The sequence below is a fragment of the Rhipicephalus sanguineus genome, chromosome 4 (genome assembly GCF_013339695.2).
Source record: "Rhipicephalus sanguineus isolate Rsan-2018 chromosome 4, BIME_Rsan_1.4, whole genome shotgun sequence".
Taxonomy (NCBI): Eukaryota; Metazoa; Arthropoda; class Arachnida; order Ixodida; family Ixodidae; genus Rhipicephalus; species Rhipicephalus sanguineus.
Window position 1 is genome coordinate 56267471 of NC_051179.1, and position 72089 is coordinate 56339559.

Here is a 72089-nt window from a genome sequence, read left to right on the forward strand (position 1 = left end):
GCACCCGTCCCGCGGCGGTGGTATAGTGGTTACGGTGCTCGACTGCTGACCAAGTCGCGGGTTCGATCCCGGCTGCGGCGGTCGCATTTCGATCGGGAGACGAAATGCTAGAGGCCCGTGTACTGTGCGATGTCAGTGCACGTTAATTAACACGAGGTGGTCAAAATTGTCCGAGCCCTCCCCTACGCCGTGCCTCATGTCACGGTTTTTGCACGTTAAACCCCATAAATTATAAAATTTCGCACTCATCGGAATGCGGCCACCGGGGCCGGCAATACAACATGCATACTTCAAATTAGCAGCGTGACACATTACCTTCTGTATAGGCTACCACAACAGGTCTATATTATTTGAAACGCGTATAACATTTTAGGGGCGAAGCTCCTTATGCCGTGGGTCTGTCCATCCTCCGTTTGTTTGTAGCGTTGTAGTAGCCGCCTCTAGCTCGTGAGAAGCGCGCGTTCTGGTATGCTGTAGAAGAAGAAGACGACGTTGACGAGTGACACTCTCGTGCGTGTTCGCCTGTGTGGTGTTCTTTCTTCTTTACTACGTCTCGTGTTTTCAACTACACCTGAAGACAACATTTCAGAAGTAACGCGCCGTGAGGCTCCCTCTTGGCACGCTTTCTCTTTAGCTCAGAGTCGCCAGATGGAAGACAAGGCTGCGGAACGGAGGGCACGGAAGGCGGCGGCAGCGCGCGCTCGCAGACAGAATCCTGAGGTGAGAGCCCGCGAGGCCGCAGCTGCACGTCGACGCCGCGAAGAAGATTCCACCGTTCGAGCCCGCGAAGCCGAAGCTGCTCGACAGGCTGCATGGCTGCGGCGAGAAGACTCCACGATTCGAGCCCGCGAGGCCGAAGCTGCTCGACAAGCTGCAGGGCTGCGGCGAGAAGACCCCACCTTTCGAGCCCGCGAGGCCGAAGCTGCTCGACAAGCTGCACGGCTGCGGCGCGAAGACCCCGCCGTTAGAGCCCGCGAGGCCGAAGCTGCTCGACAAGCTGTACGGCTGCGGCGCGAAGACCCCGCTGTTCGAGCCCGCGAGGCCGAAGCTGTACGGCTGCGGCGCGAATCGGATCTTCAAAATGTGAAGGACCGTGAAGCGGCGAGAAAGCGCGCGTACCGGCAGGCAGAGCCCGAGGCTGTGCGAGCACGTGAAGTGGCTGCAAAACGCATCAGGCGGGCTCTGCCCGAATGCGCCGACGCGCGCTTCCAGCGGGACTTCCTTGATAACAGTTTCGGCCATAGTTGCGGTGTGTGCAACAGATTGTGGTTCTCAAACAATCTTGTCACAATATCTTCCATCAAGAAGGACCGCGCTCGCGCCAATGCCATCGCAGTGCTGCAGCGCGAGTTCGCTTCGCCCCACTCATTATCATTCACCACGTGGATGTGCTGTGATTTTTTTAGATATTATCAGCGGTTTCGATGGTCTGTCTGACCACGAGGGACGTCACACGCAAGTACGCACTCACACACACGAGTGACGTCAGTGCCGCGCGTATCCACGCCGGATCAACATAAATGTTCCGACGGCTGGGTTTGAACTTTGGGCCTTAAGTACCGCAGCCCGGTTTTCTAACCACTACACCGCAGATTTGCGCCCCATCAGACAGAATAAAACACGTTTAAGGTGTTAAACATGTTAAGAACATTTTGGTTCTCTAGGTAAAATGAAAACGATGGCCATTTTATTTTCGGTCAAGTCCAATTCTTTAGCGTCTAGCTTACGAAGATTAGGGCATTTTCTAGAGGCACTTGTGCTTACGTTTAGATGCACGTCAAAGAACACCAGATGGTCGAAATTTCTGAAGCCCTCCCCTACGGCGTCCCTCATAATCATATCGTGGTTTGTGGACGTGAAACCCCAGCAATTATTATATGAAATGTCCTAATTTTGGCTTGCTCTGGTGGCTCGAGATCTTTGCCGCAGATGTAATAATTCCTAGCAGTTTTGTTTGCTAAAGTATGACTGTAAGGTTGTCGATAGATCGTCTTCCCATTTGCTCTAGCGCACGCGCACCAACACTGACATCCAACACACACGCCTTCCCGAACCTGCTTGTACAGAGTCAATCACACTTGTCGAGAGCGGCATGTCGGCAGCTTCAGCCGCAGTTTGAAATTGACGTGTTAACGATGTCAAACAAAATCACCCCGCATGCTAGGTCCTCGTGTTATAATTCTATAATTCAAGCGTGAACGCACGCTTGTAGCAACTGTGGACGGCGCATGCGTTCACAGCCACGCTCTAGGCAGCTCTAGGCAAGTGCGATTTCAACTGTACCTTGCAAAATTTTATGGGGCCCGCGTACATTGCGAAGAAGACATAATCAAATGCGCTAAAGTTCACGTTTTCCCTAACTTGCCTTTTATATCTACGCCGTTGTGGCTGCGCCGTTATACTTGCTGACCATCGCTTCCATGACGGCGGGTAAAAGCCTAACACTGGGTTAGAGAACGTGCGATATCAAGATAAAATATGTTTTCTCTACTCGCTGTTCAACTGTACAGTTTATCACCTATGTATAAAGAAAGCACACGCCTAAATTTGTTTTTCCTTTGTGGTTGAGTGGCGACCTTGAAATGCACTACCGCGGCACACACGGAAATGACACGTTTCCGGTCGGCTTCGGCGACTGCAGAACAAATTTGCATTACGTAAATGTCTAGCCATTGTAGAGAGCCCGAAAAAAAAAAACGTATCTAATGTATGTAGTACAGCGGTTTAGCTGCACGCATGGGAGCAGCCCCGCTACCGGCATATCGATTGCGTCTGCATGGGCGTGACAGCGCGAGCAGAAATAACACGACCTCGGCGTGAGTGCCCCGATGTAAGGGCAGCATCTGCCTGCTTTTTTGATGATGCGTCCCTTGAGAGATAAAAGGCCGTCACACACTGCAACAAAACGCGGAGAAACTGATACGTGTTCTTATATGTGTTCTACAGCTTGCCGAAACTTTAGCGACCTCGCGAGCCGTACATGACATTTGGCGAATGCGGTTGTTCACGGAAATAATAAGCATTTATTGCAGCGATAAACCTAAGAATAAAAATTGTTTGGGTCATGCGTCCCATAACCACGATATGATTATGAGGGACGTCGTAGTGGAGGGATCCGGAAATTTCGACCCCATGGGGTTCTTTAACGTGCACTTAAATATAACATGGGCATCTAGCATTTCGCCTTCATCGAAATGTGTCCTACGCGGCCGGGATTCGATGCCGCGACTTTCGGAACACCAGTGAAGCACCATAAACACTATATATATACCACCACGACGGGTAGTTAGAAATACGTAGCAAATTAGTTCCATATAAGGATTCCAGATGAAGTTAGGCCGTGGCAGTGCGTAAGTAAGATGGACGAATGCTTCGGTTACATAGTGCTAATAATATAATAAGCGTCTTGTACAGGTTCCGCGCCTCATTACGCAGTACTTTTAATGTTACAAGTGCTTTATGAAGGTTGGGGCGTCGCCACGTAGCAACAGCAGGATCGGTCTTCACTGCGGCTTGGGGTATGAAGTCGAGTGCATACGCTACATGTTGATCATAGGGTAGCAAAGCGTGCGAGAGCGGCACTTCATCTAATACAGTCAGCATTTCTGCATCGAAGTGAACACGGTTCTGGGAAAGAGGAGAACAAAAGGGTTTTTCCTCGCGCGGTTGGTCGTCGCACAGTTCGTTTGTCCAAAGGAACTGCGGTTAGGGCCCAAGGCACAATCCGCGATAGGCTCTTTGTTGCATAAAAAATGGGCCCCAAGGCGAAACATTCGTCGTCTCTGTTTTATAACGCCTGCAGCAATTCCGCCTCCACCGGCACTGCGCAGCTCTGTTTTATACTTTTGTAGGTGCGTTGCAAGCAGGGAACAGCTTTTGCAGACAGGTTTCATGCACACCTTGCTTAACATTCGGGACAATTGAGGAAAAAGCTGCCGGACATTTTCGATACCGTGTAAATTCTCTGCAGCTTCCTCACTGAGTTATGGCACTGTTAGCTGCATCCACTGCTTTCATTGATCCACGCCAGCACAAAGAAACAAGACTCACCGCCTCACAATGCCTCCCCGTCGTTCTGAACCAGAGCTTCGTTTGACAAAAGCTCAGTGTGAGCGCTTCTGTGTTTGCTTAACGAAGCTCTAACCATAAAAAAGACTTCGGAAAACTCCGTCTGCTTGAAATTTGTTTATTTGTTCGGCTGTAGAATGCACGCTGTTGACGTTACTTTCGTTATCAGAAGTTGACTTTTGATGTTTCGATTTTGACTTCAGCATGAAAATTATTTATTCTTTAGTGAAATCTAAAAGACCCGCAGTAATTTAAAATGCGTCATGGCGTAATTAAAACCACCACATCCTGCAAACTCCTTTCTTTTCTCTCAGAGAAGTTGAGCCATGTCTACTGAGTGCTTGATCCAATCCTGCTGCCTGTAAAGGACAGGACACATGAATAGAAGAGTGACCACAAGAAAAAGAATATCTACAGAATATTTAAAGAATATCTTCTTTCGGCTATTCTTTACTTTTGGCAAAATTCTTACGATAATGGCCTGTAGAGAGCACGCGACATAATATGTACTCACGCGTCAAATTGAAAGTATCATCTTTCGCCCATCCTGTCTGCCGCGGTGATGTAGCGGTTACGGTGCTCGGCTGCTGACCCGAAGGGCGCGGGTTCGATCCCGGCTGCTGCGGTCGCATTTCGATGGGGGCGAAATGCTACAGGCCCGCGTACTGTGCGATGTCAGAGCACGTTAAAGAATGCCAGATGGTCGAAGTTTCCTGAGCCCTTCACTACGGCGTCCCTCAAAATCACCTCCTGGTTTCGGGACGTTAAACCCGATATATTCTTATTATTTCGTCAATCGTATTGTACGCATACTGTGGACTTTTTTTGTGCAGGACCTTCTACGTCGGCTTTCACGTTTAATGAAAAAATATCGCATTCTGAAGTCCCCAAAAAGAGAAAAATAACGCCTAGCGTCGTAAGAAGGTGCGAACGGTGATGATGCAAAGTAGTTTCATCTGTTCAGTTTTTATGGTATTTTTCTGCCGTCGCCTACAAATAAAATTACTTTTGCACCCCAGTATATAGCATGAAAACTTGATTTATTCGAACACTATAATTAAGTATTAGCTGCTCTCAAGTAGAATCCAGAAATCCTTTTTTCTTTCTCCCCATTTTATGTGGTCGGTGTTGCCACAGACTTGTGAAACTCCGCTTGTCTGAACGCAGTTCGTAATATTTTACTCGTGCAATGGTAATAGGATGACCAGGAGGATCTGATGCAGTAAACTCATTCGCATGTAGGGGGCTAGAAAGTTTCGCTCTTCTGTGCGTTCGTGGCCTGTATAGATCAGGCTCCTAATAGCCTCGGCATTAATTACGGGCTCGGGAAGGCCCAGACAAAAGGATGCATCAAGCACAAAACAGGCAGCATAAAGGAAAAAAGTTCGTTATATCCCCCGTCCTTTGTTCCACTTAATTGGATAGCCAGCGAAACGTCCTATATGGATCGCTTGGAAGGTAAACAACAACCGCGGCATGCGTTTGTTGCAACCGCAAGTTTTCGGTGCCTGACGCTGGGTTATCGGAGAACGAAGCGATGAAAGAACCCTCCACCCTCTTTTTCCTTTTTTTTATTTTTTTCCTTCAGTTCTCTTGTTTACAATGGTGGGTTAGGCGCGTTTTTCTCGGTCCACTTTCAAAACACAGTGAACGAGTTTTGTAATTAGTGCGAGTGTCCACAAATTAATCACTCGTCCTCGCGTGTCGCCCGCGACGCCCGCAAGAATAATGTGCAGTACGTGGTGCGGTGTGCAGTAAACACCGGCAGGTCAATTGTGTAACTGACATGCAGGAGATGAAAAAAAAAAAAAACTGCAACTAGGAAAAGGGTTTAGAAGAAAACAGAGACTGAAGAAAGAACGTGTGAGGACCCCAGATGCATTTGAACATATTAAAAAAAAACACACAGTATATATATATATATATATATATATATATATATATATATATATATATATATATATATATATATATATATATATATAAATACAGCGCTTTCCCTACTGCTTTATTGGATGGTTCTTGGTGTTTAGGCCTTTTCAACAGCTTGCTACAGCTTCTTAATTGAAGTAAACAACCGAAACATGCACCCGAGAACTTAGATTCAGGCGTACGTTAAACAATCCGAAGGTGGCGGAGTCCCCCCTTAGAGAGTACTTCATAATCGTATGATGGTTTTGGCCAGTATGACCGTAGAATACATTATTTCATAAGCTCCACAAGCAAATTTCATCTCTTGTTATTTTTATACTTACGTTCCTGTTCCCTAACTGGAAAGCTGCTTTTATTTATACTTTTAGTGACACATAGTTACAAGGCGCATTACGCGAGGTCCTTGTTTACCCACCACGGGCGAGGAGACAAAGATAACGCTGCGCCTAGCAGTTTCTACATTAGAGCTCTGTTGGAAGAAAGAATAAAAATAACCTTTGTTGCAACCCCGCGTTTAATAGTTGCTGGCAAATGACGTCGCAAAAAGCGTTACCAGGCGAACTGTTGTCTTCCCAACGCTAAAAAGGTTTTACTTTTTATTCTTTCATTTGCAATATCGACCGATTGTTCCTGGCCTGAAACTTACCATTGCGTGCAGCGTGAGTTCTAAAGTATGTCGTAACTATGGCCTTATTACAGTTCTTCGTTGCATACGCAAACAAACCAACAAAGAACCCAGAAACTCTGCCATAGCTGTGACCCACAAACCAGCATTTTCGTGTCACGTCAAGACAGCTGCACGTTTTAGGCGGATCGATACGGTATACGAGCCGACATACACACAACCGTTCTGCTCTGCGAGGTATATACATACGCTGGTAACGCTATCTGGAAGCACGCTTGGCAGCAACACAACGACAGCGTTTCTTTTTACGATCGTGCCACTGTATATGCGAAGCAAATGCGCCCTACACCCCCAGCGAAGCCGCATCGGAAGCAACAGGAGACACTCCAGCGAACCAAGAAACAAACTGGCCACCAGCTCGAAAGAGTGGCGTAGTGGTTTTCTCTCGATTTTCAACCACATTTACCTCGTGTTTACACAGCCCATACACGAAGAGCTTTCTCTCTTTCTTTTCCCTCCCTCTCTGCGTCTTGATATGGGACAACTGAAGCGTTAAATTTACCAGACCTAGACTAGCGAGAAGAATAGAAAGAGAGTGAAAGCTAGTGGTGAGGGGGCAACATGAGCACGGGAGAGAGGCGCGGCCACGGGAAGGGCGGTGTCATTGTTGCTGGTCGACCCGCAGACGACTTTTTTTTTTGCACGTGCCGCGAATGTAGGTCGGCCAAGACGCACGGGCACGAGAAAGAAGCAACAGTCCGTCGTAGCCGGCCGGTGATCAATAATATCCGAACGTGCTTTTTCAGAAGAGAACTGGGGCGAACGCTTGATTTATGCCCCATTTAACGGCTTCGTCCGGGACCCCTCCCTACTTCGCTCCCCAGGCGTGGTCCTCCTCATCACGGCGGCACGAGCGCGGTATATTTCACGTCTCAGGCGGCAGTGTCCGTGTCTTTTTTTGCTCCTTCCTACCGGAGTGTGGAAACGCGATGTACGTATGTGCGCGGTGCGACGCGATGTTCGGATGTGTCCGTGCGATAAAAGGTTCCTTGTTTCTGGCTGCTTATTGTTCTGCTTCAGTTTGCGCTACCCGGTAAGGAGTACGCAGAGAAAAGGTTACACAGAAGACACGTGTGCCCCTTTTGCGAGATGGAGGAAGAGAAGATAGGGAGATTGGATGAATGATATGTGTAAGGGGCTGAAGGCAGAAGGTACGTGAAAGCCCATGTGCGGTTCTATTACCGGAGATGGGAAGGGCATAATTTCTTACTACGGACGCCATTATATTATTGGCCAAGGAAAATATTGCAGTTATTCCTCGGTAGAAAGGGGCAGTTAACAAGTTTCCGGCGCTACAGATAACAGAAGAGAACAGAGAAACTTTAATGAAATATAAGTCATTCTTATGGGGGGAATCTTAGTCGAGTGCCCCACTGGCCTCAGCCGCCCGTTCAACCTGGTCGATCAGCGCTGGCTGGTTGGCCAGGTCAGAGCTTTGTGTCTGTCAGGTGTGGGGGGATGCTTTGAGCATATCTCAGGTAATATAGTGTACGACTTCCTCCGCACCAGAGACAGGAACCTCGATAGCACGTCCAAAGCGTTCTTTTTCAAGCTGTACCATCGTTACTTCTTGGATTTCGTGTTCTCATGAAATCTAGACCGCTCAGCACAACTTGGCATTCAGTTAGTGTTGCTTTTTATAAAACCAGGGCGTATAAAAAATGAAAGTGAAAATAGCAAGTACTGAGCTGTGTGTTAAATGACACAGCTTTGCTACAGAGAAGGGCACCGACTAGCTTTAATACCGCATGCTGTGGCTGCGTTCTTATGCCTCCAGTAGAAGAAAGAATCTTGGCCATGTTCAAGGAAATTGTCCCTATTAAGTAATTCGGGATTAATTTGTAGAGGAAACAACTAGTTAAATTTGGTGGTGTTGTCGAGTCGAATGTTGCGACGTTGAAGTAATTGCTAGGTGATAATCACACGCTGGCATCAATACAGAAGAGGAATATAAACAGAAGAATTCTCTGTTCAGTTCCGAGTTGTAATATACTTAACCAATCGTTAGATTCGTCTTAGCAGGTTGTTTTCAAGTCTTCTCTACATGCACTAGAAATGCGGTATCCCCGTTCTTTCTTTTCTCAATTGGATGTTAAATTTAATACGTGCAACCTTGCGCGTAAAATACGCGGACAGAGGATAAAGCTTGTAGGAACACACAAGGTGCTGTGTCTGTTTATGCTTTCATTATTTCTGTTTACATTGGCATTGCCAGTGGAGGGGCGCGGTGAAGGCTGAAGGATTCAATTTCCCCCTCTCCGAATTTTGAAGTTTTGCACGTGGATAATAGACGCACACATACAAACACACGCACGAACATACATAAAGAGTAATCGATCCCCCCCCCTCCCCCGAAAAATATTTGGGGGTATGCCCCTGCCTCTCCATGTCCAACTGATAAGACTAAGGATAACGTGTCACCAAAGTTGAAGTTTCAGTGTTTGGCATAAAATGTGTGAAGAAGCTTGCAGCATTTAATTACTTCCTCATTTTGAACCGTTGTACCAAGCACTTGACCAGTAGTAATCAGATTACTGGGAATACCACTAACTATGGATTCGGTGTAATCGGTGAGAAAAGAGAAACGTTGAGCGAGGTCGAGGCAGATAGCTGTGTAGGATGTCGTTTAGTTATAGGCAATTATATTTTTAAACTCAACTGCTCGATAGAACCAGCCTTGCTGCCAACTGAGCTCTGAATTTTCAAGGTAGCACAAGACTGGTGTACTTATTTCTGTCTTTGAATTTGTGATTCTGTTTTTATTTGTGCGAATATAAACATTGTACCACAATATTTATCGTGAGAAACTTGGAAGTGTGACTTCCCGTTAGCAAGCTGCCGTATGGCAAGAAAGGTGAGCGGTACTGAGCAGGCGAGAACACAAACACCCTTTGTGAATGCAGCCTACACCAGGCACGTTGTCAGTGTCTGTAGTGCTGTATTATTGCCGCAGCCCAGGTGGTCGAAATTTCCGGAGCCCTCCATTACGGCGTCTCGCATAATCATATCGTGGTTTTAGGACGGTAAACCCCATCAGTTGATTAAGTTATTATTGCCGCAGCGAAATGTAAAAAAATGTTTTTTATTACTAAAAACAGCCACGGCAAAAATAAAACAGAATGAACAGGTTAGATGGCTGCACCACGGCCGAACAAAAGATGTGTCCTTCAAGTTTAAGCAGGTACTCTTACCATTCAACAAGGTGAACCATGAGATGCACGACGTGGCTCAGTTGCAGATATATACTCGATGTCGCAAAGAAAGGGGAACGAGATCGTAAAGGTGAATGAAGGCCTGGAGCATATTGAATCTCGACGAGGTGCAGGATGGTCATTTCAGTCCTTTTTTTCTAGTTCTTTTGCTGAGCAAGTGTGACATCCCAGGCTGCTCCTCAATAGCGCATTCAGCACCAGCTGCCGAGTGTGGTGACAGCTTGTCTTGTCGTGTTGTCCTCCTTGTTCGAAGATTCTTTTGTCGTCTTCGTCCAAACACGCGAAGCGCATTTTTTTTTCTTCTTCTTCGTTTAAGCCCTTTAGAAGGGCACGTGGGAGGCTTATACACGACGAATGGGAAGAAAATTCACTGCGTCAGCGTTGTTCGCGGCTATCACGTGGCGAGCGCGGGTACTAGAGACCTCGCGTTCAAATTTGGCTCTTCGAGCACGTTATCATGTCAGTAATCAGTATGCTGCTTCTGGCACTGTCTCACTACGCCATTTTGCCTCCATTGAAAGAAAAATGTTTTAACGTATTTACATGTATTGTAGTTAATAAAGATAAGAATGAAATTGACATACCCAAGCGTATTACTTTTGGAGGAGTTGAAAGACATGTCAAGCAGAAACAGGTTGTGTTTTATTTCACTGATTCTTACAAGCGATCTGATGATGATGATGATGATGATGATGATGTCCTCGTCTTGATGGCGCTCACCCACAAAGGGGGATTGGCCAAGAACCGGGCGGCAGGATGCTTAAGGTAATCACCAATTATACTAAACAAATCTTTAAATTTAGGTTAAAAAATGTAATTGTTGAAGGAGCAAGCGGACAGACTATCGTTTCGGTAGTTTCTAAGATAAATAATAACAGATTTCGAATCAAGACTATGGACAGAGATAAATAGACTAACACGGTAATCTTTTTGTTTCATTGATGTAATCGAACACAGCAGAGCAGACATCCCTTGTGGCTATACCCTAACTAAGTGCCACCACATGATAAAACTTCTGGAACATTCATTGCTAATCTGTAACGGCAACAACAACACGAGCGCTACTGCATTCGCGTTCATCGTCTTTCTGAAGCATTCTTGTTCGTAATGGCTTGTAACAATATCAAAAGGTGACATAGCCTGAGATTACGTCTCTTTTCGGGACCCTCTAAGCATCGACAGGCATGGCACAAGTTATTACAGCGCTGCGTGGTCTAGCCAATATTGGTGATGCAGTAACGACGGGACGCTCTTTCATAAAACTTCGTGAGTATCAACTTAATCATATCCCCTCTCCCTCTTTCTCTCCCTGTTGCTTTCTACCTTGAAAGTTGAAATCCTCTATCTCTTTCCCCAGTGTACACTCTTAATAAGGTCCTGGTTAAAAGCTGGCTATACCCAGGAAACCAGCCGGAAAATGTCCGGTTTCCTGGTTATATCTAGCACTTTAAGCGGGACCTGATTAAGAGTGTACAGTAGCGCACCAGTACTTCTAGAATGATTGACATGCCTGCCTCTTCTCTCTCTCCTCTTTCTTACTTCCTTCAATACCGAGAATCGCAAATAATTTTAAAGCGTGTTAAAAAGTGTTCGCAACATGTGTTTGAGAGAAATGACACAGTGTTTGGCTGTCTTCCGTTTGGCTCTCGTTAGTTTCTGTATCTAAATGTTTCATAACACCGCGAAATTATTGCTCACTTGAGCTTTGTACTTCAAATAACTAATAATGGCTGCCGTATATCGGGCTAGTTTTTTTTTTTTTCATCTCTTGCGTGTTCGAACCTAAAGTTGAACTACGAAAAATGTTTCTGCCTCTTTAACGCTTGATTTGAATTTGAACCGTTCGTTAAGCACCTCACTCACCATGGTAGGCTGTGTTGTTACAATGCTAAGAAAGGGGGCACGATTTTCGACCATGTCGACTGCATTTGGATGAGTAGTGAAATTTGACAGTACTCGTAAACGTTAATTTAGGTGCATGATGAATAGCCCCAAGTGGTTGAAATTGACTGATGTTCCCCACTAACGCGGTCCTTGTACTTATATTTTAGTTTTGCAAGTCAAATTCAGTATTTTTTTCCCAATACCTAATCGATCAACTGCTAAGCGGGACGCTTACAATCCAACTAATTGGCTAATTTGAGAAGTAAGCAAAAATGCTAATACTAAATATAAAAGTTTGCTAAAAAAATCCGCGCTGGCAACCAGGGCAGAAATGTATGCGTCATTTACACTTTTATATTTTTTGGTAATTAGTTTAGGTGCAAGTACGCTGCATACTAATATTTCGAGGGAAATTCTGACGCGCACGATACGTGTATAATCTTCTTTGATGCGCACCTTAATTACGGGCACTTGATGGTCTTAGGCATGAAGCCATATCCACTTGGAATGATGAGAGAAAGAAAAGAAATGAGAGCACACAAGTAAAGAACACAGATTTGAGACACATCCAAAACAAATACATTTATTGTGTCTTTAAAACTTCAAAAACACGTGGCATGTGTATAAACTGTAAATATGCAACTGGCACCATCTGGCGTGAAACCGTTCCGCAGTCCAGCACGCGAAAGCAAAAACCCAGACGCGTCTTGTACGATAGCCACTCCGCGATAATCACTTCGGGTTCTAGGAAAAAAAGACATTTACCGGAGAAGGAATGACACACACATGTACATTCAAGATCTCTAAATACAAGAAGAACCTAGCAGTGCTTATGCGCTGTCTAGGCGAGCACATTGAAATCAACTCAAGGAAAAAAAAAATCAACACAACGAGCACTCAAGGGACTCAAGGTAAGTATTCGTACAGAAAAGACAGGCGAAAACACTTGCATTTGGCTTTCTTGTAGCAATGCGCGAAGCTAACATTTGGGGTGTGCTGTGAATACACTGCATATCAACGTTTTTATAATTTCGGACAGCCTCTTTTTATAAATATATTAAATGTAAATAGTTCATTTCTTCACAGTGGTACCTCGACTTGATTGTCAAAATACTATTTTCAATTGAAATACAAAAAGAAATATTGAAAATAGAACAGTCAGGCCAAAGATAAATATGTGAAAATGATCTATCTGTACAATATGTTTTGTTTAAACGTTTTTCATAGTGTCATACGCTAACGGCGTTGTTATGCGAATTTGCCGCAGTCACAGGAGAAAAGCTTTGTTCAGTTTCTGATGGTAAACAAAAGATGAAAATAGCATTGCGTTTTCTACTCTTGCTCTTTTTTTTATGCAACAAGTAAATGCAACGCCACAGCTATAATAAACTTTCAAATATTCCGTTTATATTATCTTTTTTTGACACGGCAACATTGAAAACTGCATCAAAAATACATCACTCTTCCTGCGACTAGTGATAGTGTCTCCTGTGTGCTTCACTTAAGAAATTGCTTCCCGCAGTAGCCTTGAACGCGTAAGTCGCCGCTTTCGGGAATTCACGAAGGAATAAACTCTCTGTGTGTGCAGCAAAAAACAAGTGATGTTGGGATCGCACGGCCTTTGTCCGCTTTCAGTCTCGTTCTTTCAACCATAGTCACACATTTGTATTCGTATGCCACTCTGTGCCTGTCAGTCACGTGTGTTAGACGAAACGAGACGAAAACGATGTGTGTGCGTTATACAGAGATAACGGGTGGTTATCGTAGTGTGGAACACCTAAACATCGAAAGGAATAAACAGTTAAAGCTCATGAACGTTGCGGCAGTGAGTGGCAAATTTGGCCCCTTCTTCGTAGAGCAGCAGCCTCGAGTGTTAAGTAGTGCACGAAACCGGATTCAAGTGAGAACATTCGGTCAAACCACAGTCGCTTCAGCAATTGTGCGTGTTGGCGACATTGCTACCATCGAAATGGTGACAATCTGGTGAGTAGCCTCCACTCTCTACCTTGGCAAGACTCTACCCATATACATGCAGCTTCTGAGACTTCATGGTGTCGATTTGGTTACAGTCACACTTGGGACATAAGCCGAAAAATGGCGATGACGTTATCCTTTGTAAATTGACGATTTTAATAACGTTCACTGCTGGGCTAAGCAGTATCGTTAAAATTTTTAAATTTCTGTTTTTTTCTATTGCAGCGATTCAAACATCAGTTATTTCACCAAGCAGATTTGCCCTTTACTTTCCGTGTTTTGGTACTTGAAGCACCTCAAGTTGCGAAACTTCAAGTCTACAACTAGCGCACCGCCAGATGCAAAATCCCAATAGGTTCGTTAACCATTTACGCATAAGCAACTTAATAGTTAACTTCTTGTTTACGCTCGGAAAGCAGCCATTTTTCTTAAGATAGCGACCTTTGGCAATTTTTTTATGGTTTTGTACGTGACTGTACATGACGTCAGCAGATAGGTGTCATTTTCGAGTGACATTTACACCACGCAGCGAAAGCTTGAAGCGCCATGGGAAAGTTTTCGAGGCTATTGGCTGACCTGTGAACATCTGCAAGGGGCCAATCATTACGAAAACAACACATAAACGAAACCAAAGTTACAGCGGCACATCAACCACCATAAAATACAGTTTACATCGCAAGAGCGTACACATTTGTTAGCTGCACTGCAGAAGAGGGACGAAGTGGTGAACACAGACGACGGCACAAGCAACACCAACAATAGATAAACGTTTTTTTTCAACAAAAAATATAAATTACCCGAAACACTAATAACAAAAGATATGCTAAATATAGCATTGACACAAAATCGCGTTGCGCACAAACACGACGAAGGTTACACCTAACAAGAGTATATAAAGAGAAGCATTACACGCTGTTTCTTTTTTTTATGTACAATCACAGGTGCTAGAAAACAACGTGACTCAAGTGAGTTACAATGGAATGCTGAGAAAGACAAAAGTTCTGCCTAAGCGTAATGCAGGCCTCGCGATAACTTGGCGTTTAGCGTTTGGTTCGATGCAGGTTTTACCCGCATGCGCACATAGCAGCCACACACATTTATGCCACAAAGATACTGGTGTTTCACCCTGTTGTCCTTCAACGCGTCCTCTTACGTCCTATTGACAGAACCGCCAACGCTGCTTAACGCAGCTCGACATGACGACCACCATTCTGGTTATTTCGTCTTTAACTGTGTAGGTCTGTTTGAACCTCAGCAACCAAAGTAACGAAGAAAAGGCCGGATTGGGCTCTTCCAACCAACTTAAACACTATAACGACCGTTGAGTCAAGAGACAATTGTCTCCTAAAATCCCCCTCTCTGCAGCTCTAATACAACTTAAAATTTAGGCATTTGCATTTCTTATGCCACCCATATAAACTTCCATGCTAGTATTTTTGTAATTTTTAGTGGGGTTTTAGACACAACCTGTAGCGTAGAAAAAGATTTGTGAGCCGTTTGTTCTCCTAAAGAAAGGGGGGGGGGGATTTTTCGTAACATTTATAGTACGCACTTAAGATCGCTAATCAAGACCGAACAATTTGATATAACTGGGTGCTCGTTTGCACTTCTGCAATTTCGGTAATTGAGAGTTTTCAAATTTTAAGAAAAACAACTTTTGATTGTTGTCAGGTAAACTAAATCGCGAAGTGAAGTTACAATTCTGGCATAAATTGCTTAGATTTTACACAGAGTTCGTTGATGATGATTTATTGTTTAGCACGCAAAAACACTGCAACATCAGCAGTTTCATAGAGGTAAAATATCACGTCACCTCTTCCTAAAAGTGAATTATGGCTCATTATGCTCGTGACTGCAGTAAACAATTTCCATGTCGTGTGCATTGGCAACAACATTTATAAACTTTGTAACACAGCTTCGCAAAATATGAACAAATATTATCAACGCTGCATTTTACATTGTGGCGCTGTAGGCACATCATCTCTTCAAATGCATGACGGGATTGTAACAGTCCAGGCAATATTTCATTGATTTCCTGCTTGGCATCCATACTACAGCAATAAAAAGAAATACACGGCACTATTTGTCCGACCGCTAAGGTAATAGGAAGTATCTCACATTCGCACAAATCTTACAACTTGCAGGTCTCTACGATGGATGAGTCCCAATGTGCTAGTCACGCACAACACAGTCACAACACAGGTGATCCACTGCAATGTCTGTTTTTCGAAGGTGGTGTCACATATTAAACTAGCGCACCACACTCGCATGGCGATTGTTTGCGCCATATGAAGAGAAATTTGTGTAGGGCATGCACTAAACGGCTCCGACGTCTGGGTGCCCATAGCTCAGCTGTATCTTACACATAAAATCTCACAAAACAGCAGGTGCAAGTTATCCAACGTCTAGTAGAAATGTCAACTGGCGAGTTGGTTCATCTTTGGTAAAATCGCACAAAGAACAAGAATGATAGAAGGTAATGCGCTTGTCCTGCTGTTTTTTATGTTTTTTTGTCCGTTCTTTGTGCGCTGTTACCGAAGCTGAATCTCTACCAATACCTATTAGGTGCGGAGGAGCACCTCATGTTCATCGTCCTTTTGGAATTTTACATATCATGCTCTGTTGATAGTGAAACATATTGAGAATATACAACAAGAAAAGCTCCTTGGCTTGAATGCATAAGAATTCTTGTAACATTTGACACCTGATTTGCTGGTACTGCTGCACTAGAACAAGGATTCGGTTCCTCTTCAATATTTTTAGACATTCACAGCACATAAACCCATTAATCGACATGATGATGAAACTCGCGTTGTAGTGGTGGCCAGGCGCAAGCTCTCTCGTTGACCACCTATATGTTGAGGCCTGTCTTGGCTGCGTTACCCTGGCCAGTGTCCATAAGCCAGCGTCTCAACGGAAGCCGGCTTGGTATCGTAACTACGCATGCTCAATGAACTTCACCGCCTTGATAGAGCCACTTTCACTCACAATTGTCTCACATATGTCACACCTCCCCAACATAGTGTCCTCAAAGCCAGAGTCCCTTCGATCCTGACACTCGGTCGGCAACTGGGTGTGCTGCTGGTGTTGCTGAAGGGCAATGCCGCAGGGAAGAGGCACTGAACCATATCCCTGGGGTGTTGAGTGGTGGTGCGGGTGCGTGAATGGTGCAGGTGGGTAGTGGTACGGCGTGCCCAACGTGGGAGACATGGCGCGTGGAGACGCGATGATAGGAAGGTCTTGCGACTCCGTCGACGTCAACGATTCCAGTGTTGTAGTGGTAGTGTCGCTGGAGCCATGCTTTGGAGAGTTCCTCGCCACGGCAAAGCGGGACTTCCGGAGCCCGCCGGACTGGGAAATCCTTTGCGGAGGAAAGGCCACGCTCATTTCGTGTTCGTCAAAGGCGAATGACCGGCCTCGTTTCAACACCGGTCGGCAAGGGTATCCAGCTGCTGTCGACGCAGCATGGTGTACCTGCGCGATGCTGGCAGAACCTGGTGGTGTCGGGTATACTTCGACATTTTCGACTATAGCAGATACGCTGCTTTGCGACTCGCGCCTAGCGTTGCTTGCCCTCCTGTGCTGCGAAGAGTCGATGAAGTGTCGACCCCATTCCTCCTGACTGTAACTACTGTTGCAGGACGTGTCGCAAGTTTCGGTTGACTCCTCGCGGTTGGCGAAGCGGCCACGAATGCGGAAGGACATGCTCCGATCGCCTCCAGAGCCGCTAGATAACTTCACCGATGCGCTTTCCGGATCCCTCTCGAGCGTGCTGGGATAACGAGCGCACAGGATCTTGGAGCTATCGAGGGAAGCGCGTCTGTAGAAGCCGTTCCTAATGGCAGCGCCGCGTAGACCGGGCCCGCATTTGTGTTGATAGTATGACTGCTCTTGCTGGAGCTGCTGCTGCTGCTGTTGTGCCATGTCTTCTACGCACAGTGGCTGTTGAGAGATCAGGGACGACCGGCGAGAAGGGGGTCGTCTTGGGTCTGTTGTCACGCTAACGATCCTCCAGTCACCGGATTTGTTCTGGTAGAGGGAATGCGTCACCAAGGGCCTCTGGTAATCGACGCTGCCACCCGAACGCAAAGACGCTGTGCTTCCAGGCACTCTTATTTCTTCGGAGCACTTTCGCTCCTGCGGAGGGCTCTGGTGGCTGTAGTGGTAGCCTCGAGGAGAAAAGAAGCTTGGCTTGCGCTTCAGGCAGGTGAACATTTTGCGGACGTGCTTTCGCATCACCTTGTTCCTGATAACGTACAGGTACGGATTGATGAGCGAGGAACAGAAGAGGAACAACATCGAGATGGCCGGCAGATTCCTCAGGGCGGTCTTGCGTGTTCTCGCGTGCGGCTCCACCAAGGTCATGGAGAAAAACGGCAGGAAGCACGCCGTGAAAGACACCACGACCAGAACGCCAGTGCGCACGGCCTTCCACTCGTCACCAAAGAGCGACGACGCCTGGCTTAACGAAGACGTTCTCTTGGACCAAGCCGCCCGCCTGTGCACGTACAGAGGAGGATTGCTTCCCGCTTCCAGCCCCGCCGACGGGGGCGGGCTCATCTCGTTGCTGCTGGTGTTGATGTTGTGAAGCCGGGCGCGAGCGCTGTTGCGTCGAGCCGCGCGAAACATGGACGCGTAGATCCAGGTGATCCGGACGAAAGGCAGCAGGAAGCCCACGACGCACAGGACGCACGAGTAAGATATGGTAAGCAGACTGGTGTCGTACCAGGTGACTGTACACATGGCCCAGCTTTCCTGGTACTCGATATCTGAGACACCTACGAGCGGTGGCACCGAAATGAGCACCGCGAAGACCCACGTCGAAACTATGAGCCCGCTCGTGCGCTTCTTTGTGATGGTCATTGAGTAGTGCAGTGGACTGTTGACGGCGCAGTTCCGATCGACGGCTATGAGTAGTATGGAAAAGACGTTGGCCATTGTTAAACACACGGTCACGGTGCCGTGTATCTTGCACCATACGTCGCCGAATATCCATTCTTGAAACATAATGGACACGAACACGAATGGCAGGACGATGAAGGTCTGCAGCAGATGTACGATGGCCATGTTGAGTACAAACTTGTTGGACGTCATGCGCACCGACGGGCGCTGGTAGAAGAGGACGAAGACGAGACCGTTGACGGCGACACTCGATACCATGATGATAAGAAGCAGGGTGTAGTGAACTTCGAGAGTGATGTAGCTGGACGACGCCGTCGTCGGGCCGCCTTCTACGCCGCCCACAGAAGCGGACGCAGCGGCGTCTGCTTCTGCGGATGGCACAAAGTGCAAGGTACCGGACGACTCGTCCAAGAGGATGGAGTTGGGGAAACTTGGAGCTCGGTTCTGGGCAGTGAAGTTGGTGCCAAGTGCACCGAAGTGCGGAATCACAGCCGGGGGATCTGGGTCAACGTGCAGCTCCATGGCCTCTCCTGGTCAGGAACGCAAAGGACCAGCCTTGGAAAGCACTATGCGGCTTCTCCTGCAGCTTTCGGGTGTACCTGCGAAAGTGTCAAGAATCAAATGAAATTTATGTCATACGCAGTGAATGAGAACATGGAGAAATCAGAAAATTGTTATTAACTGTGTCTAAGGAAGAAACGAACGAGCCCTTCGAACAATTCCCCTTCTTTCGTATCGTCACTGGCAAGAATCATAGAGCCGGCATAATAAATTTCTATTCACAAGTACACTTCATTCATTCATTCTAAGCGAAGAATAGATCAGACCAATGAACTTTTTTCGTAACAATATTTCGCTACAGAATTCATAAATAACAATTGAAAAGAGAAAGCCAAAAATGTAGCTGCCGATTCTCGCTAGAAATTTTTCATGCTGCCCAAGAGATCTGTACGTGATTTGGACGAGCGAAAAAGGAGCGTCATGCCTGAACAATACCCCGATAATCCCAGCTGGTTAAAACTAACGACCACTCACACGATAAAAGAAAATCTGCGACTACCGGCGCACATTAGCAGTTCAAAGATATGTTTACTTCGTATGATAACAAAGGGTGTAGAGTGTAAGAGTCTGCTGCGTATAAGTAATCGCGTAATCCTTCTCCAGTCGCCCACACTTCTCTTGCGAAATGACAGTTTGGCACGTGAGCATAATCAACGACGTTTGAAGAGAAGACAAAAGCCCTTGCTTTCATGGCTGTCTCCTGCACACAATGGCTGCACTACATCCGTTCATTACGTAAGATATGGTTGTTTGAGCTTTCTGGGACAGCTAACGTTTTGTGAGATAGACACGTGAATATCACTTTTGCATTTATTTTGTAAAGACGGCTTGGAAGTTATATTGTGCGGATCCGAACGCATGCTTCAGTTAAATACAATAGCTGCCCACTAGGCGGGAACGGAGCACTCTTAAGTACTGCCAATACATGTGCGGCTGTCTCGGAAAACCCAATTAAAGTCCACGTTATCGGTCGTTCAATCGAAAAAATGAAGTGGTTCAATTCTTCATTGAAAAGTAACCACGGTGTGTGTTTCCCTATGCAACGATAGTTCACCTTAGACTAGCATAGATTCGAGGAACTTGTTCCCAAGTAGCTTGCCTTCAGATTGGACGATTTACCAGGACACAGGTGCACAATCTGTGAAAAGTAACGGTGTTATAAAAGTTATTAGCCATAAGGCGAACACTGCCGATTACTCTGGACCTTATATGTGCGTCGTATGTGTTAGGAAAAGGTCCAAAAGTGTCTTCATATAAGAACAAAAAACAACCTACCCTTCGCCCGTAATTATTTTCAACAATGTACGTTTTTCTTCCAATAATGTGATGACTGCGAATTTCTTGCAGAGTATTGAAATTTGGTAAAGAAATTATTAAAACAGAAGAATAATACCCGCAGTAACGAGGACTAAAGCTCTTCCATTTGAATGTCGTTTTCAGCAGACGTTTCAGTAAGCATTAATAGTCAGTTTTCGCCGTTTTCACTCTGAACTTAGAACGAGCTGGGCTGCATTGCTCAAACACATAGCTTTTTTTAAAATAATAACTGTAGTGTGCGTTCCTTCCCCGATGAACATCACATATATTACGCATGAACATCTCGTTCTACATTGATTCAAGATAGAATGTCCTGATTTTAATTGGGATGCACGTGTTATGCAATATATAGAATAAATGTAGAAAGGAGAGTCGCTGGTGATTTATCTTGCCCATAAAATTGAAGAGTTTATTGCGTTTTTACTTACTAGAGGTAATTAAAAGTAGTAGCGTAGAGATACTCCTGTCCGGTCTCATCCCGCTCTCTGTTTGTTTATTCCAGTGTAGGGTAGTACCGAACGTTCATCTGGTTACCTTGCTACCACTTTCTTCGTTGCTTTCTCTCTATCTATCTCCCTCACGTCTTGTCCAGGGACAGACTAGAGCGCCCGCTGGGCTTGGGCCAGGACAGCCAGTTGCCTGCCTTATTCGTCATCAACAAGCGTATGCTACCTATACTGCCAGTGTAATTTGGCAGCGATCTCATTTTTCTTATGAGCGAGGTCACAGTTGACAGCGCTGAATTTCTTTGAGCTTAATGCGAATATCGAGCCACCTATCACGAGGACACGTAAACACTGGTACATTAAGCGCTAAATGTTGCACTCTTTTAGGCCCCTTAATGGAGTACAGGTGCTGGCGGCGGAATGGAGTGCAGTGAGATGGGCAACAGCTCCGTTCATCACTTTAGACATACGGTTCGGTGAAGCGCACGAAGACTAATGCTTCATCACGAGCGGCAGGGCAAGCAACGGAACTGCGTGAAGGCGATGCCTTTGCTGTGAAAGAAAACATGCCGGAAGTGTAAACACGCGAGCGGGCATACTTCGAACCCCATAGTCAGACGCAAGGCGGCAAAGAAAAAAAAAACAAACCGGCACAACTCGAGTGAAAAAAGAAAGGAAACTAAAGCAAAGGGACGTCAGAATGGAACGAAAACACGTGCAGGCATCGCTTGGCCCATGGTCCAAGGAAACGACCCTGAATCTTCTCAGCAGCTCGCCAGGCGCGTGTGAGTCTGAGCTCCGGTCGAAACGCTAATCCTCAGGTGGCCTTCGGAATGAGGAATAGTCCGCGTCGCTAAGGCCGAGGTTTCAGTAAAACTACGTGGTGCCGGCGAAGAACAGACTGAGAGAGAGAGAGAGCAGAGAAGAGAGTCATGGGACGGTGGTGTTGCAGCAAACCAGTTCTATATCAGCCTCAAGGACATGCTCAGAACGCTGGCACGCTCACTGCGCTGGCCTTCACCGCCTGAGCCTTTTTCATACCCTAGTATGAGCCACAGCTTGTTTGCTGTGCTTGTTTTGTCTGAGACGGCTGCACACAGCCTGTTCACTCTTCCTGTCTCTCTCACTCTTTCTCACACACAGACATACACTTTTTTTCACACTAACAACATCACTGACTCTCAATCGTTCCTTGGCAGAACTGTATACAGCGCCGATCCTTTTAGGGCCCTAAGTGGTCGACTGTGTCTCGGCCTATGTAATCCTTGTTATCTTACTTGCAAGGCTTCGTTTATTCTCATCGTTTCCAAAAGCGCGTTATACACTCTTGCCTTTGTATAATGATTGTACAGGGGCAGCTTTTACGTTTCGGAGCGGGGTGGGGGGTGGGAGGGGGGGGGAGGAGGGGTATATTGAGACAGCAGAGTTTGCATAATAATGAATGGAAAGACTTCAATCGGCACAAGCGTTGCGCGAATGAGAGATGCCATCCGTCCTACATTCTCTACTCTACTTCAGCAAGAATATATATATATATATATATATATATCATTTATCAGAAGAGGGGAGAGTGGTGTCATCGCAGAATTATAGGTAAAGACATTCATTTCAAGGTAACTTGGTATATTAACGAAGGCTGAGCAAACATTTCAGAGAAGGCGCTCCGCGCCAGCAACGCGTCGCTGTGTGCGCGCTTTCTTCCTGAACAATGAGTGGCGCAATCAGTGGAAGCGTTTTGTTTGACGCTGCTGCTAAAGGAGCGGCCAGCGCAGCCGCCTGCGCCAGAGCCCCGCCGCGCTCAAATTTCGTATTGCGGAGAATGGTGATCGTCGGTGGCCTTCGGGGTAGCAAACTTGCATGAAGTATTTACATTGCCTGAACCCTGCTGGTGACACAAGCAAAACATTCAACCCCGTATTTTTGCTTTGGTAAAAAGGTCAGCGAAAGCAAGTGCTCTTTCACCTTCTTTGAAATTGCGGGCGTACTTTATTTATTGTTTCACGAACATACATCAATAATGTCGGAACATTACACGAGAAAATAATAACGAAATAAATTTTGTTTGCAATTAACGCCAAGTTTCAAAAATTGTGTCGCGATTGAAAAGCAGTCAGTTCTTCAGAACTTGGTTTTTGCATATCGATACATATCGCATTTGTTGGAATTTTTAGCTAAAACGAAACGTTAGAAAAAATTTAGAAAAGAAAACGCTCCTATTGTATGCCGACATTTCCCCAAGGACTGTAGAAACTACTTTAGTTTTGCATAAAGAAAGCCTCATCATCGCGTCTGATAACCTCGGAAGCCGTGCAATTTCAGTTCGCTTCGCGCGGTCGCACGTTACAAAATACAGGGCACATCGCGGCACGCGGAGTAGCTGCAGCGCTAAAGCCACGTACCCACATTTTGCATGTTTCGTACTTAGGAATACGCCGTTGCTGGGAAGACTATGCGCGGCGAGCGAAATCTCCATGTTTTCACGAAAACCTTCATAGAACTTTCGTAACGCATGTGACGGGACCTCGATTTTCTCGGTTCCTTAACGACCCGTCTTCGTTGCTCCCTTTTGCTATATGTTACGATTATGTCGTTTGTCGACATTACCTTTCTTCATTTTTTTTATTCGGCTCAACTTGATGACTTTGTGTTCTGGTTCAGGGTGCGGTCGAATAATTTCATGCAGATTAGGCTGGGGTGTTTTAGTGGAAAAAAAAAACACCCCCCGGGCTCTCCCTCGAGACAGTAGTTTGGTAAGGACGTGAAGCATTTATTCCTCAGTAAACTTTCTCACTCAAGAAGCATTACTGTTCAGTAAACTGCTGCATGTCAACGTGCGCCGTTAGATGTTGTTGTTACACGGGCCACCGAGAATATAGAAAAATGAAGTTCATGTTAAGAAAAGCAAAAACAACACGACTACCTTAAATCGCTTGTACGCTGTAACAATGCTGAACTCAATGTTTCAAGTCGCTGACAACCAAAATGATCATTTCCAAAACATGCAACTGTTCGTTGTCCTTTCGTTCGTATTTATTGCAATGCCCAATAAAGTATTTGCTGTTTTAACTACACTTTCTTTCTGAATTACTTGTTAAAAATACCAGTACTAAGATTCCTGCATTCTATAATAAACATTTGTTTGCTCGATTGATTGATTGATTGATTGATTGATTGATTGATTGATTGATTGATTGATTGATTGATTGACCGTCCAACCGAACGACGGAATGTTCATTTGATTAACAGCTTGATTGATTACTAATAGCACGTTTTGGTGTTTGCTTTCTTTGTAAAGACAAAGCAATGACGGCTCTGCACAAGATTACTGATGCGAGGCAGGAACATAATGAAACTCGATTTTGCATATCAGTATAAGTAATAAGAATAAACACAGGCAGATTGCTCAGAAGAAAAAAAAACAGTTGTAAATAAGACTGCTGTTGGGTCTTTTGCCTCCCACTATTGAAAAAACCGCCGGTGCAAGAAGTGCCCCTTCGAAGAGGCATGTCTTGGCAATATTTAGCATGATGTAAAAAAAAAGAGTGAGAGCGTCGCAGAATTTATATCTTTATTTTAAGAAGCCATGAGTGTTGCTTAAGTGTAGTAGGCTTATGTAGTTTAGCGCATAAATTTAGGTACGCGAAAATTCAGCCATATTTTTTCTGGATCAATAAAAATTGCTCAATCCGTCCTGCCTATTGCGACACAGGGGTGCTTTTGGCCGACCCGATAAAGACGGCAGCGAAGCCGGGATGTCACTGAATTGCTAAGCAACTGCATAATGTGCAAAATGCGTAGTTGATAGGAACACATTTTCTAGCTCATAGTGCCTAGTCCTGACAGGTCGCCACAAATAAGGGGAGCGGGGGGGGGGGGGGGATGTCGACCGGCTTCGGTGAAATTCGGAATAACTCCTATCTCAAAATCTCTCGCAGATCAGTGTAAATGAGAAGCCCTTGGCCTCTTTCTGCACTTGTATAAAAGGCGTCTTGCGGCTTCAAAGAGGAGCAAGAGAACCCGAAACGCACGAACTTGCGAAAGGCCGTAATTCACGGCTTTCCACTGACACGCCTTCTTTCTCTTTTTTCCTCGCACAAATAAGAGAAAAAGTGCGATAAGACAAAGTCGCCCCAGTTTCTGCTAAAACCCGAAATCGAGTTTTCCGCATGCGAGGGTTTCCGGATAGCCCAGCCCTAAATCATACGCAGGCAGACCAAGGACGTGAGATAGAGAAAGCCCACATTGAACGCTCTCCTGAGAAACCAACTTGGCCGCCTAATTGATTGCACCCCGTGGCGCCTTCGTTCTATATCTCAGGAGCAGGTGCAAAGCTCTCAGAACGAGTTTCGACCGAGACGCAAATCAAAAGGAAAAGGAGAGTTAGAAAAAAAAGATTGGGCCTCAACACATCTATTCTTCGTATGTACCTCTAGAAGGTGCTAAGATTTCTTTCGTTCACACCAAGACAATTTTATTTTTTGTTGATACGGTCTTGAAATATGTTCGCTATGGTAGAGTAGGCCCTCGGTAAAAATACTTGTTATCATTTAATTGAGGTCCACGCTGTGTGTCCGACTAAACCGCCTGCTATTTGCGTCTGATGTTCTTTTGTAGAATGCAGTGTGTGCTATAATATCCGTATGCGTACACTCCGCATCGGCGCTTGCTGTTCCCTAAGTTTGTCGTTGGTGGTTGTTGCTGAAATGTTCCCGATAACCGTTGTTTGAACACATCTTGATGTTATATTTGCGATTTTTTAAGGTCTGTTCACGAGTTTATTGGAAGAAAGAAAAAAACGCTTTAGATTAACATGTAGTTCTCGTCAACATCTTCTCTGACACATTTCTTGCTCAGTAGACGCCTTCTTTTTATGTTTTCTCCCAAGGCCCTCTTTAAAATGTATGAGCGACAAAACCTTGACAAATTTCTTTACCCACTCGGTGGCAAAGCGTTCTTTCTAGCAAACGTCGCTTCTCCCGGAAAAGAAAAAAAAAAACGGTCGCCATAGAGAATTCGCCGTGAGAATTTTTTAGGGTTACCGGCAATGCCATTCCCTATACTTTGTACGTGATTGCTCACTTTCAGAGAAGAAGAAGAAGCCGGTCGATAGCCTACGCCTGAAGAAGCACCTCTATCGTGAAAAATTTCTTAATCTGAGGTAGCCCGATTGAAACCGTGTCAGGTGGAACTGGAAAATTTCAAGAAGCCGTATCAGGTTGCCCCCTTTCAACGGAAAGTCAGCGAGTACGGTGAAACGCCCTAACGAAATACGACAGCATTACGACGTCGCGTTCCATTGCCCGAATTCCAGAAAGTTTATGAGGGCTGACTGACTGACTAAGGCATTCATTCCCGCGGAGATCCTATTCGTTTCACGCACGTGTTTTTACGCTTCTATGAATTTCTTTTTGGATGCTTTGTTCTCAGTTTCATTTCATAATTTTTTTGTTCCATCTCTCCTTCCTGGTAATAGCTTCTACATTAACGACGAAAAAGGACAAAAAAGTGTCCCTGGATAGTGAGATCCCGCACCCTTCATATTCTAAAACAAAGGCAATCTGATTTCATTAACACCCCAGGGTGCGCGCTTGAACTGCTTGGAGCTTGCCTACAAAGCAATGCGTACACAACAAAACTAAATGAAGTGAATACAACAGTAAGGAATGCGATTCGCTCTCTATATTGTGGCGAGAGTATTAGAATGCAGATACCTCGAATACCACGAGGCAATAAAATCCTGGCATTGAGCGGAAAGACCGAGGAGGAGATAGTATGTGACGCAGGCAGGCTCGAATCGGTGCACGGCACATTCGTGTACTGGGTACAGCTGATCATTTATTATATTTTATTTGGTCTATACGAGGCTCGTTACGTTCTTGTCGTCATGGTAGTTACTGCAGATCAAGGAAAATATACAAGAACAAATTCATAGAAAACGAAAGGGCTTCAAGCGGACGCATCCTGTTTGAAACAGGAGGACGTGTTGTTTTTGTTGTTGTTGTTGTCGTCGTCGTTGTTGTTGTTGTTGTCGTAGTAGTTGATGTTGTTGTTGTCATCATTGGAGGGCATTTATTCCCTTCAGCATCACCCGTGCAGTGATGACGTCAGCATTTCATATATATCCGAACTATCCAATCGGTTCAATGTTATGGCTAATTCCTTCAGCAAAATATTTGAGTCAGCAGCAGTTCCATACATGAGGGAGACGAGCCTGCTTGTAGGAACATTGGCTGCAAGCAGATTTTCTTTTTGTTCGACAACATCTCATTCTCTTCAAGCATTCACTTCCCCATATAGACTTCTGTGCGCTTTAGCAGCTCCTCGAATGTGTCAGTGCCCTCATTGTCTTTGGAACAATTACGCGCTTGGTCATTATGGGGCCCGAAGCTGTACCTTAATGTAGAAGCCTACCGACCGAATTTCTCAACTTACCAAATTAAAAGTGTACTAAGTGATGAAGAGCTGCAAAATCGACGCATCAATTTCTCACTCAGTTTGTCACAAGCTACACTGATGCAGCCTGAGTTTTAGGGAGGTAGTGATGAACCAGCATATGCCGCTGGATAGACGGACGGACCCACGACCCCACAGACTGGTTTGCGAAAGCATCACACATTTGGGAAATCATTAACAATACAAAGACAAAAGATAAAACTGACGTTCATATGCACGTACGCTATCAGTACTTCCATCGTATATCTAAAAAGCTAGGCTTGTTGTATCAAAAAAAAATAAAAAAATAAATAGAATCCACAGTAACCATAACACCCTATTTTGAATGCCGGTAGAGAAGACCTCATTTAAAAAAAAAATGTCTCGTAAAGAGAGCGCGGGAACCTTCATTGATCTAAACGCGACACACGGTTTCATATTTTCTGGGCTCATATACGTCACCCTAACCACGAACAGCTAGTCTATGCGTTCGATACTTCCACTCGTCTGAGAGGCGACGGGCGCCCTTCTTCTTCCCAGAGATGTATCTCGCCGCCAGCACTTTCCCGCACCGCAGGTGTCGCTATCCGGTCCATTGGGCCGCGTCCGCGAACTTCCGGGTCTATGCGGCTGCGATGTGTATCCGTTGTTTGCGACGGTAGCTCTGTGCCAGGCCAATTGATTTCCGCAGCCTGCCTCACTCACTTATCCCTCAGCAGCGTGTGTGTGCTCAGCGGTAAGAAGACAGGGTTGCTGAATGCATTAGCCTTCCTCTCCTTTTCCTCTTCAACGGCTAGCTTCTTTTTCATTGTAAGCCAGAGGAAGAAATCAAAGTAAAAAAAATAATCTGAAGCACTCCGTGTCGATGGTTAGCCAGAAAAAGTGAAACGTGCGGCACTGGCGTTTATCATTGGGTTAAACCAGAAGGTCCATTAAAGTCTTGCTCAATTATTGGTTGCGCCTGTCCGGAAAACTTGATGGGTGTTTGCAGCCCGTGTGTTCTCTTCTTCATTTTTAGTGGACCAGTGGTGAGTAGTGGGATTTGCCTATTTTCTGTGGTAGATACTTGGTTGGTTGGTAACAACTTTATTGATGGTCCTGCAAAGCTTTCGCCAACCCTAGGAGATTTTCTCACATAGAACGCAGGAGTATTTGTTTCGCCTATCTATATGCAGCTTAGATGCAAAAACAGAAGCCGAACGTTCGATACAGAGAAACACCTAGAAGCTTTCATGGTAGCATAAAAAGGACAGCAAAGTGAGACCCAGCAGATTGCCGCTGTTTTTGATTAGACAGAACTGTGCCGGGGTTCTAAGAATCGTTCAGGTGTCAGCTATTTTATTATTGAAAAAGTTATGATTGCGTAGATGGGAGCAGGATTCGTGGTTTTAGTTATTATTTATGGGCTTGTTGCAAGCCGCAATTGGAAACACGAACAAACTTCGTGGTAAAAAGATTTTTTTTTTGGAGGAGGCGGAGGGGGTGGGGGGTATCGAGTAGTGTAGGTCACGTAAAAAAAAAGCTTTTCTTCTGAGCATGAACGGTAACAACAGGTTAGCTACAGTGGTGCTTCTTTATGTCTGGCACTACGACGTTATTGTTTCAACGCTATATCCGGCGCAAATATCAGTCTACAGCTAGTTACTTTTTTCAAATTGGTTAATTGGATGAGTGTTGTCACACATATATTCATTTATTACTTGAGTATTTGCAGCATACTCTGGTCAAAAGAGCAAGCACGAAGAATCACAAGAAGTAGCTGACAAAATCAAAGGAAAGAATGCATCGAAATAAAAACAATAAAAACATAGTGAAGCAGTAGAGCACGACATAATTACACGAGAGTCTGTGATTCGTAATCGTGGATAGCGATCGTATCGAAATGGCTGATGGCTTGTAGACTAAATGCGCTGCTTTTCGGTGTGTTGACTTTATGGCCGTGGTAAATGAGCTTACGTTAAAGATAACCTCATTAAACGAATCCTGGAATTATAGAGACGCCAGCATATTGTACCGTTGCTCTGTCTCGTTTTCTGGCGCAGCCACTGACAACGGGAACGCGCGTGGCGACTTCGTTACAATTCATTTATTATTACTGTCGGCCCCAACTAGCTATTTCAGCTTTGGTGTGGTTAACGAAAATGCTTTCGTTGGGCTGCGTCGCGCCATTGCCGTTGCGGTCGCTCGCCACTGTACGGTGAATGTGTCGTAACTTGTCACGCGTCTCTTGCCTATCGGTGTCTCCGACAATGTTTTTTTTTTTTCTGAGAAGCCGTTGCAGCAATTACACGAAACGCCTAATTGGTATGGGGGCTTGCGGGGCCGGGGGAGCTCACATGAGTTTCGTCGCAACAGTTGGGATTGAGGGCTTAAGTTTTTTTTTTTTTTTGTCCCGCAGCGAGTCACTAACCAAGGTCAGGAGTTGAAACGCCCTCGTGTTGTAGGGACACTAGTGAAATCGAAATAAGATGGGCCAGACGTTATATAAAACAACACCGAGACTGGAGAAATTGAGCTCGTGCCCCCGTCACCTCTTCTAACCCATCCCGTTTTTGTTTTTTGTCTGCGGGGAACACGAATTAAACGCAGTCTTCTATCTGTAAGTCGCGCAGTTAAGGATCTGTTGGTTAGGAGCTCAGTGTGGTGTGCTTTTCTGTACGGTTGGAAAAGATCGAGTCATCACAAAACGAACACGGACTTCATGGCCTTCAAAGCATTAAACCCTATTCCCAGTGAAACTTCCGATTTTGCAGTCAAGCAAGGTTTCAGAAAACGAAAAATGTTTAAGATCAGGAAACTAGAATATGGGCTGGAAATTCTGATTTCATGAAGCCCTTAGTCAAGTGTCAAAGGCATTTAATTAGTGCAACTTTTATGACAGACCAATAACACTTCTATTATATATAGAGCAGATCTGCGGTGTGTTTGAGATCCAATTAAAGTCGACCTAATACAAGGTGCCATGTTTATGTGCACATTCTATGATGAACAGTGTCGATTACAACATTTGGACTTCTTATTTTGGTTGCTTCTTGCCAGCATTAATAATCAGTAGGACTGACATACACCGCATACATTTATCGATATCCTGCAGACGTTATTAGCAATCAAACAACTTCAGCATATACCGAAAGCAATGTTCCTCAGACAATCCGCGGAACCATTGCTGGTATAGACATTGTGCATATTATATTTTGGCCTAGGCATGCGCCTAGCATTATTATTTTTAGCGCTAATTATCATTCACTTAAGAACAAGAACGTATTGCTTGCTGCGTACAATTCTTTTAAAATTTTACCTTACAACGAATGGCTGAATCTGTCCCGCTATATTCCATCAAGGCGCTCACGTTTCGTTTCTCGTTGCATTGCCTGTTTTCATTGCCTGTTTTGAGCGAGCACTGCCGTATTTGACTTCCACAGTCGTCACACAACTGTAGTGTGTGAAGTGCATCCCTCTATATGTATGAGCTTATTCGTGCAGATAAACGCGCGCACAAGAAGCATTAACCCTTCAGTGCAAGGAAGGAAGAAACAAGCGGAAAGACAGGGAGGTTAGCCAGTTCTTAGGGTAAAATTCGTTCTTGACTTCGGAGTTCAAGTTCAAGTTTAGACGCCCGGGCTGAGCTTATCGTCAGAGCAGCGCTGTAAAGAATGACAATTCCCCTTGCTTATTTGCGTCGGTTCCGCAAACAAATGATGGTTTCTGAGAATCTCTGCTCCGCGAGGACCTTGCTGTCCAGGAAATTGCATAGAATTCTTAAGTTGTCAATAATGCTGGGGCTTACAGCTTCACCTAAATTCCAGCCGCAAATGGAATCGCGAAGCCTTCTCTCGGTATTTATCTCTTATTCTTTTCAAGACCGCCGGAAAATCGAGGCATGGCTATCCGGGCGAAGTCCGGTACGATCCCGCGCCGGGCCCCATCGGCAGCATTCTATTCTCGTCCGGCGCGTGCTTCAGAGAAAGGCGATGGAGCCGGGGGGCAATGCAAGGCAGCGGAGAAGGCCGCGAACACGAACAAAAATCTGTGTACTGCGATCGGGGTATGGGTTCGAGCTGGCTCGGAATGACTGGCAGAGGAAATAAACAGTGCTCGCTCGACCAGCCGAAGGCACGCCCGAAAGGAGGTAGGCGGCAGTGTTCACGGGAGAGGAATTCAGGGCCGGGAAACTACTAGCGTGAAATAAGCTAGTGAGAGAAGCGTGCGCACCGTAGTAATGCGGCACGCTGCGCTTGACTCTTCGAGGAAAGGGGCCGAACCCTCTGTTTTGCGCAGATGACGTTGCAAACGTTGAGGGTTAAGCAAGACTCGAGCTCCTTGGTGTGAGGCGCCACTCGACCTCTAGTGCCATTAGGAATGGGCGCCCACCCCCAGTGTGTACGGTAATAAACACAGGCTCGCTGCTCTGGGGTACTCTTGCAAAAATGCAAGCTCAAATAAACACTTTGAAAGTGGGGTCAGACGGTGAAGTAAAAGCGCGGAGGTTAACTGAACACAACCAAATGGATGGTAGCTATGTTGAAAGCACTTGCACCTTGGCGGCAATTCCCTTGCGGGTGCTGGAGCTGTGCCCACGGCACATTAGTGCAGTTCCTAAACAAGGCTTCCTTTTCTCTTCTGAGGTGTTTTCAATTTGTTGTAACAGATATGCTCACAGATATAGTATGAACGCCACAGAATCCAAAATAACAAATAATCTGAAGTTCAAATAACAAATACTTGACGTTCTTCTTGTTAGGACGTTCAACGATGGTCTTTCTGGGAACTTCTCGCGCATAGCTAGCGACCTAATCACTCACAGTTAGCGATCTATACAAGTCTTCTTGCAATAATGCTATTGCATTTGAGCTATACTTTCGCAAAGATTTGTTGAACAACTAAACGAAATTGTATGGCTAGCAATAATGGTGTAGGCTATCTCTCCATTAAGAGTGTTCTATATGGCTGTACACATAGAGTACAAACGAAGATTTCTCAGCAACGCGGTCTTCGGTGCTCCATCTAGTCGCTTCGTCTATAGTCGTTAGTAATCATTTGCACCGCCACTTCCATTTTACCGTCTGCCTGTCCCAACGGTGCTAACGTAAATAGCCCTAACCAGCTAAACTCTCACGAAGGCCGCCTCACAGTGCACACATCTTACCCCTCTGCGCAGATGTTGGTGAAATCTTTCTGCGAGCTTTGCCAATCACCTCACATAGTGAGTCTCCTCTTTCGTGACAGGTCACTCATCACGCAATGCGACGTTGACCAATTGAGTAGGGCTGCTGCACACAGAACGCTGCTGCTTCGCAGTAGGCTTCTAACACGCTCATATTTTTTGGTTCCTCTGAAACCTGCGTAGAAGGACAACTCAGACGACCGATTAGTTCTTGCATCAGCCGCTTATCTTGCCATTCTTATCTAATGCTTGCTAGATCACACGTTTAATTCCAAGAAAACCAACTCACTTCGCTCCGTTGCAACGTAATGCGTTCTTTTCCCAATGCGGCTTAGGAAAGAAAGGAAGTCTTCCATATATGCCATAACTGAAGCAGGTACGCTTTCTGGGAAGAAGAGACTTGTCTGTAAGTGCATATTATTGTTTAAGGATTAACATAGTGCTCATGCCAAGTCCTTGTACCATCTTTGTAGCCATTGTTGTCGTGCTACCATATGCAGAGTTCCTGAGGAATACCGCGAAATCTCAAGCAGGCTTTCTAAAGCACGCTTACCGATCGAAATGGCCTCTGTGCTTCTACAGTGTCACTTTCGTTCAAAGAAAATCCCGTATACTGAACTGACATTCGCTGTTGAGACAGGTGGCAAGGTGCTTACATGTAATCGGCATTGTGCACAATGTTACACTATATGTGTACTGGGGACAATTGTAAGGCTAGTTTACGATGACCATCTGTACATTCGCAAATGTATTTACGCAGAATTACGATCGATAACCATTATGGCAATGCAAATAATGTGCCAGGAAGGTGTTTCGACATGTTGGTATATTAGTTCTAAATTTTTGTTAAAATTGAGCGAGTTTCTCTGTGTCATCAATACATTAAGCGTCTGTGTGTCACCATGATGAATTGTATTTGACGTACTATAATCGTTGTTGTCTAACTCGTCATATTTGCTTGAAAAAGATGTTTCTATGAGCTAACTTGTTAAAAAGCGGAGATATCGATGATCACGATATTGTTCCAACGAGAAGTAACGCTGCTGCAAGGCTTAATAAGACACTTAATTGAAACAACACGGCTGCTTCAGAGTTAATAGGAAGTCTTTCTTAAAGGGACCGACAACTGATTTTTCTCGACCCAGTTTTCCACGGCGCGACAGGAAGCTCACCCTTCGTAGCGTTTGTAGCTGCAGTAGTTTATCCGAAAAGCACGTAGTTATTTTATAAGCAGTATTTTTCGATCTGAAATGCTCCAAACACGCAAGGAGGCTTGCTCCAGCAACGCTGAGAATTGATAGCGATGCCGCTAACCCTTGTGAAAGCTGTCGTTGTTCTGCTTTCGCAGGAGTTACTGTAACTATGCTTAACCATCTTTATTTTGAGCTTTCCAACCATTTTTGAAAATAGCAAACTGTTACAATGAGATGTGTGGCTTTATACACCTTCCCGGTATTTGTACAGCGTTGTGTGCGCCTGCGCCCAAGGTTGCCTGCGCCTGTGTCATAGATGGCTTGTCCCGGCGTCGTTACTCTCTCGATACACGAGCCAAGCCAAGTAATCAAAAACGTAACTGTGCATATGCACGGCCGTACCGAGTAGCACCGCGCGTCATTTCTGAGACGAAGTGTAGGTAGCAAACCTATGTCGCTACAAAATCTTAGCGACCTGGAAACTGTGTGCACGGTTGCATGAGCACGCTGAAAAGTTGCTCAAGACGCGCTGACGAGCATGGGATCATTACGTCACGCGAAGGCAGCGCCACTTTAATGCATACTACTAACGCAGGCCTATATGTACATTATTATGGAGTAATACCTTTTAATATCAAGAAACGAACAATATTTCAATACTAACAAAAAAATCGTCGACCGCGTACAGCAATCAACGGTCACGTGGCCGTCTTCATCGGATCATTCATGTTTTTGCCGCCAGAGGCACCACAGGTCATTTTTCGCGACTTTCAATTAAAAAATAAAAATATAAATCCATCCCTAACGAAAAAAACAGGGTTGGTTTGAGTCAGTGGAACGGACAATCTTTACATCAGTGGAGTCAACTCATTTCATATTCTGGGCAGTTGTCGGTCCCTTTAAGAAAACTGCGTTTGAACCTAAGGTCTTTATTTGTGCCTTTGGTCTCAGCTAAAGCGACGAACTCCAGCCGTGCTGGCGTTGAGTATAATTCATAGCAGTCTATATAAATTTCGCTGAGCTTATTTAGTTAACGCTGATGATAATTGCTGCCCAAAACAGTTCAGGCATCCTTGAGGAGCGCGTTAACGTCACTTCAAGTAATTACTCCCCCAACAAGGCTGAATCATCAGCTTCGCTCGGGGTCAGTGCCCCTGCTGTCACGAAGGCACGGCGCCGAGGTTAGCGGCTGCTCGCAAACATCTGCAACTAGTGGTGCCTTGCTTGATGCTGGGCATGCGAAGGAAATCCGTTTTGCGCAGCAACGTAAACAAGCTCCAAACAGTACGCGACGTCTTGCTCAGCATCCCGGTTCGTGAGGTGAAGGAAAGGATTATCCTACCTCCCGTGGAAAACTATACGCGGCAGCACCTCATCGGTCTTTCTTAATTTTTGCCTGCCAAGCACGTTATCCCCACTCCCTCCCCAGCCCAACATTCAGCTCACATCCTGCACAACGTTTATTTACAAAACGTATAACTTTTTGGTGTTCGTGCGCGATCATTGGCCCTTCAGTCGTAAAACGCCACATATAGCCATCACTACGTTTCAACGCCAGGCTCAAGGTTTCGCGCCGCATGTCGTGTTATCATTGCTTCCTTACAAGTTCACTGTCTCCGCCAGTGACAGCGATTTGTCAGCGAAGAAACGAGACACATGCGCGATATTATAATGCATCTAGGCAAATTCGGAAGATTCAAGATTAGGCAAGAACATCAAACAGAAATTCGGACATAAAGCAGCAAAAGAAAAGCTAAACTAAATAACTGGGCCCTTGTTCACACAAACGCCTTATGCTAAAAATGTTCCCAAGAAAATATATAAGCTAATCCTGAGGCTGGACGTATCATCAGAGATGCTGGCGGGCCATTTGCATTGAGCCCTTACGAAAGAGAAGTTTTGTGATTTCTGGCACTGTGGATGTAGAACTGTGTGTGTGACGTTTAGATCAATGAAGGGTCCCGCGCTGTTTTTAGAGGACATTTTTTTAAAATGCGGTCTTCTTACAGGGATTTGAAATAGGGTGTTACGGTTTCTGGCCGAATAAGCCTGAAAAATAGTAGTGCCGGAAGAAAGACATGATAAGCTTAGGGCTGCTCTGCAAGAATTATAATATTGAACGAGATGCTAAGCCTGGCATTACGCGTGCTATTGACACGCCCAATTTTGTCAAATTAGTGCTGACGTTGATAATTGTGCTATGCGTTCACTTCCTTAAAGACAATGTCTACTGCGACTGATGCTGCTGATATGAAGGCTGAGTTGTTTATGAGGAGGAACGAACAGAATTGCATGCCGATCAATCATGCCAACCACTAATGCAGAGTCGCATTCTCATAAGACGCTATCATCGCATGCCTATCATCGCCATTGTTTTGTTGTAGCACTCGCCTGTTGCGTAAAATTCCCCAGTAAAACACCACCACGATGCCCTATGCCTTAGTTTTTGAAGCCTGAAGCCAGCGCGAATGAATTGAGGAAAACCCCACGGCTGGCCAAGCGTGGATCATGAGTGAAAAGCAACCAAAAACAACTGCAACAATCGTAAAATACAAAAAAAAAAGCGTGACGGAATGAAGGAAGCAGCACGGCGGACGGCAAGGAGGTTAAGCCGAAAAGCGTAAAAAAAAGCAGGAAAATATACAGAGATGCCTTCATCGGCTATCGAGACCCTGCCCTTTCGGCATCGGTCAAAACAAAATATTTGCGTTCCTCCCGGACCTCAGGCCACACGCTCAAGATTACTACGCGTTTGCCTCCGGAGCGATAGAAGCGGCAAGCTTTATGACGCAAGCAAGCTTCAGTGACTCACGAAAGGAAGAAATATAAGGCACGGGGGTTGGGTTGGTCGCGGGAAACCCAAACAGTGAACCTCATCGGAGCTGTACTCGCAGCCTTCAGCGTCCCTTCAAGTATCTATCGTCCACGCTCAGCAATATACCACGCAACCTCTCGGGCAACTTGAGCACGCTGACCCCAATGACATCACGTGATCTGCGCTATTTCATTTCATCGGCAAAGTTCTGAAAACAACTTACCAAAGCGAAGCAGTCTTGCACAAGTTACATTCGCTTCGTTTATGACGCTGAGTGGGTTTAAGACAACATCCCATCGAGCGAGCTTAGCTTTGTAAACAGGCCACCGCTTTTAGAGTTTCTTAAAAGACAATATACCGTGGGTTCTGAGTTCAGTAGGTGAAAGACCACCTGTCGCAACAAACGTCACCTTGTCTTCGCGACTTGAACGAGAGTAAGCCCCGTATTCTCAAATACTCCTCGAGTTGAAGCTATTGTCTCGCTCCGCCAACCTGAGCTCCGCCTCCTTCGTCGACTAAAGGAGACACTTCGCTTTATAAAAAGGTTATGTGAGGTGTCTATGAGTCACTGTGGTTAATTTTGTGAAGGGTGGCGCATGAACTTTCTTGAGTGCATGGCACTCAGATCGACGTCATGGAAGGCGTCATTCTTTAGAGGCTTCTCTATGGTTCAACGCGGATAGAAATGTTACCTATAGCCAGTGGTTAAGTCGGGTAAAATGCGTTTAAAGTACTACTGGCGAAACTGCCAGTAACCGATTGGAAAGGTTGGAACCGTTAGAGGGATAGGTAACATCACATAATTTAAATAAGGGTTGTATTTGAAAATTGGCAACAAGAAATGAGACATATAGCCACTATGCTTCACTGGATAAGACTAAATAGCGACACATTGTAACAAAAAAGGCAAGTGGCTACTTATCGCAGCCACGTTTCCAAGGTAATGGCAATGGACAATCATACTTTTGACTGGAAAGCTGTATAGAGGGAAGTTCACTATAGGGGTGGGCTTGTATGCTTATAGCCAATGATAACTCAGTGACGGGAAAGCCACAAGAAGGCAGGAAGAAGCGACATTGAGAGCCAGCCGACTATAGTGAGGCCGGCCAGTGCCATGGTTTCAATTATTTACCTGAAACCTGCAGCCTACGAAGAACTGGGAAGAACATGCAAGTTACTATATCATGCTCTAAGCAGTGTCGCGGGAATCGCACAGAAAGCCGTTACCATCAGGAGCTTCAGCGGAAAAAATGTGCATGACTCTATGCGGCACTTGTCTTTACTTGATCAGGACCAGTAGGGCTGGTTAGTGGTAAGCGGGTATTGCCTTGTTGGCTGTAGAAATAAGTGACGATAATAGGCGGTAATTAGGGATAGTGTTGACTCATTTCTCTCGCGATTGCCGCTATGTCGCCGCTGAGGCTGGGTCTCCTGAATTCACTTGAAAAAATGATTCGTCGTCACGTTCGACGTTGTAGTTCTGCTTCACGGCGTACGATAACTACGCGTATTATTACGGTACCGGAAAAGTGCCATTCAACAGTGGAATACCAGACAGAAAGAGCGAATTTTAGCAGATATGTTTGTAATTCTCACTGCCTCAACTGTAAGAATTAGGCAGTCACTCGTGGCGTTTGGAATTTTGATCTAACACGCAGCTTCCCTCTGCGTAATAGAGCATGACAAGATTATTCTTCTCGGATTTACTCAGCAATGTTGTTCTTTGTATAACAAAAAAATGTTTACATTGTTCGGGAAGCTGCAGAGACAAGTTGAAAAAGAAAGCTGGGCTAGCCGATTTGGTTGATTCGACATTTTATTAGCACTAAAAAACATTTTTAAAAAACACGAAGAATATAGGACGGTCGCTAAACTGGAGCTGTCAGTGTTCTTTGCGTCTCTGTATCTTTGTTCACTGTCTGTATTCTCTGTGTCTTTGTGTGTTCGAGCTCTGGAGCTGTCTCTGTCACCAGCTAGCAGAGCTAGCTAGAGTCACTGTATATGCTACCTTTAGGTAGCAGAGTTGCGCATAGGTCCGGCCAGCAACCACAGCTATGCGGTGAAGTCGCACTTCGTTTTTGCAGGCGACATGCCTACCGTGTCGCCGATTAACCTGTCTGGCGTGTCGAAGACCGGCGATAAACATTGGCTGTCGATGGCTAGTGTTAATTCAGTTCGCTGCCGCGGCGGCGTCGAGAAATAAAAAAAGTTGGCCCAAGCGGCAGCTTCTCCGCAATGCATGGTTGCTAGCGGCGTTGGAAGACAGATGCGAAACTCTGCTACCTAAAGGTAGCATATACAGTAACTCTAGAGCTAGCTGACGTTTAGCGCCACTGGTGTCTTCTTTACGTGTTGTTTGTTGTTGAGCACTAATGTTCAGCGCAAAAACAGGCGCCACAGAGGACCAATAACAAGAGACGATGTAATGAACCGGACACGTTAGCCACTGCAATCAAGTCATTTGTGCAGTGACCACGCAACGAAGTGGAGATAACACGAGCGACAACCACCGCAGACACCAACAATGCCGCCACGAATGGGCAAACGGGAACAATGGATCGAGGTTGCCTGAAGGCGCAGACGTCTCTCGCGTGTACAAAGGGGTAAAGAAAAATAGAAGGATGTGGCTTCTACGAAGCACAAAACACAAGTGAACAATGCGCATTCGCCCCTGGTAATGAAACGTTCGGCTGGCCTGCGTCTGAGGGATTCTTCGCCGCTGTTTTTCCCGCGAGGGCAGTAGTAACAGGCGCAATCATCCTACGCTGGCGGGGGCCGCCGCCGGGTAGGCGCGTGCGAAACACGACCCACACGTAACTCACCATGTTGTAATTCGTGGTTGTGCAGTTTAGGCTGGAATTTTGGCGTCAACGACCTTTGCTACGCGTCGACTTTCTTTTTGTTTCCTTATACGTAGCCGCGTCTAATGGTTTAAACTCGAAGTTATCAGGGAAGGTATAAGCGCTTGATTTAACAGAACAATTATTTTGGCTCCTTTGGCTGAGTTATCGTGCTTGACATTGTTTTATTAAAACACGCACACTGTTTCTCATTACGCATAAAGAATACCGCGGCGTAATTAAGGGAGGGGGGGAATAGCGCTGCAGAATAAAATTATGTTCAGATAATGAGGCGGGAGTATTCTTGCAATAGGGAAAATTCAATACTGATAGCTCCAAACAAAAGCACACACACAACAAAAACTATTTAAAACGCAATGATGGTTGAGTTCGAAAGCCACAAGAAGAGAGGGTGTCGCAATAAGTAAGTTGAGGACTAGTTAAGTTATGACTAAGCATTACGTTATGCCCTTGGTTGAACAATGCTTTGCATCATAGCTTTCTTGCAGACAAGTTGATTAATTCGTGAACTTTCGACGTGCTGCATAAGCAGAAAAGAGCTGGAAGAAAACAAAAAGCGCACCTCTTTTTATGCGCTCATTTCTGCATTCTTGCTCTTTCTGCTTTGATAGCGCGTCTAAAGGCTTTGAATGTTCGCATTGGCGAGACATCTGCATTCATTGGGATTGAATTACTTCTACAAGAGCAGGCAGACTGCTTATGCACGTGTTGTGGGGCGCAGCTGCAGAACAAGGAGGTTGCGAAATGCACCAATTAAAGTGAGTGCTGACTCGCGGGAAACGTGTTCTCTGGCACACAATCACGAAAGTTTATGAACTACGAGTACTGTGAAAGAACGTGTTTAAAAAAAATAATACGTCGTCTCCTTGAATCAAATTGTCCGATGCGCGTGTGCGGAACGTCCCATAATTCTGGGGTATGCCCAGCAGCGTGATTGCATAACAATAGTATTTGTCCATACTTTCACTCGAAATGGTACAGCTGGATTTTTGATCTAATAGTTTCCTAACTTCAATAAATATGCACTTCTGGCAGGCATCCTGTCGAGGCATATCGCTTTAGTGCCTTTATATGCTGAAGGGTTTCGCTACCAGGACAAGAAAATCTTCTTCATTCCTATTTAAGTGAAAAGTTCGGCCCAAGAAACGTCGAAACAATTGAAAATGTTCAGCGTGTAGAACAATACTACATAGTAGTGTCCCACAATATATTTAGCAAATGCAACGGGGGTTGTACTTGTGAATAGGGCCCAACAACATCACTGCAATAGCTGACTAAGCAGGGCCGCACGCCCTGTGTCATTGATGGCAAATTCCAAACATGCAGTAAACTATGACGCATCATTTGTCATGAATCATAGGTTGCCCAAGCTCTCCGTACAGTGACTTACACGAACACTATGTGTTCAGTGTTTATATAAGTCAAATTTGCAGATCGGTGGCGCAAACGTTAATAGTATGGCTCTGCTTATAAAAGCTTACGTCACTGCGATTAGGACTGATTTCTCGGCTTTTGCGATGCACTATAAAAAACATACAATATAGTAAGAGAAGGTAACCAGGACACACTAAACCATTTTTCTCAGTTTATATCGTATGTGCGGCAGGGTCTCACAGAGAGTGGCGAATGGCTTCAAAGTTGAGAGAACTGCGAACGCTTATAACACATCGCATTTGGTTTAGGCTAACTGAAAATCAATATTTTAGAACATCCGAAACTTGTTTTATTTTAGTTCCTGTTTTTCTGTAGTCAATGGTGTTGCTTTACGTTAAACGATAATCTCTTTTTTTATGTTGATGGTTCTACTTCTCTCTAACGACGGTGCAGAGAAACTACGTGCCCTTGAACAAAGTTGGAAGGCTAAAAACTTGTCAGCGATTCTTGAAGGACACTCTGCTTGGCGTTGAGCTGGCGGCCTCGCATTATCCGGACAACAAAATGCCGCGCAGCTGACGCAACGCAACGCCACGAAACTGCGGCCATCGTGTTCCATACTTAACGACATATGGCAGCGCTGTTGCATTTTCTATGCGCCGCTGCTTCTAGTAGCAAAGAAGAGGAAAAAAACCTACATGAAGCAGGGTTGTGCGGAAGCTAAGACAATACAGTCGTTGCTCTGGCAACGAAACGTACTAATGGAATCTTGTTGTCAAGGCCAGGCGCTATCCCATGCCTTCGAATGAGTTTTTTTTTTAGTGGTACGTTACTTCTGCTAACATGGATCCGATTAACAACAACAAATATATAGGATAAAATAAAGAAAGAAAAGCAGAAGTGCAATTGCGGTAATGTTCATCCTCATCGTTTCTGCAAAATCAAATAGCGAACGGCTAGGTTCACTCTATCGTAACCAAACCTCGCGAGGGTGTTCTCTGTTGTTCAGCTTATGCGCCTTTCCAAGGTTAACGAGCCCCAGTTATACCATTCAAGCGACTTACATTGCAGAACGGCATTACAGATTCAGAGGCAGCTTTGTTCATTTTAACGCTAGATTAACCGCCCGTCAATCAAAGATTGGCAGCCTGGTTGTTTCTATCCACGATACCATGGAGACGACGTTACGCCCGTTGCTAACGCATTGTCTGTGAAAAGAGATTTTCCCATTTTCGGGAGTTTATTATCCGGTTGCGATATTGAACTGCTTTGCAGACACTGGAAGGTCTTCATGGACCGGAACATGTTTCTTTTCACTCCAATCTAGTTAACTATGTTGCTTTTTAACGCTTTTTTTCTTTACCTTTACCGCTGCTACAGTAATATGTCTCCTCTAACATACCATTTCTGATGCGCAGGACACTTACTCGTCTGTCTGAAGGCTGTATGCACTCTTTATACAAGACCTTGTAATGGGTGTAATTTGAATATTTTTTTTGTGATCACTACTGTCTATATCATTAAAATATATGGCATATCGCGATGTCCTCCCATTGAGCCGGTATTGTGCAATCCTGACAGGTTTTTACGCTTGCAAATCCCCGTATTTCATTGCGTCACCTAACTTTTTGCTGTGCTCGTCTGCGCGTCTCATCTCTTCGTAAGCATTCCTTTGCTCTAACTGACCGCTCCACGCATGGCGTGACCTGCCCAGCTACATTTCCTATCTTCATTAATCTCAAAAAGGAAGATCGGCTGCTTTTGCTTGCTCTCTGATCCACTATGTGCTGTCATCCCGTCTCTTAACTCCTATCACTCTCCATTCTATTGCACGCTGCGTGGTCTTCACCTTCTCGAGTTATCCCTTTATCTTTCGAGTTTCTTCAAGCGTCAGCGCCACGTGTTGGTACCAGCACAATGCGTTGATTATATAAGTAGATCCGTGGGACGTCCCGAACCTCTAAACGCACGTGGACGCTTTTCGAATGCATTCGGAGCTGAGGTCTTTCCAGTAATTGAAATGAAGAACCACACTCGTCTCTCCATTTCAACTTCCCGTCCCACTTCATTTTCCTTAGAGCGACGAAGTCAATCAATATCGGCCTGCTACCACCCCCCCCCCTTCTTTTCCCTTAGCTTTTCATTCCCTCAGACAAAAGGCCGTGCAGTTCCCGCCTTCTTCGCGCTCCACTTTGCTTTTCTCCCAGCGCAAGATAGCGAACGACCCTTACCCTGGTTAACATCCCTGCACATCTTTTAGTTCTTTTCTCTCCAGCTGTCGCACACACTTTCGTAATTATCCTAACACATTCTACAGATTCCGTTTTTCCAACTTCCTGTCTGTTCATAGACGGAATTACTTGCAGGAAACGTTAAGCATTCGTGCAACGCTCAACCAGTTATTACAGCTGTTAGCTGACGGTTGCTTGTCCAGCCGCTGTGTGTGCGACATCCCTTCTTTGTCATTCGTCCTTTTGACTGGTTAATTCTTTTAGCGTTATGTACCAACTGAACCAGACTCCGACGTTACCCGGATGATTCAAATTATGAACATACGCCATTCATCGCTTAACCACGTATCGCAAATTCCACTGAACATTATATTCCGTGTTTTCCGTTTTGTGCTTACAGCTGGACAATTTATACCAATAAAGGGCAGCTGCAAGCTACTGTAGGGTAATGGGGTTTCTGCAGTGGGGACACCTAGGGGCTGCCACGAAGAGAAAACTAAGATCAATAAGGTTGAGAGCTGGGCTAGTTGGTGACTGATCATTACACCTATATGGTTAAGTAGCGAACTTTGGACGCAGACAGAAGGAATAGGAAGTACACAAAATTAGTTCTTTGATAAGTTTATATTGAGGGTTGATTCATTTCTGTGTCGATTGGGGGTGCTTGGGTGCATATATATGAAGTTTTTCCTAAAATAAATTCAGTTGCGAGTGTAGCGAGTGACGTGTCCTTCCTATTCCTTCTGTCTCCGTCCAAAGTGCGCTACTTAACCATATAGGTATAATGAAGAAAACTAAGAATAAAACCAGTGGCGGAACGACTGGTGCCCCCTAATCCCATACAGTGCACTCGCTTGGTGCGGACAGGGCTATCGAATGCGGCCAGATGCCCGTGTTTAGTACGGCGCTCACGTTTGTCTCGCCTTCACTGTAGGTAGATTCGTCTCGCGTCGTTAGGCTTCAGGTCACTCGGTTCAGGGTCACCGATGTCCAGAGAGGAATCGCACGGCTAGTAGCCGCTTATCTGCAGACGAAAATCACCTCGCAGTCCGAATCGATTCGGTTCGCACGGCTCTTTCCGAATGCCAGAAACGTCTCCTCTTTATTGCGTTTTTTTTCTCTCTTTATTCCTGAACCTCACTTTCGGATAGATGGCTGGGCTAGTAAGTATGGCATTCTCGTGGATAACTTAGGGCACCGCAAATACGAGAAATAAAGAAAGTGGCATACAGCGTAAGCACTTGTGCTGTGTGCCACCTTCTTCGTGTTCAGTCTTTCCTGTGGTCTATGTTATTTTCTAGAATCCTGTTATCGCTAGATCCTTGCCTGAAAAGCAGAATACTGTAGAGACTATAGAACACCGTAGAAAAGCGGAAAAGAAAACATAGTAAGCTCACTATCGTTATCCATCTACTAAAGCAATTCTCGCCGTAAAACGCGAGCGGGCGCAATCAGTTTGGAGCCAAGGGAGGAGAGCATTGAAGAAGAGCTGTTGACCTATTCTTACCAAGTATGTTGAGGCAATCTTACTGCGAGCCCGTTTCGAGGAAAGTGCTTTAACCGCAGCTATTTCTTGCGCACATTGAGGCAATTGCACAAGTAGCGAACGGTTTTTTATATACACTGTGAATGAGGCTGTTGTTCCTGAGTACAGTTAGCTGCGCAGTAGTTTATTGCAAGTTTGACGCTGACAAGATAATAATGCAGAAGGTCAATGCACTCTCTGAAGCTATCGCCCCCTCAGAGGCTTACCTCGCCTCTCAAGAGTAATCGCATCTATCTTGCATACACCTCATTTATTAAGCGCTACGCGCTAGCTGGGTGTCTTTTTAGGTACGCCACGGCCCACTGATACGTGCATGCCTTCGTAACTGCAAAGCAGAGAAAACGCACGGCTAAAAATATCAAATAGGTTCGAGAAAGATAGATTAATATTGCTGTTTTCTGAGAACATAACCTCCATTTCAGGAAAGACTTTTCTCACATGTACGCGACGAGAAGCCTCAGAAAGCCGCTTCACAAAGCTTAGCAATTTCACCGTTGATTGATCATCTCGTTCTGACGTGCCTTTATATAAAGTTTTCAGTGTGTATCCGAGCTGCGTAAACCAAATAGGGTGCACAACATCGTATTGAAACATAATGAAGTGGTAAAATGAGATGTAGTAAGACCTACCTATGTTAAAAGCAGGATCGATTTAATGGACTGTTTTTTTCTTCATTAAAACTCATTTATTCAAAGCTAGCAAAAACAAAATTTGCATGTGTGGCTTACCTCGAGGGCAAAGCACGACATTGCTCATTCGTGTGTTAGTGTGTGTTAGTGTGTGTGTGTGTGTGTGTGTGTGTGTGTGTGTGTGTGTGTGTGTGTGTGTGTGTGTGTGTGTGTGTGTGTGTGTGTGTGTGTGTGTGTGTGTGTGTGTGTGTGTGTGTGTGTGTGTGTGTGTGTGTGTGTGTGTGTGTGTGTGTGTGTGTGTGTTCGTGCGTGCGCACGTTCAACAATTAAAAAAAGGGTGTTCAAGTATCTCGACAGGACTAAATAAAGCTTCGCCTTTAAGAGCTGAACGCGATAGCGATATCCTGCCCCTAGTGCGCACTTCGAACACTACGAGCATAACTTAAACCAGAATTTTTTTCGAAGTTGCGATGGACCCACTACGTGGCCTTAAGGGAATACGCGCAGTAATGTGTGTGCCTTTTGTAATGGGTGGCTGTCTTTAAACCACCAAGTCGTTAGGATATTGACATTGTGTGACGCCCTATGGCAATGTACGCTTGTACCACGCAGTATTACTGCGATATTAAATCTCGTACTGTGACACCTGCATACAGGACGCGTATTTTTGGGAAGCATGAACGTTACTTTCAATGCGGCTCCAAGCAGAGGCGTGGCTGTGTGGTAGAACGCCTGCTTGCCACGCAGGCGGCCTGGGTTCGATTCTCACTCGGACCCAACGTTTTTATTATTTATTTTATTTGCAGCTTTTTCGATTTTTCGGTCACGGACAAGATGATGATTTTTCGCTCACAACCAACGGTGCCGACGCCGACAGCGGAATTTCTGCGATACGAGCTCTCTAACGCTATCGCGTTAAAATGGGTCATTTCATAGCAACCGGGAGTGTATGTCTCTCTGACACAAAGAAAGAAAGCGAGCATACAAGCATAGAAGCGTATGCATAGAAACGTGAAGCACATGCACCACAAGCGTATGCATAGAAGCGTACAAGCCTACGCGTACAAGAGGAAGCGTGTATACAAGCGCGAAAAGCATATTAGCGTGAACTTCTAAAAATACAAAAAGGGTGAATGAAAAACAATCCTTTCAAGTTTACTGCGACTTCTGCTTCATTGAAAGTTCGGCCTACCAATTTGTCTTGAGTGCATCAGTGTCATTAAGTCGTGGACAACAGATGAAATGTTCTGAAGTACACTTGTCGTCCGTACGCGCACTCATTGCAGGTGTGTCCTGTGGCAACTCAGAGGGAGAACACAGGCGTGACAAAGAAGCGAAAGTCACGTCTGACTACACTCCGTGCCCGTAATCTGTCACGGTCCGGTCCACAGGCATTGAATACTTTATTAGAGGCCACCTCCACCACCACTGCTCTCATTGTCCACGTTGTCCAATTGCGCATGCGCTCTTGAGCGGGAAGATGTGCCCTCCCTGCAACTTATTCATTTGCCGCCTGTGCGGATGGGTCCAGTAGCCGGCGAGCTTTTCGGTAGTAGTAAGATTCAAAACAAACGTTTCCATGACTCGTTCAGGCATCCCACGTTGCGCAACTTCCGATTCCAATACTTCGTTTTAATGAATTTACACTTTCCGCGCAGTGACTGAAAAAGTCACCATGTATGTTCATCTGTGGCTGGATGTAGGTCTTCGGGTGTTTTTTTTTTTTTTTGCGCTCCCCTAACACTCACTCTGCTTCCCAGTGCTTATAATGTTGTGACTTGCAAAATGAAAGAGCGCATCAGGGGAATAGACTTCATAATAAAATCGAGAGTTCGACTGAAGCCCGTCTGGTCGGAATGAAACACGACGAAAGAGAGTACACCGACCAAATAGAAGCTAACAACTCTTTAATATAAAAAAAGAACACGATATTGCAGCTCAGTGCTAAGATCTAGAACGCTACGATCGCTGTATTCTTCACGTTAACTGCTTTTGTCACGGCGCATGATTGCCACGATTGATTCGTTCTATTTGAACTGATAAATCTAGAAAATATTTCTTTCCTTGCTTTGTCTTGGAGGTATAAAGCAAGGGATTGAAGCATTTGTTTGCATATCAAGAAACAGGGCTGACGTACGCGACTAGAAAGATAGACTCGACTTGGCGCTGACGAACCGCAATCTATCGTTCTTGCCCCGTGTGTCCGCGCAGCTTCTTAATACGAAATCTTACCATCAAGCACGAGTTCAAACCCTTTTAGAAGCACATGTAAACACACAAACAAAAAACAAACAAAAAGAAAATTGCACAGACAGTACAACACAGCAGAATTACGTGCACAAGCACTGGAATATTTTTTTTTTCATATTGAGATAGAAAGAGAGAGAGAGAAAGAGCATAGGAAGGCAGGGAGGGTAACCAGAAATTTGTATCCGGTATGCTACCTTGCACTGGGGTTGGGGAATAGGGGGTTTGAAGCGAGAGAGAGAAAATAAGTTATAAGAAAAACAAAAAAAAAACAATCACAACCAGATACAAAGACGCTGGAGATGTCATTATTCTACGTTAACTTTATTTGATTTCATGAGATGCCGATAAGTATGATCGTCAAAATAAAGAAAATAATAAGAAACAAACTTTCGTTCTCGACAGTGGCCTGTGATGTGACTTTCGTCTGGGTTATATTGTGCGTGCCCTTTCTTTCTTTTTCATGTCATGCGACTTTGCTGCAAACCTTCAATTCGTTCCTTGAGCTGTGCTTCGCGTGTGAGGAACGGTACATAATTCAGTGATTCGTCATTGTGGAAAGGGTTCAATGCGATTACGTACAAGCCCGTCGGAACACCGGCTAGTCTGAAAGCACTCTTACGTAACAAAAACGTTCTCTTGTACAAGAGCGCGTGCGTAAAGTTCATGCATGCTCAGCCATCCTACTCTTTTATTCTGGTACATCTGAGGGAATAATACGCGCGATCACGAAAAAGAGAGAAAGAAGGGGAGGAAGAATAACACAGTCAATGTGATCGATGCAGCCTAATGCACTAGGCGGGGCTGTTGAATTCTGCGACGAACTATTGTCAGCGCAGTGTGGATCTTCGCACAAAACAGAGACGTTCTCGAACAAACAGTGGGTCTCCGTGAACCATAATAGAGAGATCGATCAAGTTTGCGAAACTGCTGCGAAGTTTTCTTTCGAAAAGAAATTGCCGATATTATTCTCGCGGCAGGTGCGAACGTTTACGGACTGCAACACTAACGTTTCCCTTTGTAAGGAAACAATCGCAGGAACAAACGTTTGTCACGCTCTACTTATCCAAACAGAAGAGCTACAACAGCTATTGGAAAGAAAGAGATGAGCCGGTAAATTTTATCTGATCTATGAGGGTTGACTAACTTTTCAGGTCACTAGCGATTTCGCTGAAAATTGAAACAGCTGCCTATTTGGGAATGCTGGTGGTACTTTCAGTGCTGCATAGGTAACGTCGATGCATAGATATTATTGAATAAAGCAAACGAGAAAACCCGTATCTACGGTATTATCTTGAAAGTAAAGCAAGACGGGAAGAAAATACAACTGAGGTACCTCTGCGAACAAGCGACAGTTGTAGCGGGACATGAATTTGATGCATTTTCTTATTGGAAAAACATTTTATGTATTGCAAATCTTGTCACTGTCCCGTCGAACGGTGGAAAAAAGAAACTCAATTTTCTTTTGGCTTCCCCTTAGTTTTTTTCATTATTTCTTTAATTTTCGGGAAGGCTGTTGTCAGGCACAGTAAAAAGTTAGATATATAAAGGCTGTCCCATATGGTTTTTCCACCGTAGGTTCCGGTAAGCGAAAATTTTACGATGTACTTTTATGTACGTCGAAGCTCTTGGAAACCATAAAGCTTAAGACTTAAGACAAAAGAACTAAAGGTGATCAAAGTTAATCCGGATTCTACCACTCCGGCGTGCCTAATAATTATGACGTGATTTTGGCACGTAAATCCCCACAACGTAATTTAACTATCATCACCTTTTATCTTCATTTCACAGATAATTATCATGATGGTAATTTCAATTGTGGATACTTAACAGGCTCCATAAACTTACCTACGTTCAACATTACTTTTAAGTTTGTGTGCAGACTCGAAACGTCGAACCACATTGCACCACCGCCACCCCCACCCTTTAAAGACTGCTTCCTTCTAAGCACTAGTGTCTCACAGCCAAAACACGCTTTACAGGCGCCCTAATTGTGTAATTTTTTTTTTCGCCTTTTAAGCGGCCAAGCTTTATAAAATTCATGTTTTTTTTAATTCGAGGACACCTTAAAATTCAATTCAGCATATATTAGAAAAGCGCGTTTTCTTTTTGAGCTTTTTATCATTTCTGTGACACTGTACGAAAAGAAAGTGGAGGCTGCCTAGGAAGAAATAATTTACGCAACCAACTCACACCACCTACTACAGCAACCGAAATATATCGTTGTTTAAATTACTTCGCCACTGCGAGTGTCATGATAAAACTTATGCTATGCTGTTTTCAAAACCGCACTCGTGTGGAATTAGGCGCACTTTCAAACGATAAATGAATTAAAAAAGAAAGCCGATGTTGGACAAAACAAATATCGTACACTGAACTTTTTTATTAATTTAAAAATTTGCTTGATAACTAATACAAAGAACATATTTTGAATAATCGAAAATAAACGATCTTACCTCTAATTACTGTTGCAGGATGTGACGGTTTCTTCGCTCTGTATCTGCCGTTATTTCGTGCGGTGCCGGGAACAGTTCAGTCATGTAACGCATATCACAGCATTGCAAAAAACACTTCGAAGAAAAAGTTCAGTACGAGCGTTCTTGCGGAAGTCTTCTTTATAAAAACAGAGAAAACAAGCTCTGAGCGATATCCAGTGTTACTGACGCTCCGCCGAACAATCTGATGCAAAGTCCTGCGGGGACGGACACGATCGAGTCGGTTGCGGTTCGCCCGCTGTCACAGTCAGTCACGCACGATTGCTGGGTCACACAACGAGAGCGTAGCCAAGCTCTTATCACCGCAAAGTTTGGTTTCGTAAAGTTGGCCTTGGATGCTATAGAACGTGCGCCCTCACAGCTTCCGCCTTCTGGATGAAGAACTCCGACGTAACGGGCAGGGCATGTCTTCAAACGTAGATGGCTTTCATGAAACTTTCGCGAAACAGTCTCACAACTGGCAGTTACAACGTGCAAAGTCCCTCGACGATTGTGATTGGGTGGTCCATTCGGGGTAATACTAGCGTCGTCTGAGACGCGCGGCTGTCAGCTCCGAGTCCCGGCAGTGACGGGAGAACAGCGGAGCGCGTGAGTTCCATGGGCACACCGTCACTGAGCTCGTCTCGAGCGCGACTGCCAACGTGCTCGCTTCGCGTGTGGACTTCTTATAAGCGCCGGGCCCCCTCCGGTCCCGGGATGGCTCGGATACAGGCCCGTTGCCAGTGGCAACGCGTCCCGGGTCTGCCGACGCCGCTACTAGCGTTGGCCTGGCGCATAACGCCATCTATCGCAGCCGAAACAGATCGCGCGTCAATCCCGGCGGCTGCGTGAGCTTGATACTGATAATTCTATTTTCCGCTGGCCGCGGCCTATGTATCAGTGCAGTTCTTGCTTTCTCTTTTCACGCCTCTTCTGTTTTGCATGCGTCGTTTTCGGCGTGCCTACTCGTTTGGAACCGTTCATTATCTAGCATCAAAAGGAAAGGGGGATGTGCCTTAGTTAAAGAAAGTTGTTTAGCTGAGCGACGATGATATGTGGCAAAAAACCGTCGTTTAAATTTGAATCCTGTGACTTCGTACCTTAACAAGGGCAGCTTGGGCGTGCTGGTACGTAACGTAACTGGAATAGCGCACAATATTAGACACAGACGGAGACATCATCGTCTCGCTTACTCTATTCCTGTCTAAGTGGGCGCTGTTGCACTTACAACTTGACACCTAGTGGCATGCAAACCTTCGTTACTCGATTTCTCTCAATTCGAACCCGTTGCGGTAGCTTAGTGGCTATGGCGTGGCGCTGTTGAACTCCAGGTAGTGGGTTTGATCTGGACAGCAGCGGCCGCGTTTAGATATGAAGGAAGTGCAAGAAGAAAAAAAAATGGTATTGTATTTTGATACAAGTGAACGTGAAGAACGTCACCTGGGGACAGCAATTATGAAGTCACCCACCGAAGAGCGCCTCATAAACTTATTGCCGTTTAGAGGCGTGAAACCCCGAAACAATAATGATTGTCCATGTTTACTGAGGTACGACAAAGGAAGTTAAAATTAATATTTTCTCTGTCATACGTCAGGGCGGATTTTCCGTATATGGAGTAGCGGATATTTTTATGTACCTCGTAGCCCAGATAAATGTGGCACTAGAGAGTTCTAGTTTGCTGATTTGAACGGTTTGTGCGAAAGATAAGAGTTGCTTGGAAACCTTATTAAATTACGTTATTATGGCGGCAATCCTTCCTCCACAAGCGTCCACTACATACGTCCGGTTATTGAATGAGTATACAGATGAGGCAGGTACCAAGCGTTGGTCATTAGTCGTGGCAGTATGTGTAGGGGCAAGACTTGATGTCATGTATGTAAATCCTTGGGATACAGCTAAGAAGATTCGAAAAATTCATTTGCCTTTTTTTTTTTCGTCAGTTGTGTCGTTGCGCAATAACTTCTCACGTTCAAACAACTCGAGCGCATTATTTTACCGGAAGCGGTCTGTTATCGCACGCTTTCTCAAATACGTTTAGTTCCAAATGCAAGCTCGTACAAACGCACACAGGCAAGCACTCTCCGGAAAAAAATACAGGGCCCAAGCCCCCAAGCCCTGCGTACAGATATCTAACCAGTGTGCCCTCGGTGTTTATCATTGGGTTGATCCCGACGGTTCATTAATGTCTTTCTTATATATTGGTTACTTCTCTCCAGAAATCTTCATTGGTATTTGCCGCCCGTGGGTTCCAGTTTTCATTTTTATCGAACCGGTGGTCACTAGTGGGATTTGCCCAGTTTCTGTGGCAAATACCTTTTTACCCGCGGACGACTTCTTTATTTTAAGTAGACCAGTGGCGAGTGGTGGGGATTGCCCAATTTCTGTGGCATATATGCTCGAGGAGTTTTTGCGGACATAGGACGGACGAATTTTGGTTTTGCCTTACCTTCTTACAGCTTCCCTGTAAGGCAGACGAAAGAGAGAAGTGAACGGAATGATGACGTCAGAGTAATATTATGTCCTCTGTCCCCTCTGTTTTTTTTTTTTTTGCGCTGTCTATGAAACTCAAGTAATCTACCCAAGCAAGATGTTTTCGTAAAGCTCTGGTAACGCAGCGGGCACCGCTGACAAGGAAATTAAGACACAAGTCCTAGAAAGTAAGCGTGACAAACTCATAGGTTCTATCTAACAAAATGGGAGACTGCTGCTTAACGTGTCATCTACGGCTCCACATTGCGAAACCTTTCTCAAGGGTGTGATTGTCTCTCATTACGAGCGCGCGGTCTGCACCATATCGTCAACCTAGCCCAAAACGCACACACACACACACACACACAAAAGAAGGGTTGACGCTGTAATCGCGCCGGGGCTTCCATGCTCGAGGACTTGCCGCGGAATTGCTTCCGCTAACGGGCCTTGGCTGCATTCCAAAACAACCACCGAGGACAACTCTCCTCCACTCTGTCGCCGCGTTGTGTTCTGATGTACAAGGCTGGCGGAGCTTATATAGTGTACTGCACGGGGCTTTCGTATCTTTGCTTTTCTTAATTTAATGATTCCTGGGGTTTTACGTGCCCAAACCCCGATATAGTTACGAGGGTTCCGGAAATTCCGACCATCTGGGGTTCTCAAACGTGCACCTAAATTTAATTACACGAGCCTCTGCCATTTTCGCCTCGACCGAAAATGCGACTGCCGCGGCTGAGACCAAACGCGCGACATTTGGGTCAGCAGCCGTGCACCCTAACCACTTTACCATTACGGCGGCAACTATTAAATTAAGGCTTCCTTAACCCGTAGCCCCACGTAGGACCGGCTCGCCGGTCCCTACATGGGACTGAGCCGGGTGTGCGACTCCGTTGTGTCCCGCAGGACCAAATAAAGTAGTTTTCAATTCAATTCAATTCCCTTAACACGAGAAAAACATTAGCGCAGCTTGCACTAAGTCACGCAAGGCTGAATCACCGCAGAGCTGGTGGGCACGTTTCCGCTTCTGTTCTTAACCATCTGTGCAGAATGTTGGGGGGGGGGGTGGTGATTGAGCGCGTGCCGGTTCATATTAATGATAATTTGCTATCTACGACACATGGCAAACCTCGACCATGGCAGCTCTGCCCTGAACGTTAAGCACTGATTTAATTTAGACTGATAAATCGTTCTTAGCGAACACTACTTTCGTTAATTTCGTCGTCATAGGTTCAATATCACGCGGCAAAACGGAGGCCAAAGTTTCATTGCTGGATTTCCCGCTGATACCTCACCGCATCCCATTTCGAAGTCTTCACTTGTATTGTGGCCCCACTGCCCTACAAATATGTTCTGCAGCATGCTGCATTAACTGTCCCGCTCTTCACGTTACCTAACTTATTCTTGCCGATAAAGAATTTTATAGGCTATATACAGTAGGCGCTGTACAAATCTGTGAAAGCCCGGCAAGTTGGTGCTTGAACATCAAGAGCAGCGTCGACGCCTGTATTTTCCTTTTACTTGCTTTGTGGCTTCAAATATCTTATTGCGGTGGGAGTGACGCTCTCTGTATTGTCAACATTGCAATTAACTCATGCGAGGTAATTAGTTATTTCTCTGTAGTGTCTCTTTAACAGCCTGCCTGTGCTGTTTTATGTACCAAGAATCATGGTTTTTGAAAGATAACCTGTAAATTTCAAAGTACCCCTACGAACACCTGCAATCTCCAAATTCCTACAGCTTCATTTAGAGCTGTGTCTGAGGCATGCCATACTAGTTATTCTGCCCTCCGAAGTCCCATGTTCTATGCTCGTAGACGGCGTGCTATTTCTAATTGCGAAAGCCTCATTCCTTTCTTTTTCTGCATGCCTTACTCCTGAGGCTCAATGCGGCTATGTAATATCGTCGATCGAGCTGTCCTTTTATTTGTACTGTTTCAGCAATCCGAGCTGGCGCGGTCGGATAAATGAGATTAGAGATTATTGATGTCACCTTCGTAACCATGACCTATATTACACACCTCGACTGACGTGTCCGTCACACTGGCTACGGTGTCATAACCACGCGAAAAGCGACTAGGCCCGAATAGCTGACGTCACGTTTGCTCTCAGCATGTACTTTTGCCTACGGCATAAAACCTGAGAAAGGGCATAGACGTCAATCTATCGATCACACCCGGCGACCGCGTGCAGCCTGCTGACGAGAAGTCGATGCTCGTTCTTTGGGGCGTGAAGTGGAGTAGTTGTCAAGGCCAGCATAACTTGCTGGATTCTGTGTTCATGCCGCACTTTGTCGTAGCATTTCAAAAGCATAAAAAAGAATCATTGGTCGACAAAGTTTTTTTTTTCTTTTGTTTAAGATAGTCACAAGACTTGAAACAAGTGGAAGCACTTATCGTTTTCGCGGCGTGCCTGGCTAAGATTTCAACGTTTATGTTTCCACATTGTTGGGGCGGGGGTATTTTACTCGGACGTTGTGGCACCGACCTGGATGTTTGTGATATAGAACATAACTCTACGCCTTTATTAGGCTGTTAATAATTAAGAAATAAAGACCCATATATATTGATATCCACACACGCTGCATTACACTACCAAGTACCACAACTGCAATATTAGAGATCGAATTATTATCAAATTGATTGTGGCATAGTTTTTCTATGGAATAATGTCGTACTGCATAAAGAACTCGATTGGCAAATGTAGACGCATAGTAGTAGTACATTAGTGTTAAAATATTGCAATTAGAGGATTACATTCACATGAACTATACACATTTCTTAAATAATAATTATCGCGCTATTGCATGTTTCGCATTGGTTGCAGTTTTATGTGATCATCTTACGTTACATCACTGGAGGTTTCGGAATTTTAGCTGGAAAATTTGAGTTTTTTCAACTGCGGAGCAGTTTAATGGACCTTCCTGTCGTCGTTTCATGTCCCGCGTTATAGTGTCACGCAGTCTCACGTCTCGCGTTGGCGCGACGCAGGTCCCGCGTTCGCTACACATAAGTCGAACAGGCTGCGCGTTTGGAACCCCAGCGCTTGCTTGTCCGTGAACGCCAGCGGCACCGGAGGACTAATCCGTCTGTCCGCGCCAACGAATCGACAGCGAAACGCCAGCGTCGGGAGTTATACACTTATCTACGGAAGAGATCTGTGTCAGAAGCGGAGGCGAAACGCCAGCGCCGGGAGTCAGACGCACCAAGCTCGGAGCAGCAAACAGTAGAAAAACAGTGGAAAGGAGACAATAGAGGAGAAAATAGATAATCGCAGAACAAATTAGATACACACAAGAAAAGACATAAAAGGATAGAAAACATCACATAATCACACGAACAGAACAGAAAACAGCAGAAAAGAGAAAAGAGCAGAAAAATACAAGATAAACACGAAGGAAGCACAGGCGAATCACTGATCCGCAGTTCATACAGCTTTTACTCGTGGCGATACGGCTTTGATTTTCTTTTGCTGACTAAAGAATTGATCGAAAAGGCCAGTTACCTTCCCTTAGAGCAATGCGTATTAAGAGTGTGGCATGTTCGTTTCGCTGAGCGTGTAGAGAGACAATTGTACGAAGGCACTGGATGGTATACCACCCTTTGAGAGGGCTAGCTCTTTTCAAGCAATGTCACGTGCGCTTCTGCTTACGTGACGACTACGAGGTAGGCACTGCGGCTTCTTTCAACCTGCAGGTGCGAATGTGTGCTTACGTGCGCGCGATGGTGTGCGTGTAAGGTGCTATCTAAACTCAACTTTTTTTTAGCTGCCTTTGAGGGCTTCAAGCACGAACATGTGTACCTTTAGCCTTGTGCACTCTATCGTTATTTTAATCTCGCGATTTCCTTTAAAGAGTGGGCGCCTCGTAGCACCAACCACCGAATTACGGCTGGCGTGCGAAGGTTACAGCGTACGTTTTGCAGCGTAAGGTTTCTGTGCCTACGTGACTTGAAGAGCTTGTGCAATGGCGCGAAGAACACCTACTGCGTGTCTACTTATAAAATGACTTTTCTTTTTCATCCAGAGGGGAGTATTTCAAAAGAGAAAGAAATCTGGGACTGTGTTATAAGGTTCCCAAAGGGACGGGAACATTTTCTTTTATTCTCGAGCACTCCTCGAAATAGCAGGAGAACAATGATTTTTTTTTTGCATCTGGACTCGCGTGTTCAAGCGAACAACGTGTTTACTACAAAAGGTGTCCGCAGTGCGACACGCAGTGTTGCGTCAGAGGGGCGTTTATACAATGTCGCACGACTGTCATTGCACTGCCACTCGCATGCACGGTTTCATTTTGTCCTTTTTTTTATATTTCGTCACGTGCACTGATGTCCTGGAGTGTTCAGGTTATGAAAACTATGGTGCAGTCACGGACGTACTCTTACATACAACCTTGTAGCAACGTGCCGTTTCGTTATAAGATATGGATATTCGTTTGCTTATACGGGACATTCTTAGATGGGACTAAGTTCACGTGACGACGGCAAAGTGTTTGCTCGCTATTTTGTGATTTTGATTTTGCGTGTGACTAATTTTGTGTTTGACTGGTTTCCCCGTAGGATAGTGGCTTTCGCGTTTTCACGAGTACTCTGCGTCTGTGAATGGCCGACTGTGGGCTCTCTCATTTCGAAGTTCCAGTCTACGTTATCAGCTTTCTTTACACCTTCAGAAAGTAAGCACAGCATTTACTGTGCATATATTGAAGTACCCTTAATGCATTCAAAATCGTGCGTGTCTAACGACGATACCTCCCGTAGAAACGAATGAGATTGGCAGTTTGTCGAAACGGCAAGCAGAATGTCGTACGTGATTGCCCTTCCACGCACTTTACAGGGCGACTTAAATCCATTTGAAGCAAGCGCTACTTCGCCAACGCAACTACAGTGGCACTTCTACATTGCTTAATTGCGAAATCGTACTGAACACTGAGCATAAGCGTGATCTAAGCGTGATAGGATCATGTAATGCATATATCAGCGTGTTGATGAGGCTGGAGCCACGAGTAGGTGAAGACGCACAACTTCTTATTGCTTCTTTCGCATTTCTTTTTATTTAAGAGACTTTATTTGTCCACTCAGTGCGTGTTTAAGTCGTATTTCTCTCGAATGGAATATTTTCGCTTTTGCAGAGACGGCAACGCTCACTTTGGACATCCATCGCGAATGAAAGTGACATCAGAGTGAGTGCCACTTCCCCTTATTGTGACCATGTCGTTGTGCTTCTGAGTTTAGACGTCAATCACTTGGATGTGAAAGAAAGACGTTCCGTTCTTTTACCTATGTTTCGTATGCCTTTTTGTAGTTGTACTTTTCTAAACGTGGTCTGTGTCAATCAATCATCTTTTCCAAGGTGCCACAGTCGTAGCACAAGACGTGGCCTAATTTTGGTGGACTCTTAAAAAGGGGAAGCGCAATTCAGGCAGGTCACAGGCTTCAGTGCTCCTTCTAGAATACTTGCACCTTCCTTGGAGTACCACGGAAAGTTTCTTCACGGAAAGTTTCAAGGCGTGGAGGCGTCTGCGGTGAAAAACCTAAAGACCAAAACACGCCTTTGCAACGGGTATAGTGGAAAAGGATATGTATCTAGAGTCGCGCACGTTTGCGACACCGCAGCAAAACAAGAGCTCTCATCGCCAAGGACCCGCGTCATAAAAAACGCAATGCAAAAAAACTTGCAGAGAAAGGCAAAAAGGATGACGGCGTAGAATTTCGGTATGTTTGTAGATCGTCCTAGTTTCCAGTTTTTCTTTAAAGTATATAAAAGCATAAAGGCTTTCTTCGAGGCGTATGTGGGTCATAGCAAGAAGAATCCTACCTCGTTTGTGCCGTTACTGTTTGCCGAGGCTGTCCGCGTCAGTTTCTTTGTAAATGGTGCTGGCAGGTCGCTGTCAGTTAGCGGCACGCACACAGCTAGAGCGCCAACTTGTTTTGCGTGATTCAACGGTAAGGTAGACAGGAAGTGCGCGAGATAAATGCGAGGAAGTTTAGCGCGGCTTGTCGGTGACAGCGAAGCGCTCGATTTGCTGAGAACACCCACGGCGCGGCATTCAATTTCAGGCAGACGAGCCTGCCTCGACCGATACAACAATGTCAGTTCCTGTTGATGACTGCTCAAGCCGGCGGTAGCAAGCAAATAATTCAATCTTTCAAAGCTGCCAGAACATTAGCATATTAACAGACATGTCATTACAGTTTGCAGATGAAGGAATTAAATTATATATATAAGCGCACGATGAAGAACGTGAAACAATACTCGTAAATAAAGCAAACAGTGGCTGTGAAATGCGGTTAATCTGTTCTCCGTTTCTAAAATGCAAACATTAGAGGTGCCAAAATCTGAAGTGGCCTACTGTGCAGGAAAATATTGGACATTGCGCGGCGTTGAGTGAGTGATGTGCCACCTTCCAGGTGTTTCGTATACAAGTATGTTATTTTTTAGCGCACTCCTGACATATATGTTGCTTATCTTGCCCAGAAAATTACGACAGACTGTAAATTGATTCAGAATGGATTGAAGCAAAAGTAGACGTGCGAGAGCTAATTTAGCGTCTCTTACAAACGAATGACTTGCCGTACACGTAAGGGTTAGTGCCAAGTGAGAGCAAGGAGTAGAATGGAATTCATGTTCTCAAGTGGTTCATTGCATTTTTGTAAGGCGATAGCTAAACATATTCAGTTTATAGCTTATATGCTCAATTGGTACGTACAAGGGCATGTTAACTTGATTAGGCGTTTTCTTTCATATATGACGTACAGCAAAAAGCAGGCTTCTTGAAGCCATCTTGGTTCAACTTCCTGTTCAACATCTTGAGGCATTTGATCCGGAAGAGAAGCTTTTTGCGCGTCTGCAGGTTATTGATTAAGAAGGTGTGCATCCGAGGAATGCAAGATACGAGCCATACATTACACCCACATTGCGTTTCTATGGTGTGAATGCAATCAACGCGCATCTGTCTCTCACCCAGGAGAATGTAGCGAAAAAAAAATAAAATACTTGTTCCTGAAATATGAACCTGGCTCTACACGAATATATCTGTGAACAATATATTGCCCGTATCAATCACCAGGCCGGACCTGTTAGGTTATACCGGAGTCACATAGTCAGTTTTGATCACGGTTGGGACTGATCCGGACCAAATTTCTTTATCGTGATTGGCTCCTTTACGCTGTCTGCCAAAGGGGAGCCAATCACTGTTGAGAAATTTGATCCAGCTCGGGCTAAATCTCGAGTAGCAGTGCACTGTGTAACATCCGCATTACATTAGGTTAGGTTAGGTGTAGGTTAGGTTAGGTCTGGTCAGGTTAAGTTAGGTGGCGGTGTTTGGTTGCAGCAACCTGTTGTTGAAACCAAACGTCAGTATACAGAACAGCTCACGGGGTTCCTTATAAATTCACCTGAGACGACTCGAAAAGGAAAACCATATTATTTTTCTTCTCAGTTGATGTGTTGACTCCGCCACTCCCTGAAAACTTTCTACAGCTAACATGATTTTGCACTGCCTCTAGGATCGGAAGCACCTCCGCTGCTTTTCCACTGCCTGCCGGATCGGCCCACCTTCCATAAAGCAAGGATGTCACATTATGTGACGTCACAGTGACGTCATATTGACATCACATGTTTTGGATATATTGACGTATGACGACGTCGTGTGGTGACGTCATCACGTGATGATGCTTTTTTGCATCACTCATGTTGACGCCCCCGCCGGGAGGCGCCACGTGGGACGCCAGCCAATTTTCGCGTTTGATGAGGCATCTAAGGCGTTCGCCTTAATAAATAGCGAAAGCGAAATAATATAATAGAAGGAACATATTTTCAGTTTTATTTTAGTAAACGTTGTCGACGGCCTCACAAAGAAACGGAAAGCAAATTAACGCAATTCGATCTCGTCCTTCACCAGGACTCAGTGACGTACAGCGTCGTCGGCAGTTAAAATTTCACTGTGTCGCTCGGGTTTGATTCAGGACACGACCTCAAAGAGCGAAGCCCCTAAGGAACTCTGTGGGGCAGCACGAGGAGCATAGGCTAGTCGACGTACAGTGTCGTTACCAGGCGGCAAGCTTGGTTGCACGTCACTCAACGCAACCGGGTCACTGGGGCGTCGGTAAACTTGCGGTATCCGGTTTCGAACCGGCGAATAAGCCCCTTTTAGCGAGGCGCGTGCGAATAAATTGGAGAATCATCCGACGCGGCCGCACGTCTTTGTCTCACCCGATCGCGCCCTCCTTTTGGGGGCTTGATTCACGGCACTGCGAAACCACGCTACAAGGATCGCGTTAGTATACCCAAGGAACCGTTGGTAATGGAAACAGGCTTAACAAAATGTTACTGTAAAGAAAAATGACGCGCGATGTATCGAGAATAGTTTGACCATCCTGGCTGTCCTGTCCCCGACCCTAATTCGCGGCCCCCTTCGGTTTTAATTTCGGACGGCGCGTGAGACGCCGCGATGCCACGGCCGAACGGGTGAACGGATAACGTGCGTCGAATATCGTTTATTGCGAGCCGCGCACGCTGTGAGAACGACGTGCTGTTCCTCAGCGGGAGGGCCAGCAGGCGATCAACTGGGGACCTGCGCGGAAGCTTTCCATCCACCCCGAGGCGCGAGAACACGTACCCTTGCGTGCTGCGAGAGCGTCGTTGGCGAGAACGTGTCCGTATAGCTTCCCGTGCGTTGTTACATAGAGCTGTCTTAGACTATACACCAGGAGATCTGGGTTGTCCGCGTACACAAGGAACGAATGCGCTTAGTAACGTCAGCATTGTCACATATGCACGTGACAGATCGATGAATACATTTATGGTCACTAAATATGATTATTTCGAATGGGACAGTTTGCACATATGTAGGTATCGCAGCGCTGTTTTGTCAGTCAGGCTCTGTTCTTGAAAACGGGAAAGTGTGTACGCGGTACACGTAATCTGTGGCCATTATGTGAGCACCTACCTTTATTTACGTTGTTTTGCTCTAGCGAGCTCAACTTACCACTGTTTTAATGCGATAGCAAATATATGGGCAGTCTCGGCTGATTTTTGCCGTCGCCGTAACCGCCGTCATGCACCGTATATGTATATATGTGTGTATATATATATATATATATATATATATATATATATATATATATATATATATATATATATATATATATATATATATATATATATATATATATATATATATATAAGCCACAAAGAACAATTATTCAGAAAAACTTTCCGACGCACGGAATAGTACGGGCGACCTCTCGCTTCGCAGCGCGCGGCGTTAGCAGTTAGGCCACTAACAGTATCGTCTTTCAGCCTGCTAACAGCGAGCTATTTATATCCTCCATTCACTTCAGCATGCTTTCTTAGTCACCACATAGATGGCGCGACGTGCGCGCGTGGCGCGCTTTGAAGATCGTCGCCCCGCTCCTACGAACGCCATTGCTCTTCGCCCTACAGTGCGTGGTCGCCTTCGTGCGCTTACTCGAGGAAAGAAGGGGGCAGCCGGGGGCGGGGGGGTGTGTGGAGCGGTGGTTTTTTTTTTATTGAAGTGATGAAATAGGAGAGGTTGTTGCCATTATAGTAGCACTGGCTACTCCTTCTCGCTTAGAAGACAAAGTATGTAGTAACAAAATTAATAAGGGCGCAAAATGCAATACAGCAGAACACATAGGAAAACACGCACAGCCGAACATCACATGGCAGTTCACATACGTCTAATAGGTTCATGTGTACACAAGTGTTGTATGACAAGTTCAAATGGGAAAAGTCAGTTCACCTTTATACGTTCAAACTCAAATATTCTGTATTGCTTGACATACACAGGAAAACACACTGACACAAATGATGACACATAAAATGAAACCCACTATCACAAACATAACACAACTCTTTCAGTATGAAGGGGAAGTCGACATTGTGTGCAGTAGGTCAATATCTCCATAAAATATTCGATTCTTCAAGAAACTTCTTGAAGGCGACAAGCGCTCTTTTCTGAAGACTTGCCGTTGGCCATGGACATAGTATTTTCTTCAATGTGAAAGCCCTTCTATCTAAAAGTAGCAGACTTACTCGTAATAGTTTTCGTTCTGATTCATATTTTTTTGCACTCGATGAGTAGATGATGTACACCTTCGTCAGGGCGGCCGCAGGAAGATTCTGTACTAGACGCACGTTTTATCCTGTGTGGGAAGTGTCGCGTAAATGCTGTGCCAAGCCGTAGGCGGTGGACTAATGCTTGAAATCTCCTATTTTCTCTCAAGTCTGATGTAATGCATAGGTTTATGTCAGGGTCTATTAAATATAAGTCCGAAGTTTTAGACTTTTCATCTCGCAAACGCCGCCGCTGCGACGAGCGAAGTGACCTTCGTACGCTCTGTGACTTCAGCGCAGACATCGCGAGGAAAGCACAAGACATACAACCCACCGCTTCACCAAAGACAAATGGAGCGGTCGGTTGTATGTCTTGTGCTTTCCTCGCGATGTCCGCGCTGAAGTCACAGAGCGTACGAAGGTCATTTCGCTTGCTGCAGCGGCGGCGTTTGCGAAAGGAGCGCGCTGTTCAAACAGAAATAAGTAACAACTGTGACAGTTAGTTCGCGCTCGTCCTGTGTGTACATGTTCGTTCGTTTCGTGCGTCCTGCTTTATGTTTTAGCAGTGCGCTGCAAGTGTCGAGCTGTGACGCATGATAGTTCGCGCTCATCCGGTGTGCGTTTTTTTCGTGCGTCCGTTGGGCTCGAGCGACGCACTGGCAATTTCGAGCTGCTTTCCGTTCTTCGCGTTACATTCCAATTTATTGCTATCGCATTCATTACTTCGCCGTTGCGGCGAAACTGTGACTTTTTTAGGTGACCGAAACTTCGCAAGTTCGAAAAACGCATTCGTTTTTTTTTTTAAATCCACGTCACCGAAATTTGACGTGTCTTCGCCACAGTTACGATCTGTTATACCGGGTAGAATCTGTTCTTGTTGGGCATGTAATCACTTTGACGAGGTTTCGCGTGTATCAGCATCGGAAGCGGCGACTTAACGGCTTTCAGCTTTAATCTTATGCATAATATATAAAAAGGCTTATTCACAAGTTATACGCTCATCGTAAGATATGCTGCTAAACGGATTATTGTCGGCGATCATCTCCAAAAAGATGAAGCACCACGAATTTTCCTCCGTTCATTAATCATCATGAATTTTTACTGCTGAAACTATTTCCGCCGTGGTTCTTCTGGGAGGTGCTGTCAGCTAATAAAGCACAGTTGCTAGTCCAGTCGTTGTGTGTGTCACTTCTTCCCCTTGTCCGGCGTCTTTTTGACTGGTTTTTGCCTCAGCATCATGTACCAACTGACCCAGACTTCGACGTTATTGAAACTATTTAAAAGGTTGATTGCATTGGTTAGCCTATTTAAATAAAGGAATCATGGGGCTTACGTCATCAGATGCGTTAATTCATTCCAGCCACTTCCACATCGACTGGCGTCAACGTGTCTTACAGCAAGAGAGAGAGGTAATTGGAAGACACTCCGGTCTATCCGGACTGCTTATAGGTCGTTGAACAAGGTACTTCGTTCAAGGTTTCTCAAGTGTTGCTTCATCTGGTGGAAGAGCTGGACAATTAAATTATCTTTCGAGCAGTTTAAACAGATATATCATTTAATTCGCCAATCGAAGCCAACGTTCTTCTGCGCACGTTAACAAAGTTTCAGAAAAGCCGCAATTCTCGGTTGCTTCGCCGTTTCTGCAAGAATTAAAAAAATATATATTTCAGCTACCAGTTTTTCACTTCTTTAGGAATTCCAGATCGATCATTATTCGGGAAACCTAAAAATATTGACCCCGAGAGATCGTGCGGTTACGTTAAAGGCCGAGAAAAGAAATGTCCTTTGCTGTTCATTTCGTGCGTTTTCGAGGGACCGTTATGAGAAATATAAACATGATTTCCTTTTTAGGTACCTTTGTATTCTTTATTTATCGCTAAGTGGGTTAAGTATAGAGTTTCGGGTAATGTCTACAGAGACGTCTTATACTAAAACCGTTTGTGCGCGAGGAAAGCGTACTCAAATGGAAATGGCTAAGTCTTCCAATATGCAAAAAAAAAAAATTGATGGGGTTATCCGCGTTGGCTGTTGTAGTTAAGCGTTTGCACTGTCACGTAGCCCTGTATTTCAGTAACTGTGTGCATGGTAAGAATATACAGAGAAACCGCCATGGTGTGTTCTTTGCACATGACCGCAGAGAGAGGTTAGTATATAACATATATATCAAGATAGATATATGTGTCATGACCATGTCTGACACACGAACCCTAAAACTCAATGGGTGAATGTCACTCTCGTGCCGGGAATTTAGACAACTAAAGGTGCACTTCAGGCAATGAGTGAGCAGTAAGTTAGAATCGCGGAACTGTGGCCCGTTTCGCGCATTTACGAGTATCGCTGTGATCCGTACGCAAGCAGGTAAATGTTTCCAACGAGAAAACGTGCACGCCATTGACACGACTCAGGTCACTGCACAAAAATACCTTTCTTTCGACGACTGTTCGGTGTCAAGGACAGCGTTAATCTACCGGAGCGCCCTACATGTCACCGTCGGGGCTTATACGCTTATAAGACGGGACTACTCCGATGGCTTTGAGAAAGGGCAATGCTGTCGTCGGAAAAGAAAAAAAAGCCGGCAGATCCCACGCATTGTGGGAATCGATGTAATGCGAAGCAGCCAGCAAAGAGCTGCATACGTCGTCTTGTATGTCGTTTAGCAAAATGCGTGTCATGGTTTTCATGTTAACTCCTATTATTTATGTTCGTCACGCAGTAACGTCGCGCAATACCAACTTCGGGGTAGATCAAGCTAGCGAAACGGACGCCAGCGCCCCATGAGCGTGGCACGTAAGTCATGCTGTACATGACATGCGTGTCATGATTTTCGTGTTAACTCGTGTTATTTATGTTCGTCACACAGTCACGTCTCGCAATACCAATTTCGGGGTAGATGAAGCTAGCTAAACGGCCGCCAGCGCCCCATGAGCGTGGCACGTAAGTCATGCTGTACATGACATGCGTGCCATGATTTTCATGTTAACTGGTGTTATTTATGTTCGTCACACAGTCACGTCACGCAGTACCAATTTCGGGGTAGATCAAGTCAGCGAAACGGCCGCCAGCGCATCATGAGCGTGGCACGTAAGTCATGCTGTACATGACATGCGTGTCATGATTTTCGTGTTAACTCGTGTTATTTATGCTTGTCACAAAGTCGCGTCACAAGATACCAATTTTGGTGTATATCAAGCTAGCGAAACGGCCGCCAGCGCACCATGAGCGTGGCATGTAAATCATGCTGTTCATGACATGCGTGTCATGATTTTCATGTTATGACTTGTCATTTACGTTCGTCATACAGTCATGTTACGCCATGCCAACTTTGGTGTACATGCGATTAACCAAGCGACCAGGAGAGCACAAAGTCGTAGGCGGCTAGATAGATAGATAGATAGATAGATAGATAGATAGATAGATAGATAGATAGATAGATAGATAGATAGATAGATAGATAGATAGATAGATAGATAGATAGATAGATAGATAGATAGATAGATAGATAGATAGATAGATAGATAGATAGATACGCTCAAAGTCGCAGAAGTTCGCTAAGAAATGCTTCGCATTTAAAAACAAAGCAAAAACCTACGTCATTCATATTAGCGTGGTTCCAAGATTGAGATTGAGCATTCGAGCCAATTAACTTTGCGCAACTCCATGGCTATGGAGAGAATCGGTGCTTCCACAGAAGAAATGCCATCTGCTTTTATTGTCGCATGTCGGATGGGGCATTGGTTAACATTCCCCCACTGCACTGTACTAGCAACAGCAGTTGATCCGCCCGTTTGCTTCCCGTACATTTGTGCGTACGAGCTTCGGCGCTGCCGCCTGTTGCGTGCAGCACAGAAGTCAATGCCACGGGCTAATTGGCGAGCTTCGCTGCTGACCCACATTGCCGTAGGATCCAAATGAATGCATTCGACACGATTTTCTGTTGTCCTCAGGACACTCGTTTTAGCCTTCAGGGAGTGATTTCTGTAAGTACGGCATGCATGAGAGAGCTATACGACTGTATATGTCGCTCCGTTTGATGGCTGTGCACTCGACGCGTTTATGGTGCTCCGGTATATTTTATACCTGCGATGTTAATCGTACTCGCCCCGTGAGTAAGACGAGCCCGTTTTTTCGCGTCAATACAGAAGGGAAAGAGTATTTCACTCAGACATGAAATTTCATATTTCATGCACGTTTCTTTTGCCGTAATTCTCTCATGTCGTGCATTATCGCATTATGTTTGTATACAGTCAGCGCTGTAGGTCAGGTCCGATCTTCGCAAGCCTCGCATGGACCGGGTGAGCCGCAGTGTACAATTAATATGGCATTGTGTTGCAGAGCTCAAGATCACGGGTTTCATCCAGGGCGGCCACTCACGTGGCGGCCGCTGTTGAGCGGAAGCGAAATGGTTAAACACACGGATATGTTGGTGTAGGTGTACGTATAAGGTAATTCCGAAGTACTTCCCCATGGTATAACTCGTAATCACGTGGTGCTATTGGAATGCGAAGACCCATAATGATTTTCAGTTTGATTGCTTGCATTTATTTCATCCTGAACATCTCCGCAGTCGACACGCATACTCCTCTGCCGCTTCTCTCAGAATTCAGATGTACCGTCTCGCCTTTTTTGTCACATTATCAGTTCGTCCGAACAATTCAGCAACAAGTTTGATGGACCCCTCAGCGGAGAGTAGAGCCAGCGCTCGTCAGATAAATTACGTGAAATTACGAACGCCCCTTCCCCCTCCCACTTTTCATAAAATATTCGTGGTTCTGCGTGTATCGGAATTGTGTAGCAAGTCTAGCAACCATGAGGCTGGCATTGCTTATAAAAGACAAGACGCTACAACAATAAAGGCACTCTTGTTCTGGGTCTCTTGTGTCTGCCTGTCGACGCATGGTGCCAGAAATACAAGCCCAGCGTCCCGCCAGCTAAAACGCCACCATGGAAGCGTTGCCGCCGCCCGAGCGTCTGGTGCTCTCCGAAGCTCCTGCAGAAAACTGGACAAAATTTCGTGAACGCATGGAGCTATACTTCAAGGCCACAACAACGACGCCGGAACGGACTAAGGCCCAGAAAGCAGCAATCTTCCTTCACGTTGCAGGTCAGGAAGCAATCGATGTTTTTAACACCTTTCAACTGACGAATGAGCAACGCGAGGACTACGATGTAATTGTGCAGAAGTTTGAAGAATACTGTAGTCCGAAGCGAAATGAAACCTACGAACGCTATGTCTTTAGAACACGCCTGCAGCTTGAGGACGAGCCATTTGAGCAATTTTTGAGAGATGTTCAGCTAAAGTCGCAGTACTGCAATTTCGGAGAGCTGAAAAATTCTATGGTTCGAGACCAACTGGTGTGCGGCACGAAAGACAGCAAGTTGAGGGCGACACTTCTGCGAAAGCGGAACCTCACGTTGGAAAAAGCAATAGAGTACTGTAAAACGGCTGAAATCGTTGAGAGTCAAAACCAAGCTTGGGAGCACAGCGAAGCCCAGCTCAACGCTGTACGAAAAAAACAACGGGAACCAAAGAGCTCGCAAAAAAGGAATGCATGTACTGTGGGCGAAAGCATCCACCAAGGACGTGCCCGGCATGGGGCAAGACATGTGGCGTCTGCCACAAGAAGAATCATTTTGCAGCTTGCTGCAAGGCGCGAAAGAGCGTTCAACAAGTTGACTATCATATTGCGCCCCAAGAACAAACCGAGGAATCCGATGACGAGTTTCAAGTTCTAGTGGTAAGCGTGAACGACGTATCGAGAAACTCGGAATGGGTAATCGCCACAAAGCTGGCCAACCATGACACAAAGCTAAAGGTGGACACAGGCGCGCAGGCCAACCTTCTTCCGCACTCCCTGGTTCTCAAGCTCAACAAGACAGCGACAACTCGACCTTCAGCAACGGTATTGACAGGCTACGACGGTGGTGTAATCAAGCATTTTGGAGTCGTCACCTTGCCGCTACGCATCGGCGAAATCGAGGAGCCAACAGACTTTTTCGTCGTTAAGAAAGGCAAGCAAGCGCTCTTGGGACTGGAGACTTGTGAACGCTTCGGTTTGATTTCAAGGGCACAGTGCCTGCAGGTTCAAGGACATCTGCAGTCCAGGATTGTCAGCGAATTTCCACAGCTGTTTTCAGGTCTGGGGTGCTTGAAGGAAACCTATTTCTGCGTCGTGGTTCTGCGTGTGTTGCGTCGACAGGCAGACACAAGAGACCCAGAACAAAAGTGCCTTTATTATTGTAGCGTCTTGTCTTTTATAAGCAATGCCAGCCTCATGGTTGCTGGACTTGCTTTACAATTCCGATACACCTCCGTTCCTGTGAAGGAACACAGAAAGAAAACAATATGAATTTAAGGAATTTGCTGAAAGTCTCTTCCATAGGCGAGACGAGAGGGCCCCTTTCTAGACCTCGCACTACGGCGAGCAGCAGCCTCTTCGCTGACGGGCGGCTGGTCATCCTCGACCGCTGAGCCGAAGGATTCTTTTGCAACAGGGAGTTGCGAAGGAGTCCCTGACGTCTGATCGGCTTTCGGTGCGGGTAATAAAGACCACGGAGTGGCTGGCTGTGGTCCTGGTGATAATTCAGAGTGGCCATTATCCTGTCGCTGTCCACCTTGTGGCTCGCCCGAGTATGGAGCGCGCCGCACGTTCTCCGGCTGCGTTACTGCGGCATCATCCCAGTCATCGTCATATGTAGTGTGACGCTCGCTAAAATCCTCTTGGGTCTTGAGCTAGTGTTGGCGATTTCGACGAAGGCGGCCTCCATCTTCCGTGCGGACTTGATAGTATCGAGGTGCGAGCGGTTTGCGACCCACGCTTTTGTTGTCCAGCCGTTTTTCCCTAGAATTCTTACTTGCTCACCTTCGTTCAGTGGTGGAAGTGGATGCTTTGATTGGCTTGCTTGTGTGTGTTTCTTGACCTCAGGAGCCTGGCATTCAGCGAAATCGGGCAGTCGGCCCCTCAGCTTTCTGCCCATAAGCAGCTCACACGGTGCTCTCGCATCTTCCAGTGGTGCCATCCTGTAATTCAGAAGACCAATCCATAAATCTTCTTTGGCAAACAATGTCTTGTTGAGCAAACGCTTCATCACTTGCACTCCCTTCTCTGCTAGACCATTTCAACGAGGGAATCCCGGACTTGACACTATATGCCTGAAGTCGCACTTTCTGGCGAAGGAGCGAAATTCTTGTGAAACGAACTGTGGTCCACCATCTGTGCACACTTCGAGTGGAATTCCATGACGCGCAAAGATTAGTCCAAGCTGATCAATTACATGGCGGCTTGTCGTATGTGAGAGGAGATGCAGTTCGGGGTAGTTAGAGCATGCGTCATATACAGCAAGGTATGTTTTCCCGGCGTTTTGAAAGAGGTCAACTCCTACACGGGCCCAAGGTAGAGAAGGGGGATGGCCCGTTGTCAAGGGCGGTTCATCTGGTTGCCGGTATGCATATCGTCGGCACGTTGGACATTTAGATACCATTTCTGCTATTTGCACGACCATGCCGGGCCAGAACATTAGTATCCTTGCCATTCCTTTGCATTTGGCAATCCCTAAGTGCCCTTCATGAACTCTTTGTAGCATCGTTTTTCTGAGCTTCTTTGGAATTACGACTTTCGATCCTCGCAGGAGTACGCCGCTAACGCATGTTAGCTCCGCTTCGAAAGGTGCTAAAGGCCCTGTAACTTTGCTGCCACTTTCCAAGGCCTCGATCACTTGCCTTAGGTCGTCGTCTGCCTTGGTTTCTTCTGCCAGGCGGTACATCATCGCTGGACTGACAAGGGTATTAACACTGAGGTTGCATGTACTGTGACGTCATCAGCATCATGTTCTCTGGCGCTCTTGTCGCTGCCTGCTATCCTGGACAGTGCGTCAGCCAACTGCAAGTCCTTTCCAGCAACGTACTGCAGTGAGACGTCAAATGGCATTAAACGCAAGAAAAAACGCTGTAGACGAGGCGGCATGTCACACAAGTTCTTTTGGGCAACTGCGAGCAGGGGTCGGTGATCTGTTTCGACTGTCGTGTGGAAGCCAATTATAAAATCACGGAACCTTTCACATGTGTATGTTATTCCAAGCGCTTCCTTTTCTATTTGGGCGTATCTTGACTCGGTGTCTGATAACGATCGTGAAGCGTAGGCAACTGGACGCCAGTTCTTGCCGTGCAGCTGTAGAAGGGCTGCGCCTAGCGCGAAACTAGACGCGTCTGCTGTTATTTTCGACCGCCTTGACGAATCGAATACTGCGAGCACAGGCGCAGTTGATAAGAGGTTACACAATTCTTTCCACTCTTTATCGTGCACACTCGTCCAGTCAAACAAATGATCACGCTTGAGCAATGCGCGCAAGTTCCGAGTCCTTTCTGACAAGTTTGGTATGAACCTGCCGAAATAATTTGCAGCGCCTAACAGCTTCTGCACTCCTTGCTTCGATGTAGGTATAGGCATGTTAGCAACGCATTTGACCAGCTGTGCGTCTGGTTTGATGCCGTCTTTAGAAATTAGGTCACCCAGAAACTGCACTTCCTCAACGCCAAAGACGCATTTTTCGCGATTGAAAGTGAGGCCAGCTTCCTGCGCTGCCTTTAGAACGCCCCGGAGACGCCTGTCATGCTCTTCCTGCGTTCTGCCCCACACAAGCACATCGTCGATGTAGACGCGCGTTCCCTCTAGGCCATCAAACACGTTATTCATTGCCTTCTGAAACACTTCACTTGCCGTTCGAATTCCAAACGGAAGCCTAAGAAAACGGTAGCGTCCGTGCGGTGTGCCGAATGTGCAGATTTTTGATGACGTTTTGTCAAGCGGGATCTGGTAAAATCCACAGTTAGCGTCTAGTTTGCCGAACACTTTGTCTCCCGCCAGCTCCGACTCTATTTCATCTCGGGATGGGAGCTGATAATGTTCACGTTTTAAGCAACGATTAACATGCCGAAGGTCCATGCAAATGCGCAAACCACCATTCTTTTTTAGGACAACGACCAGAGGACTTACCCAGTCAGAGGGCTCCTCTACCTTTTCAATGATGCCGTGTCGCTCCATACGTGCAAGCTCAGCCCGCATTGGCTCTCGGATGGAGTACGGAACACGACGGGCTGGCAACGCGACTGGCGTCGCCCCTTCTTCGAGGCGTAGGCTGCAGGTTTCCTTCAAGCACCCCAGACCTGAAAACAGCTGTGGAAATTCGCTGACAATCCTGGACTACAGATGTCCTTGAACCTGCAGGCACTGTGCCCTTGAAATCAAACCGAAGCGTTCACAAGTCTCCAGTCCCAAGAGCGCTTGCTTGCCTTTCTTAACGACGAAAAAGTCTGTTGGCTCCTCGATTTCGCCGATGCGTAGCGGCAAGGTGACGACTCCAAAATGCTTGATTACACCACCGTCGTAGCCTGTCAATACCGTTGCTGAAGGTCGAGTTGTCGCTGTCTTGTTGAGCTTGAGAACCAGGGAGTGCGGAAGAAGGTTGGCCTGCGCGCCTGTGTCCACCTTTAGCTTTGTGTCATGGTTGGCCAGCTTTGTGGCGATTACCCATTCCGAGTTTCTCGATACGTCGTTCACGCTTACCACTAGAACTTGAAACTCGTCATCGGATTCCTCGGTTTGTTCT

General features: G+C 45.6%; 1 protein-coding gene across 1 annotated transcript; it reads right to left on the bottom strand.

The window, feature by feature from the left end:
• Positions 1–15205: 15205 nt before the first annotated feature.
• On the bottom strand, positions 15206–50617 carry LOC119390025 (uncharacterized). Its single transcript, XM_037657530.2, has 2 exons — positions 49930–50617; positions 15206–19256 (listed from the first exon to the last, which is right to left on the bottom strand). The coding sequence occupies exon 2, from the start codon at positions 19177–19179 to the stop codon at positions 16693–16695; it is 2487 nt and encodes an 828-aa protein (XP_037513458.1). The 5' UTR covers positions 19180–19256; positions 49930–50617; the 3' UTR covers positions 15206–16692.
• Positions 50618–72089: the final 21472 nt, after the last annotated feature.

What these genes read in the sequence shown, in the direction of transcription:
- LOC119390025 (XM_037657530.2), bottom strand. Translation starts at nt 19,179, where the DNA reads ATGGAGCTGCACGTTGACCCAGATCCCCCGGCTGTGATTCCGCACTTC.